Source organism: Bidens hawaiensis, unplaced genomic scaffold, assembly GCF_021521415.1.
Source record: "Bidens hawaiensis isolate Kalapana, Puna unplaced genomic scaffold, B.hawaiensis_p1.1 tig00020944_1, whole genome shotgun sequence".
NCBI lineage: Eukaryota > Viridiplantae > Streptophyta > Magnoliopsida > Asterales > Asteraceae > Bidens > Bidens hawaiensis.
Genome location: NW_027493237.1, coordinates 185,374 through 246,321, shown reverse-complemented (window position 1 = coordinate 246,321; position 60,948 = coordinate 185,374). Strand labels below are relative to the sequence as shown.

The window sequence follows — 60,948 nt, the reverse complement described above, 5'->3', positions numbered from 1 at the left end:
AAAAATATATTTTAAAAATTTAATATATATATTATTATTTTCTTTTATAGTTATTTTTTTTAAAATTTATTTGAAAAATATATTTTTTAATTTTAATATATTTTAAATTAGTATTAAAATTTAAAAATATATTTTTCAAATAAAAAAATTTAAGAAAAAAATACTATAAAAAAAATAATAATATAAAGTATTGTTCACTTCCGCCATTTGAAATGACATATGTGAATAGTGTGGTCAAACGCCTCGTCAGACGCGTGTCAGAATATTACTATTCACTTCCGCCAGTTGAAATGGCGGAAGTGCATAAAGGAGGTAAAAATGGTGTTCCGCCATTTCAAATGGCAGAATACGCAAATGAAGAAACACCTAGAAACACAAAAAAAAATTCTCACTTCTGTGAACCATTTCATTCCGGCCAAAAAGATTCTACGCCAGCTAAATTTACCAAAATACCCCTTTGGCGCTTGAAGTTGACCATAACTGTTCGTTTGTTCACCGTTATTCAATAATAATAATAATATTCATCGCTCTTATGCTTCTCTCTCTCTCTATAATTAATCGGAATCGGAACAAATTTCACCGTCACTCCGACGACCGGTGGCAGTTACAACCAGTATTACAATAACTCGCCAGAACTTAATTACTTGAGAATTTGTAGTTGTATTTCATAGATCTGAATCGGATAAGCAGTGGTTCCGTTGACGATGGACCAGTCGTCGGAAACGGTTATTAAGCAAGATCACGTCAGCTCGAGTACTGCTGACGTGGCGGTTAAGCTCGAGAAGGAAGTTGCTGGCAGCAGCAGTAGTGGAGCTGACGTGGAGGTTAAACGAGATGATGCCGTTTCTAATGGCGGTACCGGTTATACGAGTGAGTTGATTATTATTATTATTATTATTATTTGTTGAATTAATGAGAGTAATGTTTAGTTTAGTATCTAAATGTGAATTAATTGATTGCTTAGGAGTTATGGCATATGCATATGTGTAATTATATGAGTTTGAATAGTTACTGTGAAATAAGGTGCTGTTGTTATGAGATTAATATATTATCATTCATTTGGATTTACAAATTTGTTTAGTGGCTTGTTATTGTTCTGCTGGTGAATGTAGTAATAACAAAACCAGTATTCGATACTAGATGTTAGTTATGAGTTGTTAGAGAATATTATTAGCATAAGTATAATGATATCCAAAACAATTGAAAAATACGGTTCATACCATTAGGAAACCTTCCTAGTTAGATTCTTGTTACACCTTATACAGGCGAGGCCCGACAAATGCGCTTCTAGTTTCTAGGCGAGCGCTTTGGTATTGTCTATTCCAAATTAAGAATTGAGATTGTGTGGAGCCAAGAAGGTGACATGAACATGAGAAGATAGAAGTCGTGCAAAGGAATCACAAGGAATGCGATTGAAACTTAGATGTAGGAGAGGTCAAAGGATTTACACTGAACATTTTGTTATTCAATTTTTGGGATTACATTTGAATCTTGAGTCTTGACTATTTTTAAACTTTTGGTACTAATTAGATTATATTAAATGTTATATAATAGATTTTGCTTCTTTTATTTGAAGAATAGTATTTAATTTTCTTAGACAAAATATAGTTTTATTTGGGCACCCTTTTTTGTCTACGCCCTTGCTTTTTATGTGATCTGCGCCTAGGCCACGGGTGAGGCCTATGCGCCTTGAGTGTGCGCAGTGCATTTAATAACTATGGTTTTAGAGGGCTGTAGTAGATTAATTGAATGGCAGTAGTCCAAGTTTTTGAATTATAATTTTTTAAGCGACACTGAGTCTCGAGGGAACAAAAGATTTTAAAATGGCTCTTCATTTATAATGGTTATCACACTTTATTCAAGTTAATATTTAAATCTGATTGGAAGCGGTTTCCGAGTGATTCCATATCTTTCTAGAAGATAAAGGTGGACTGTGATTAATCATATGTTATAGAAAGAAGCATTGCACTCACACTACATTTGAGACCTAGGATTGGTTTCTTAATTAATCATTAATATTGCACTTTAAAACCTATGTCGATAATGCCTTTAAACCGTTACTTGAAACATAATAATTTCTTGAGTACAGAAATGCACAATTGTGAAAGTAGTTGTCTATGTGGTGCTCTAGCTTTTCTCTTCTTTTTTATTAACACTTAAATGGTCTTGTAATTGAATTGGTGATGGTTTTTGTGGGATGTTTTTTCTTGACCTTAAATTTGGTTATGCTTCTTGAAGCAGGGTCTGATAGCAGGAGTTTGCCTGCATTGCGTAAATTGCAGTCAGAAATCTCAAGTTTTCTATTAGGGAGTGCTGCAAAGACAGAGTCATCTTTCAACCCGTTTAGGCTAGAAAAATCAAAAACTGAGAGGCCCAAACGTAATAATATGCTAGCTGAAGAGACCTCTCAATCATTAAGTGAAAAACTATCAGCAAATGATAAGGTAAACTGTGTTTTCATATAGCAATTGTTTGATATATACACTTCCATTTCTGTGATTCCTGTTTGAACAATTTAAATCTTGCAGCTGCAAATATTGAACAAAATGGCTACAGTAAAAGACGATGGTACGGTAGAATTCGAGATACCTGGAGATGCTGAACTGAATGCTTTAGGGTGTGGATCTAGTGAAGTTTATGGTGCATGTGAACTCCCCTCTGACTTTGGAGAACCTCGGTATTTTAGACCATTACAAATAGTAGTTCTTATCGTCGGAACCCGTGGTGACGTGCAGCCATTTGTTGCAATCGGAAAGCGTTTGCAGGTGGTCTCATAAACTTATTGCTTTTTATCATCTGCTATTATAGGCTATAAGTTATAACAAACACTTAATGTTTTAATTTTTGAAATAAATTCATTAGTCTGTCAGGCACGTAAACCTGAAGTGAACATGAGTTTTTGCGAGTTGTTATGAACACAATCCGTTTAACACGATTTTTAATTTTTTTTTGTGTATTGATACTCTAAAGTAGCAACTTTACAATCGCAAATACAAATGTACATACACCAATTATGTTTAAACCTTACATCTTTATCCTCGTTTGACGTAAAAAGGTATTTTAAGAATCAATTATAAAACTAAACAGGTTAAACGAGTCAATCCGAACATGGCTAGTTTAGCTAAGCATGCTTGCGGTTATTAAACTTCAATAACATTAAAAACATACTTGAATTTCTTTTTTTTTCTCTCATTTTCAATCCTGATTTGATTTTGTTTCAGGAATATGGTCATCGTGTAAGACTAGCGTCTCATTCAAATTACAAGGAATTTGTATTGACTGCAGGATTGGAGTTTTATCCCCTAGGTGGCGACCCAAAAGTTCTTGCTGAATGTATGTTCCCGTTACCTCTCTTTTTGTTAACTTGATGATTTCTACTCTTTTGAATGGCAAAAATCTAAGAGCATTGTTAATACGTGCTATGATTAGATTACTTGTACTATGTTCTACACATATCTCTCTCATGAAGATAAACAAATATGTATGTGATCATATGTATTCATCATGTTTTCAACTTCTGATTAGTTGGTTGCTATTATTATTGATGTTAATATAAGTGAGGTTTTTAGGTAGGAACATGGAGTTACTGAATTTAACTCGGAGTTTTTTGTGTATGTGTGTGTATGTTATGCAGACATGGTTAAGAACAAAGGATTCTTGCCTTCTGGTCCTTCAGAAATTCCTGTTCAGAGGAGTCAGATGAAAGACATTATTTTTTCATTACTTGCAGCCTGCAAAGAACCTGATATGGATACTGGAATCCCGTTTAAAGCTGATGCGATTATAGCCAACCCTCCAGCATATGGTAACTACCTGAGTTTAATATTGGTATACTTATTTGCCTGTGGCATATTTTCCAAGAAGCATCGGTTTTAATTTTTTTACTTGCTGACCTTTATCAATTTCTATGAAGTTTTCTCATGCCTATAACATGGAACCTGCTAGGACTGTGGTGTATTAGTTTCAAGTTGTAGAGTTCTTGTTTATGTATATGCATACAATTAGGTATTAAGGTTCTCTACTATGTGACATGTTGATTATCTTTATCCTTTATTTTCATAATTCAATTAAAGGTCGGTTGCTATGATATTCCTTTGAGATACTGATACGAACCTGGTGATCCTGTTTCCGCCTAAAATCCCCTAGCTAGTTGCAGGAATGAAGTAGTTAAATAGTGGTCAATTTTTTTCAGTTTCTATCTAGTAACTGTAGCATGATCTATCTAAATGTATTTGTTTTTGGCGATCTAGCCTATCTCGAACCAGACCAATTACCTTAGATCCAGTCAATTCGATTTCCATCATCTATCAGATACTTAACAGAACTAACTGATCTTGATCGAGATCTGATATATATCTATGTATGAGAATTAAAATGAAGTGGAAATTACAACTCATTTACTAATAAATTGGATCATTGGGGTTGTGTTTTAATTCAAACAGGTCAAATGATCTTTTTTTTACAGAAAGAGGAACGGTTTCAAACATGTCAAAAGTTGCTTAAAGTCTATTTTTTATAGTATACAAACTCCTGTATCGTTTTATTCAAATATTTAGATTACTATTGCGATGCCATTGTTTCTGTAATCGTAGTTAAGACATACATTATTTACTAAATTTTTAAAAGGGACAAAAGGTGTCATGGGTCTTGCTAGCCTACAGAGAGTTAAGTAGGTTCCTTTATGGTCATTATTAGACTTACTTTCATCAGTGGAGCATGAGATGCTATTTGTGTGGTTTTTTTAAGTAAACATCTCTTTTTCATTTTTAACCATGACATTACATTGCATTAAAAGGTTTCTTAACTACTCATTAATTGGATTTATTATGTTTCAGGACATACACATGTTGCTGAGGCACTGAAAATACCCATTCATATATTTTTCACAATGCCCTGGACGTAAGCTCTTGTCTGACACTTCATCATGCACCTTACTATTTTTTGGAATCTGATTGTTGATTTATAATTGTTCTTTTTTATTTTGTAAACAAAACGAACGATGCATGTTTGTGTTCATTCGTTTAACTTTACCTGAACAAACAGTTAAACACGAACAACTAAACGAACAAGGTTTCTTGTAAGTTTTCGTATGTTAAAAAATGAACATGTTTGTGTTCGTTTATGTTCGTTGACATTGTAAATGAAAGGTTTACGAACATAAACAAATATAATTGAAAATAGATGAATGACACAACAACGAAAGGTTCCCGAACATAAACAAATGTAATTGAACATAGATGAATCAACATAACTACGCTCAAGCTAGTTAATAAAACTAGACTAAGTTGTAATGGGCCAAACAATTTTTAGTTAATATATAAATGAACATAAGCAAATGAACTTAAACAAAAGTAAACTAACAAACATAAACAAATTCAAATGAACGAATGTTCATGAGCACAAATGAACAAACGAGACATGTGTTCCATGTTTGTTCGTTTAACTAGACGAACAAAGTTTTTTTTGTTTATGTTCATTCGTTTATTAAATAAACGAAGATAATTTAGTTTCCCACCAAACAGTTGACGAGACATGTGTTCATTCTTGATCTTGCTTCACTGAACATTCAGTTCGTTTACAGGTCTAGCTTCTAGTGTGTTTTTCTTCTTTTTGTTTTTAGTTTAGTAAGATTTTTTTTAATTATAAGTGACTTTGACTTTTGCATATCAGGCCTACAAGTGAATTTCCTCATCCTCTATCTCGTGTCAAGCAACCAGCTGGATATAGAGTAAGTACATTGGTTGAATTACCACATTAATAATCTATTTTCTGCTAATGTAACTTTTGCACGGTTACACAAAACAGTTTTATGTATATTATATATGTTGTTGCAGCTGTCATATCAAATAGTTGACTCTTTGATTTGGCTTGGAATTCGAGACATGATTAATGATGTTAGAAAGAAAAAGTTAAAGTTACGGCCTGTCACATATTTAAGTGGCTCTCAAGCGTCTGAGGCCAATATTCCATATGGATACATTTGGAGTCCACATCTTGTTCCAAAACCAAAAGGTGATTTTCATACGCTATTTGATACTTGATTATGATATGGCATTAGATTATTAACATACGAGTATTTGTAATTAGCATTGATGCCACATGTATGCACTAACATTAATGAAGCTCTATATGCTTTGTTAAGTATTCAATGCCTCATTTTATGAAGTTAATCTTTAACTATAATGCAGATTGGGGACCTAAGATTGATGTAGTTGGATTTTGCTTTCTTGATCTTGCTTCAAACTACCAGCCTCCCGAAGACCTTGTGAATTGGCTTAAAGCTGGCCCAAAGCCCATCTACATTGGGTTTGGAAGCCTCGTGAGTTTTTCTTATTGATTTATGATACCTATGTCATCATTTTTCATACTATATATAATCTTTATAAAAAAGTACATTAAGGTCACAATAACATGACATAAGTTGTACACGCATTGCAGGGGTATGTATAACTTAACGGCTACAATATATACAACATGCATAAACTGAAAACCGTATAACCAAGATGGGCTTAGCAAATTCTGCTAGCATTTGAACATGTGATTGTATTATGTATAATATCAGAAAATATTTTAATATTTAATTTCTAAATGATAAATTATTATAGTATTTAATTTCTAAATTATCTTTGTTTATCTATATTTTTATGACTACTGTTGTTATTACTATTACTTATTAATTTATTGTAATTATTGGTTTATCCTCTAATGTCTAGAGGTCTGCTGCTGAACTTTGTTTTTCTTTTATATTGCCTCATACGTATGGTCTTTGGAGCTAGGGGTCTTTCTGGAAGCCACCTCTCTATTCTTTGGGATAGAGTTACGGTGTGCTTACATTCCACACTCCCCAGACCCTGCGTATAGCTTTGTATTGGTGGGATTACACTGGGCATGATTGGTTGATTGATCAGAAAATATTTCTTTTGTCACTTGTTAAATAGTACACGCAGAAACAAATCAACCCATTTATAGTTATCAATTATGTATTATGTATTACGGGTCAAATGGGTGAATTAAAAAGATAAGCTAAAAAAGATACAGGTCCAAGGTCCCAACTTGTATTTGTAATGCATAAAACTAAATCATTTACTCAAAAATTTGGATTAGCATCTAAAACAAATATAAAACCACTACTCACAGAAAATATACTTTATTTTATCCAATATTAGTGATTAGTGATTTTAAACAATTTAATTCACTAATTGTCAGCCTGTTCAAGAGCCTGAGAAAATGACACAAACAATTGTAAAAGCTCTAGAAATTACCGGACAACGAGGCATCATTAATAAAGGATGGGGTGGTCTTGGTAACTGTAAGTTCATAATTCTTCTATTTCTTACATGCTGATGTTTAAATATCTACGTTTTACATGTTGTCAAGAACGAAAATAGCTCATTTTGCATTTGCATCTCACAGTGACAGAACCAAAGGATTTTGTATACACATTAGACAATATACCTCATGACTGGCTTTTCTTACAATGTTCAGCTGTGGTGAGTTTTCATAATCAATTTCATTGCTATTTATTATTAACATTTTTCATAATCTACACTTTTATCCGATCTAGTTTTAAAAATTTTCAATTATTGAAGCACTTCTGCTATCGTTGCGGTTTAATTGAGTTACCTGACTGTTTTTATACTTTCAGGTGCACCATGGAGGTGCTGGGACTACAGCTGCTGGTCTTAAAGCTGCGGTAATGTTTTTTAACATGTTTTACTATTGAAAAAAAAGAACATCTGTTGACTTTATCTAAATATCTGTTGACTTTATGATGTACTTCAGTGTCCAACTACAATTGTACCTTTCTTTGGTGACCAACCCTTTTGGGGAGATCGAGTTCACAGCAGAGGCGTGGGCCCCGTTCCAATACCAGTAGATCAGTTTTCACTTAACAAGCTCGTTGATGCAATTAAATTCATGCTAGATCCTAAGGTAACTAATTCCTCATATTATTGTTACATATTGTTACAAACCGCATTCAAGTATAAAGTATGGCTGTGGCATCAACGTGGTGCGGTTAAAACTTTTTTCTTTTCTAACAACTTAAGGACATTCTCGTCTATTTACGATATGTTACAGGTGAAGGAGCGAGCAGTGGAACTTGCAAAGGCAATGGAGAATGAGGATGGGGTAGAAGGTGCTGTTAAAGCCTTTTTAAAACATCTTCCTCAACAAATTCCCGACGCAAAACCGTCTCCAATCAAAACCTCAAAACCGCCCCCAGCCAAACAATCATCATCACGGCCACCCAAACATTCGAATTCATTTTCTATAACCGGTTGTTTCGGTTGTTCCTAAATCCAAAATTCATATTTTTATTGCGTGCCTGCCTACACATGTTTGTTTGTAGGTATGCATGCATGTATAACATTGTATTTCGATGCGTGTGTAATTATGCATGTGTATACGTTGTCACGACATAGGAACGACATTTGTTTTTCGATTTGTGTTAATTTGTTATGTTGTATAGTACATGCGTTTTGTAACTATAACTAGTATTTCTGGTTTATGATTTATACTTTTAAAAGTCAACGTTTATGAGTTTATGTGGTTTTTCAAATATTTTAGGTCAATTCCACTCATTATTCTGGCCATCTTAGAGTGGAGGAAACTTGAAACAACGGTAAGGTTGTTGCGTTGTGACCTGAACAGGGTGGATACCATATCCCTAGGTGAAGAGGTAGGTCCCAGCAGAGCCCAGTTGGACCCGCAAGACTCACCTTGAAGAGGGACGTCTGCGCAGAAACCAACTGGATCCGCAGGACCAACCATGCTCAGAGACGTGACGTCCTTACGCGCAGTACGCAAGCTGTTCCCGCAGGAAATGCCTCCCAATGGTGAAGGACTCCGCCTGTTCCCGCAGCTTCGGATACAAGCCATCAGGGAAGGCCACCCGCGCAGCAAGGCTACACGCACAAGGCACTTAGCTCTCAATCACTCAGTGTCACCTGAGGGAATGAGCAAAGCCGGGGACAATCCTGCACAAAGGCGGGAGGGGGAATACTCCCGCCCATAAGCCAGTCCGTACGATACGGGAAGATCTTCTGTACTGTACTTGACGAGGTATGGGCAAAAGATCTGACTAAAGATACGACAGCTTATTGACAACAGTATGGCGAGCAGCATGCTCCTGTACTGTATGTCACTATTAGCCGCTGCCTACTCACCAACTCCTGTCATACCACGTGCATAGCCGGCAGTTGGTGGAAAATGAATAGTACACAGCAGGCCTGGTCACTATCAGCCGCTGCCTACCCACCAACTACCAGCAGGGCACGTGCGTAGGCCACAGTTGGTAGAACAGGAATACTATTCAGCAGGCCACACCTCCTTGAAAACCTACCTTCGGCTATAAATACCACAAATGGTATGACCATCTCATCTTATCATATCATATCACATTATCATATTATACCTGATATCTGCTCTAGCAATATCTTAATATACATTTATATTTAAAGAGCAATCTAGTCTGATTCTCACGCCGGAGGGTGGTCACAAGGAGGAACCCCCCCTTCTCAGTGACAAGCTCACGGTGTCTGTTTTGCAGGTTATCAGAAGAACCATCTTCTCTGGGTCTAACCCCTCGTGGGAAACACCTATCTAACCCCCAGGTTACCCGTAATCTGCCCGGGGTCCGGTTAGTGTTTCTTCACTAGGGCTATTATAAGGGCATAAACATTTTTACAATAAAATTTATATGTCTTGAAGCGGTAATGATTGAAGGATATTATTCATTACACATGTTTTTGATTAAGAGAGGTGATGGGAAATATCCCTTAAGGCCTTAAGGGGCATCAACCATTACCCATGACCTTAACGCCTTTAATATTTTTATATTAAGTGATTTTGTATTTTGACGGATGGTAATGTAAACTTTGAAGATTTATTTGAATAACATGTTTCAAGTTAATGATTTTTTTACACTTCTTTACTTGAATAATATCGAAATTATATTTGAAACTTAGTTCTTGGGTGTAATTAGTTGCAAAACTTATTTTAGTTCATTTTTAGTGGAATTTTGACGAAAAAAACCCGACCGGGCCTAAAAATTCTGATGTCAAGTTGATAGAACTTTTCACACACACAAAATAGATGAAAAATAAAATAAAATAAAACGAACCCAATTAGCAAAATTTCTAGCTCTGCACTTGATGATTTCACATTCCATACCGGGGGAGGGGGGGGGGGGTACAAATTGAAGAAGTATCATAATAGGTGAAAAAATAAAAGTTTTAACTTTATTTCAACTAGTACAAGTAGTTCAACAAAAGTTTTCAGAATAAGTTGAAAACGCACGCCTCCCATACAAGACAACTTTCGTTTAATATAGTTTTGAGAAGACTGAAAAAGTAAATATTAAACACGTACTATTCAATTGTTGTTTTAAAATTTTCACAATATGCTTTATCATTTTATCATATGTACCATGCTTTTGATTGGTTGTCTTTTTATGCTTATGTGAGTGATACATTATTTTAGTTGCAAAACTTATTTTAGTTCATTTTTAGTGAAATTTTAGCCAAAAAAACCCAACCGGGCCTAAAAATTCTGATGTCAAGTCAATAGAACTTTGAACACACACATACACACAAAATAGATGAAAAATAAAATAAATAAAACAAACCCAATTAACTAAATTTCTAGCTTCGCTAACATTCCATATGGGTGGGTGGGTTTGGGGGAGGGGGGGTTGTATACAAATTGAAGAAGTATCATAACATGTGGAAAAAATAAAAGTTTTAACTTTATTTCAACCAGTACAAATAGTTCAACAAAATTTTTCTGAATAAGTTGAAAATGCATGCCTCCCATACAAGACAACTTTCAATTGATATTGTTTTGAAAAGGCTGAAAAAGTAAAAATCAAACACGTAGAAGTTATAGTTACTATTCAATTGTTGTTTTAAAATTTTCACAATATGCTTTCATTTTATCATTTGTACCATGCTTTTGATTGGTTGTCTTTTTATGCTTATGTGAGTGATACATTATTAATTTAGGGTAAAGTTAAAAAAGGACAACAAAAATGAGAAGGGTGAGAAGAAATTCAGTCCATTAATCTTAGATTTAGATGCATGAGATTAATTTAATAAATAAAAATTGATGAAAAGGGCATTAAGGTAATAACCCACATTTGTTGACTTTCTCTCTTCACATGCAAGGCACATGTCAATTCCCCCATCATTTTAAAATGTCCATAACTTTTTCATACGACATTATTTTTTTTAAAAAAATTCACCATAATAATAAGTGTTTTTTTTATCTTTAATATTAGTATCATATTGTTATATAAAAATAAAAAAATATATTAATGGGTTTTTTAATTGTGTTTTTTTGTTGTTCATTGTGTCATTGTGTAATATGTTGTTTTCATTGTGTTTTACATTTCAAGTCATTGTGTTATATATATTCACCATTGTGTGTTACGTTTTAGGTCATTGTGTTATACGTATTCGCCATTGTGTCTTGCGTTTTAGGTCATTGTTTTATACTTATTCACCATTGTGTTTTACGTTTCAAGTTATTGTGTATCATGTATTAATGGCGAAAAAAGACACAATGGTGTGCGAAAAGACACAATGGCGAAAAAAGACACAATGATGTGCGAAAAGACACAATGAAGAAAAAAGACACAATGACGAAAAAGACACAATGATAAGCGAAAAGATTCAATGGTGTGCAAAAAGACACAATGAAGAAAAAAGACACAATGATAAGCGAAAGACACAATGACGAAAAAAGACACAATGATAAGCAAAAAGACACAATGGTGTGCGAAAAGACACAATGAAGAAAAAAGACACAATGACGAAAAAAGACACAATGATAACCGAAAAGACACAATGGTGTGTGAAAAGACACAATGACGAAAAAAGACACAATTATAAGCGAAAAGACACAATGGTGTGCGAAAAGACACAATGACAAAAAAAGACACAATGATAAGCGAAAAGACACAATGGTATCCGAAATGACACAATGACGAAAAAAGACACAATGATAAGCGGAAAAACACAATGGTGTGCGAAAAGACACAATGATGTGCGAAAAAACACACAATTATAAGCGAAAATACATAATGACGAAAAAAGACACAATGACGAAAAAAGACACAATGTTAAGCGAAAAGACACAATGGTGTGCGAAAAAGACACAATGAAGAAAAAAGACACAATTATAAGCCGAAAGACACAATGGTGTGCGAAAAGACACAATGACGAAAAAAGACACAATGATAAGCGAAAAAGACACAATGGTGTGCGAAAATACACAATGACATGATTTTTGTTTTAAATTTTATATAACAAAAATCATACTCATAATAAAGATAAAAAACGCTTGTTATTATGATGAATTTTTTTATTTAAAAAGATATCATACGAAAAAGTTATAAACGTTCTAAAATGATGGGGGTATTAACATGTGCCTTGCATGTGGAGAGAGAAAATGTGTATAATTACCTTTATACCCTTTTTTTCTTTGGTCCTCACTTGACACATGTCAGTTATTTATGGCTTCTCACACTTCTCATTTTTATCACCCTTTATAGAATAACTTGACCCTGTTAATTTATTATCATACTTCTGTACAACATCATAAAATTTTCCTTTGCTTTCCTATGACATTAGTTAATTTTCATCTTCTCACGTAGAGTATTAATAAATTTTACTTTTCTTCCCTTGTCTTTATAAAAAACAATAACAATATAATTCTTATTGTTTACTTTAAAAAAAAAACCTTACGCTATGGCCAATGATTCATGGCTCAAGTAGTTGAGGTGGGTCATTCAAAGACTTCAATTTAAAAAGAAGGGTGTCTTAGGTTCAAGTATCACCCGTGAGAAAAAATATAGGGGGTTTCGGATTGGACCATGGGGTTTTTTGTACATATGGTAGATTTCCTCCTAAGCAGTATTGTAAAAATCGTTAATCGCTAGTCGAGCGATGGGATAGAGACTAACTATTAGTCGAGATTAATAAGATTGGAATTTTTAAATATTATTTTCAATTTTATATACAAGTGATATACACACTTTTATTTTTAATTTCTAAATCCATACCTATTTTTATATGTATTTTTTGTTACACACATATATATAGCATGTATATATGGAACTGGCGAAAATTGGGCGGAAGCTGTCGTCAGAAATTGGCTAGAAACTATTGGAGTCACTGGAAATTAGCCAGAAACAGCCAAAATTTACCGGAAATTGCCTAGAATTAAAATGGGAGTTGAGGTCCGACTAGCACCGAATGTCGATTTTCTGGGCGATTACCCAAAGATTAATCAGTTACCGGCTGACTATGATTAGTCGTGACTAGCATTTTTACAACACAACTTCTGAGGTTGGTCTTCGCCTCTTCGGTACTCGGTGATTGGAAATGAGATGGTTGGCAAATTAGGCTTTTAAAAAAATAAAAAATAAAGCATACGCTTTATAAGTTTACTAAACTAATGTTTTACGTTTTGGTAAAAGATTTGCGAGTTAACACACCACAACGAGCTTGAATTGATAACATTTCTATGTCTATTTTTTAGACTGTTTAACGGCCCCATAGCAACACGCATCCTTATTCGTTTTATAATTTTCATTGTAAAGCACATGTCGATATCCTTTTATAACATGGATATAGGGGTGTGTATATACTTTATAAGTTTATTTAACCTTTGTTTTACAAGTTAATGCAAATGCACGGTTCAACGTTTTTACTTTTATTTTTTATTCGGTTTAGTTATCCCGTCGCAACATGGTTGTCCAAAAAACTAGTATTTATTTAATAACTTACAAACTACCTCATCTTTTTAATTTTATATATTTGTTATCTTAATATTAGAAAAAGAAGAATGAGAATAAATGGAAGGCAGAAAACAGTTGCATGGGAAGAGGAAATGAAGGGGTGGCAGAACAGAGCAAGCAGCCAATAGAAATTAGTTGCAAGACAATTGCGGTGTGTATTAACATTCAAAAATAATCTATAAAAAAATTAGTCGCAATAAATTAATAGGAGGAAAGCATTAACATTCGAAAAAAAAAAAAAAAAAAAATTGCGGTGTTACTTTTGCAGTATCTTCCAACTCATAATAATAATCTATAAAAACACATACTTTTAAAAAAATCCTCATCCACTTAACAATTTGCATCAGTCCCCACTAGAAAATGATTCGTGACATTAACAGGGTTACTCACAAATCATTTTCTCAGATTGAATTCTTTGATATATAGTTCGATATAAAATATCATTTTATTGTCATAATTCTAAAAGGATAGTTGTTTTAAGAAAATCTGAACGCGTTTAATTTGAACATGAGTCGTATGGTTCGCTTGAAGAACGACTTATGTCCATGGTTGCATTATCAAGTTTCCATAACGAATTCCTTTGAATCATGTATCTGTTCTCAGTTCAGATCTTCTTCAATTTCCGTTAAGGTTTTACCAACATTGATGAATAATCAACTTAAGTTTCGAAGCTCCTTGTTTTCATTTTTATTGGAAAACCCTAAGTTAAATAAATCTAATCCACCTTTACACACACATTTAGTTCCTTATTATACAAGTATGAATACGCACATGAAACTGATTATGAAACTGTTATAATCGATACAAAAAATGTTATTATCTTAGAATTATTAATAGCATCAGCTTTCGCTCACAGACATTGCCATTTTAACTTGTGACAAAAGAGCAAAGTTTTAAAAATTTGTGTTTAAATTTTGTTTTGTTATACTTACAAATGCAAAAGTAATAGTTTGCTCCTAGCAACACCCAAGTCTAGGCGCAACCAAGGCTTTCGAACTCATACCAATCGGTTAGACCACCAATCGAACACCACCCTGGTTCAGTTAGCAAACAATGGGACGTTGTGTAATGGCTTTGGCAAGTTTAAGATTTATAGTTTGGTTTTGACTTTCGACTACATAAGCAACTAAACTTAATCCATTAGCTATATAGTGAAAACTAAATAAAAACCCCAAAATTTGGTTCAATCAGCCAACGTGAAAACTTTAAACCCGTCATGTCTATTACATAGAGGTTCATTGTTCCCGAACCGAGCCGGGCAGTCGACTCAGTCCAGGTTTGAACACCTGGGTAAGAAAGCAACTATACATTATGTAGCTTTATTCATTTTATTTTGACAAACACAAGTTACATACTACTAGCTTGATATTTGCCTGCAAAATAAAGCCAAGTGCCCATGTAACCCCATGAACTGTCAGAAACTTTTAAGTGAATAAAGAACGAAGACGTTAGATTCCACTTCCCAATTCCCATTCTTTAACTTTACCCCCCCCCTCTCTCTCTCTATACATATATACATATACATATATAGAGAGAGAAAGATATCTTTGCAGTAGCATGCAGAGTGGTATCGGTGTACCGTGTACACTTATTCACCTATCCCTCTCTTATCTCTTCTGTTCCCAAGCCCATACATTACACCTCTCTCTCTCTTCTCCATCTCTCACTCTATATATATATATATACATATATATATGTACATATATGTATGAGTATATATATTGACAATTCACCTTCACATTTTCCAATCACAATAACTAGTTTCTAAACTAGTTCATCTTCTTCTACCCATCTTTAACTCTGAAAAAAACTGTTATCTTTAGGATTCATTTTCCCTGCCACCCTTCTGATCACACTTTTCTTTTCTATCTTCAGTCTTCAAGGTCTTAATATTTTTAGTTTTTACTATCTTTGGCATAATATCTTTTATGGGTTTTGCTTAAAATAGTGAATTCTTATTTCTTAATATTAATAACCCATGTTTCAATTTCCTATTTTTTCAGGCTAAAACAAATGGAAGGTGGAAATGTTGTGCATGATGAGCAGAAGACCATGAAGTCTTTCCCATGTCAATTTTGTTCTAGAAAGTTCTACAGCTCTCAAGCTTTAGGAGGCCATCAAAATGCTCACAAGAAAGAAAGAACAGCATCAAGAAAAGCTAAACGCGCAGCAAACATCGTTCGATGCAACAATTTTACTTCTTTGATTCCTCAAACTCCATTGTTGTTTGCTCCAACAAATCCTTATGGGATTCTTAATCCATCATTTTATAACTACTGTCAGTTCCAAGGTCAACAGTTTGGACCTGATACGACTCGGTTTGATAATATTATGTTCTACAGAGATGGTTACATCAATCAGAGTCCTTATGTGATTAAACAAGAAGATATGTGTGTGATGAGTGAGAGTAAAGGTGTAGAGAAAGATACTCAAAAGCTTGATCTTTCACTCCATTTATGATTTGATGGTTGATTCTGTGTAAAAAGCAAAATTGGGTAAAAAGGAGGAGTCTTTTTCTGGATTCTTTGTTTTCCCACTTTTGGTAAGTTTTGGGATTTCAGTTTCTTGAAATATCTGAGATAAGGTGGCTTTTTAAGAGACAATATGTAGTAGTCAGAGATAGTGTATGAAGTCTAAACATGTTTGCATTTTAGAGAATAATTTGATGGTGCAATGTCAATTTATATATTTTAATATGTTTTAATATGTTTAACTTTCATGGTTTTTCCCTACCACTTTGACTTAAAGATGATAGATATATACTTTAATAGTGTCACAAAAGTTCAAACAAAGGCACAGTATACTTATATAATATAATGCATAAAAGTTAAACAAAGGCACTATGTTAACTCTGTGTTCAATCTCTTTGTTGTTTTCATTGATATCATAAAACAAATAAAAAAAGGCTAAACATTTAAACTAACATTATTTTAACACCAAAGCTTATAAAAAGAGAAGACAGTCACTAAACATATTAGAATAGCCAGCCTCAGCATGCTTCATTTTATATGACCATAAAACTAAAGAACTTAAAAAAGCAAGAAAATAAATATATGAACTCTAGAAATCACTCACATATGGCCTGCATATGATCAGAGCTTTACGAATTCCCCATCGATCTGAGCTCCTCCAACGACGACTTTACTTGATCCTGCATCAATTCTAACCTCTTCGAATAAACCTCCAATTCCAATATCTGTTGCTTCCTCCATTTTTCATCGTTCATATCCCCAATCGGAAAATTCATTCCACCTAACCCTAACCCAAATCCCCTCGAGTTCCCAGAAGCCCCGTTTGATGAACTGTTAACCAATTCCTTAAACAACGGCAATAAACAACTCTTCACAGTTTCCTCAACCAAATTCGCAGTCGCAGCATTCACAGCATTCGAATTCAACGCCCCCGCACCCATCCCTGTCCCTGCACCCGCAGCTTGTGCATAATGCTGCGTCTGATTATAATTCTCTTCGATCTTAACCGCGGACGACCGAGCCCGCTTCCGCGGCCTCGGCACTTTCTTCTCCGAGCTATTCGGCTCACCACTTCCAATTCCAATTCCATTTCCATTATTATCATTCAAATTCAAACCTAGGCTAGGGTTTTGCGTCTCCTCATTGTCAATTGCCGCGATTGAGACTGCGGCAGCCGCCGGCTCGTTCCAAATCTTACAGGACAAATCAAACGTAGCCTGATCATGAGGACTTTTAAACACATACTCTTTACCAGCACTAGTCTTAGCTAAAACATTCCGGTACTTCTTTTTCAACCGTCTAAGCTTCTCAACTAACTGATTCTTATTAAACTCTAACTGTAATTTACCTTTAATCTGGTCATAAAACGCCGTCGTATCATGATGATGCGAATTACTCGTTCCACGTTGGCTAGTATAATCCAGAAACCCTTGCAACAGCTCAATTTCATCCTCATCAGTCCATAACCGTTGAAACAACCGCCTCGAATCGTCTAACGGCTTCTTCGGCTCGACCGGTTCAGATCGGACGATTGAACCGGGGGTAGATTGAACCGGAGTGACGGCGATCGGTGTGGATACGTTAGGAACTCCGGCCACGGCGATCGTGACCTCTCCGGCAGCCTCGCCGGAGGCGGATGACGTGGAATCGTCGTCATTGTCGTTGTCATCGTCTTCGTCGATTAAATCGACGTCTTCTTCTTCGTCGTCGTCGATGAAGTCTTCTTCTCCGTAGACGGTGGCGGTGTGATCTTCGTCGTCGGAAGCCATGGTGAGGGTTTGGTTGGTTAGCTAGGGTTCGGTGAGGGTCTGGTGTTGGTGCGGACCGGGCGAGCCTAATTTATGGGCCACGGTGGGAGTTAGTTAATTAGGCCCATGGTTAGTTACGAATAGTCTATGGTTGAATTTTGAAACGTTCAATGGGAAATTGAGATTATTATTATTGTTGTTATTAAATTAAATTAAATATATACAAGAATATATGCTTATTTAGTTATTTTAAACCAACATGCATTAAATTACCATTCATTTATGTTAATAAAAATCAATGTATTTTAAACCAATACGCTATCTTAAAATAGTTTGTAATAGCATTGTTTGTTACTCGTTTGTCTTCTATGTCGATGTAAACATCACTCATTGATGAAAATTAAATCTCAATGTATGCTAAAAATGTATTAATTTTGAAGAAACACTAATTGACCCCAGGCAGATTACGGATAATCTGGGGGTTAAATAGATGTTTCCCACGAGGGGTTAGGTCCGGCAAAGATGGTCTTCTGATGACCTGCAAAACAGACACCGTGAGCTCGTCACTGAGAAGGGGGGGTACCTCCTAGTGACCACCCTCCGGCGTGAGAATCAGACTAGATTGCTCTTGAATATAAGTGTATATTAAGAGATTGCTAGAGAAGATAAGATAATGAGATATCAGATAATGTAATGTGTCCATACCATTCCAAGGTGTTGGAGTATTTATAGCCGAAGGTAGGTTTCCAAGCAGGTACAGCCGGCTGAATAGTATTCCTGTTCTGCCAACTGTGGGCTACGCACGTGCCATGCTGGTGGTTGGTGGGTAGGCAGCGGCTGATAGTGACCAGGCCGGCTGTGTACTATTCCTGTTCCACCAACTGCAGGCTATGCACGTCCTCCGACAGGTTGGTGAGTAGGCAGCGGCTGATAGTGACATACAGTACAAGAGCGTGCTGCTCGTCATACTGTTGTCAATGAGCTGTCGTATCTTTGGTCAGATCTTTTGTCCATACCTCGTCAGGTACAGTACAAAAGATCCTCCAGTATCGTACGGACTGGCTCATTTGTGCGGGAGTGTTCCCGGCTTGCTCACTCCTTCTTCAGGTGACATTACTGAATTATTTAAGAGTTAAGTGCCTTGTGCGTGTAGCCTTGCTGCGCGGGTAGCCTTCTCTGATGGCTAGTATCCGTTGCTGCGGGAACAGGCGGAGTACGTCGACCATTGGGAGGCTTTTCCTGCGGGAACAGCTTGCGTACTGCGCGTAAGGACGTCACGTCTCTGAGCATGGTGGGTCCTGCGGATCCAGTTGGTTTCTGCGCAGACGTCTCTTCAAGGTGAGTCTTGCGAGTTTAGCCTTTGCGCAGACGTCCCTGTTGAAGGTGAGTCTTGCGAGTTCAACTGCGCAGACGTCCCTCTTTGAGGTGAGTCTTGCGGGTCCAACTGGGCTCTGCTGGGACCTACCTCTTCAAGTCCCCCCAGTCCAATGTTCTCATGAATTGTTAATAAGTGAGGTGAACTTTTGGACTTAAGCAAAGGGTTTTGAAAAAGGGTTTAGTTTTAAGGTTTTACATGGGGATTCTTCCCGCGGAAGTCCTAATGTCACGTGCAGAAATTCCCGACTTTTCTGCTTGATCTTTGGGTATGATGCGGGTAGGTCTGTAACCTCCTCGCAAGTCAGGAGCGTTGAGTTCCACTTGTGTAGATTCTCCATGAGGTTTTGGTAGTTTTGAACATAGTGATCAATTATGTTAAAACAACCAATTCCATCTTGGAGCTTCAAACAATCTAGTTCTCGACGTTCCCGCTATGCGGGGATGTTATTCCCGTTTCCGCAAGCATGGCCCAGAAGATCCTTCTTGGTTTCAATTCCCTGCGGAGTGCTAGGTATGTGAAGGGTTTCGCCTTGACACTGTACCCGCACTCGTCTTATAGTTACTTTACTTCCAAGGTATTCCTGGCTTCAATTCCCTGCGGGTGCTAAGTATGTGAAGGACTTTGCCTTGACACTGTACCCGCACCCGTCTTATAGTTACTTGGTTGCCGAGGTATTATTGGCTTCAATTCCCTGCAGGTGCTAAGTTTGTGAAGGGTTTTGCCTTAACATTGTACTCGCACCTGTCTTATAGTTACTTGGTTGCCAAGGTAAGGGGTATAGTCCCGCTTACTTTTGAATCTTTTTGAAATTCGAAGAGTTGGTGAAAGGATAAGAACAGTCCAAACTGTTGAAACGTCGTCCGACGGTTTCTTCTGGCAGTGTCAGGACGTGCAGGAAGTTATGGCGACGTGACAGTATATGGTCATTCCAGACGCTTTTTCAGGCGCGTGGGCGCGAGTTTTCGGGCGCGTGGCCGCGAAGTTTACAGCACGCGTCCTGTCAACAGCTGTTGCCAGCTTGCTTTTTCCACGTGTCATAGTTTCATTGCACCAGTGTTTTCCTCTCTCTTCCGCATTAAATTCATCGCATTCATTGCGATGAGTATATAAAGGGAGGAGAGGTTGCATCTCAACTCACAGTTTCACCTCTCTTCTTCTTCTAAATGATTTCCGGCGAATACTCTAACTTTTCTGTCGAGCATTCTCCTGAAATCGTTCTTCTTTACATCCAAAACATGTCTTCTGTTCATGATCTTGAGGCTACCGCCGAGGAGTCTGACGTGTATGCCGAGAATCCGTCGTCCACGTCGGACAAGGATGACAAGAGTACTGCTGGCGAGTGCCAGTGTGCTCTTCCGGCCGACCTCTATCAGTACGTCGTCAGGAATTTCATGCTCGAGCCTTTCGAGCATGAGTTTCCTGCACCTCATCAGACGGTGTACGATGCCCCCAAGGGCAAGATAGGGGTGTACGCTGCATTCTTCGTCTATGGGAATCTCAGGTTCCCATTGACGAAGTTTGTATACCATGTTCTGGAGAGACACGGTGTGCATCTGACTGAGGTACACCCAATGGCGATCGCCAAGATCCGCCATTTCGAGTGGGTGTTTCATTCTGGGTGTGGAGCCCCATGTTGACCGGCTGATGACCTTCTATTCCTGGAGGTGCATCCAGGGGTGGTATACCTTGGTTAATCGGATCAAGGGTTTGAAGATCTGCGCTACCGAGCGCAGTCTTCGATCTTGGAAGCGGGAGTTCTTCTATATCTCCGCTCGCGTCGTCCCCATAGCGATGACGTTCAAGAATGGGAGAGCTCTCCCGAACCTTCACGCCTCCAACTACCAGGAGGCGGAATGGTTCTCCAAGGTTTCCCGGATCCAGTCTCCGGTTTACCGCTTTGCGGAGTCCGGGATGGTGTTGCTCGGGATGAGCCGGGTGTGGAAGGAGGCGTCACAGATTTCCATCGTCCTCGAATACGGTTTGAACTCTGTCCCTTACGGTATGCTTCATATTATCCGTTAATTTAGGGTTTTTGTTCTAACCGTTTTTTCTTTTTGTTTTCAGAGGGAAACGACTTGCAGTCTCTCCTGTAGCCGCGGGAGAGTGATGGTCCCGCTCGGATGGGTACTCGTGCTCTAGATGAGAACGAGTTGCCCATCCTTGAGCAAACGGCGGATCGGTTCGTGGAGGTCTACCCGCCGGGCCACGAGATCCTGAGCGCCAGGCGGCCAGGTAAAGAACTTTTTGACCCTCGCCCTCTCAATGCTCAAACCTCTGCGGGAATTCCTCTAATTTTGTCATCTTCTGATGAGGAATCCGCAGATGGTCCTTTCTTGGCGAGGAAGAAGAAGGCCGCCGGCGGGAAGGGAAAGGCGAAGGTTGCCTCCACTGCCGATGCGGTGAATCGGTCTGACTCAGAGACCGAAAGCGAGGAGGTGGCGGGGAACCCTGGTGGTGTTGAGATCACTGCTCCGGAGGTTGAGACGGCTGTCACCTCCGGGCAGCCCAGTACAGCGACGGTGACCGGCTTAAAGAGGCCGGTTCCATCGGGTTCGTCCCCGCCTGTTCGTACCTTCAAGCTCAAGAGGACTCGTAAGTACAAACTTCCTTTACTTTTAACTTCATATCTTTCCGCCATTATACTTATATATCGTCTTCGTGTAGGCGTGGATGCTACCGCATTCCAGGGTGGAGCGGGGAGGAGCACCTCCGGACCCATGATGGTAGGTTTGGTCAACCTACCTGAGGCGATGACCCAGGTGGCTGCGCCTGCTTCAGTTGGTTCAGTTGCTCACTCGGTTGAGGCAACTGCTCCAACTGTGACAACGTCTCCGCCGGTTGTCAGTGCCATATTCACTGATTCCTTCACTGAGCCGGCGATGAGTGTTTCTGTGGATTCTTCCACAGCCACGGCCGCGGTTGTGAGTTCACCTCCGGTGAGTTCACCTCCGTTGGTTTCTACCACGGCGGCCTCCGCTATGCCTCCTCCGGCGCCGGCGGCTACGGCCGGTCCTTCAGGTATGTCCGGGGTTGGGCGTATAGCCAATCTCTGCCTCCTTCCCATCTGCCTGACCTCTTGGATGGATATCCGTTAGGTTCGGGTGATGGGTTTGGCGGCTACAGGCCTGTCGTCGACCCTACAGGTGCGTAGGGTTATTTTGGCCTGTTATGTTTTATTTTTTTTTTTTATCATCTTTTCCTTACTGCTTTTTGTTTTTGCAGTGTCGGATTCGAATGAGGTGTTTGTTCCGCGGTGGAACATCCGCCGGGGAACCACCCTTCGGACGGCTGTGGACTGCGTCGAGTGGGCGCGGCACGCCGCCCCCAGTGGTGCACTGGGAGAAGCTATGTCAAGCTACCAGGAGGGTAGGCTGACAAACGAGCTTCGAATTCTCCTTGCCCGGATGCAGCCGCGCGTCGAGCTGCTTTGTCGTGAAAACGACAAGTTAAAAGCAGCTCGTATCCAAGAAGTAGCTCAAGCGCGGGCTGTCCGGGAGGAGAACAGGAGGCTCTCCGCCGTTGCTGCGGAGAAGGAGAAGGCCTTCAAGGCCCTTGAGGTTGAAGTTCAGGCCCGTCTCGAGGCCCGTTCCAAGACTGCCCAAGCTGTTAACGTACAGCTTCGGTTAGCTAAGGAAACCGCTCGGAACGCAACTGAGAGGGCCACCTGGGCTGAAGCTGTTGCTGAGCCTCTACGCACCGAGAATGAGGAGCTCAATGCCAAATTAGAAAGGCTCCAGCAGGCTCATGACGCCTTGGCCATGGAAGACGCCAAGAAGCTTCAAGAAATCTTGGACCAGAGGAGTATGCTTGACCATACTGAGCGTAAGCTAAAGGGCGTTGAAGAGGCTGCTACTAAGGAAGTGTTGCTTGCCAACCTTAACAAAAGTGAAGCCGAACGCGCCCGTAACCAAGCTCAAGCTGCCCTCCAGGAGGCTCTGGTACCAAGGAATGGCTTCTACGAGAAGCGTTGTCGCAGGTAAGCTTAGCTTCATAATGTCTTCACGTTTTTCTTTATACTTAGAAAAGGTTTTGATACTTGTATTTTTGTTTTGTAGGTTGTGCATCGGGTCTTCACGGACACATCATATGACGATGCCATGAGCGCAGCCCTCAACGCTTCTCATGAGGATGGGGAAAATACTGGCTTCCTGCTTGGTCTAGGGTTCGTTGAGAAGGGCATCCCGCCTTCCAACTTCCCTTTATATGATGTGGATACTGAAGCTGCTTATGACCAAGCAGTGAACCAGTATGCTGCCTTCCCGCATTCAGTGGTGGAGAAGGTGAACGAAGTTGCCGCTGCTGATGATGGGTTAACCATTCTCAAGACCTTACTTGAACCGCCACAGCCAACTGATGGTGCGGGTACAAGTGGGTTTGGAGGGAGTTGTAACACCCCGACCAAAGGCGGATTATACATCGGAGCGCCACATATTGCTTCATTACTCGCGACACTATTGGTGTCAATATTTATTTATACACATTTTATCGCGCACGCGCAGCGGGGAAAATAAAGAACATAAATCAAACATAAATCAATATATTATAAATTATAACATTCAAACAACGTTAACTTGTCTTGATACATTTTAATTCTAGGTCCAAAAGTAAAAACGTCCTACGTGTCCACAAGCTCCAAATCAGCTACTGCAAACCTGAACATGTGTTAAAATAAACGTCAAACACTTGCGTGTTGGTGAGAAATCAAGTTTAATACAATACATAGATAATAATAAATCTGCGCGCAACACGTGTATGTCTGATGTTTAACAAGGGTGCTATCAGATTGTGATCAAGCCTAGATAGATCATAGCTCATAGTTCATAGTTCAATCCGTGCTCCCAATTGAGCACAAAAACGAGAAAACATCTGTGCAAGTGTAAACAAAGAAAACCGTAAACGATAGGTCTCCCGTGTTCATCTAATGGATCCATGAAAACTTCGGAATAGGCCGAACAAAGCGGTTAATGATACACACATACAAATAAACAGCCAAGTAAACGTCCTCAACACATGGGATACTGCGCGACTAAAGTTCATAAACAAGTTTAAGACTCTAAGTTTGTATGAACACATGATCATCCCAAAACATTAAAAGCAAAAAGGGATTAGGTACGAGATTACTCACTTGATAAACGATGCGGTGTAAGATAAAGCAAGAACCAACTTTAAACAAGCACAAGTTAACCTATAAATAAGATTATTGTTTTAACGATCGGTTTCAAGTCTTGATTACAAGTTAGCATAATTAATAAGTTATTATATATAATATATTACCGGAAAACAGGGCAGAGGAGAGGAGAAAACGGAGGCAGAGAGGGAGGCGGCAGAGAGAGCAAGGAGGAGGTCAGGAGAGAGTAAGTGTTTTGTGTGTGTAGTGTTAGGAAAAATAATACTATTATTTATAGAGAAACCCTAGGAGACATAAATCCAGAAAAAAAAGGAAAAGATTCCAAGACAAACAGAACAAGACAAAACAAAAGATAACAAAAGATATCAAAAGATATGGCAGCTGCAGGGGGCAAGATAAAGCTGACAGGGAACAGTAAAAAGGCATGGGCGGTTCAGATAAAGGTACTGGTCAAGCATGGCAAAAGCAGATCTCAAAAGATAATGTCAGTCACTTTTTCTACCAACCAATGGGGTTGGTACGCATGCTGCGCCGAAAGTAACTATTCAGACATGAGATAGGTTAGGTCAACAGCTCAGAAGAAAAGACATTTACAAAAGCAAACGGCTAGAATAAACAGAAGATACAAGGGTTAAGCGCGGGAAGGCTGAGTGCGAAAGCGCGAAGGCTGGCACAACAAACCTTAGCGTGCTGCGGGAAGAATCACAAATCCTTAACGCGCTGCGAGAAGAACCTGGAATTCTAAGCGCATCGCGGGAAGAACATCCGTTCTTAGCGCGCTGCGAGAAGAATTTCAATTCTTAACGCGCTGCGAGAAGAGTTCGTCTCGCGTATCGCTGAAACAGGTGGTCTTCACGCAGGATTCCTTGTAAGGGAGTCTGGCGCGTGGAGCTGCGCAGACAACCTTAGGCGGGAAGGAACAAAGGACAAGCAAAGAGTTAGAAGAAAGAGGGAAACAAGGCGTAAGGGCGGGACGGCGACAAGAGGGAAAAGAAGGCGGAAAGAGAGGAGAGGGACGGGACGGCGGAAAGAAAGAGAGAGAAAGAGGCGGGAAGGAAAAAGTATATTATTATTATTAAAAGTAAAATATAAGTATAAATAAATATTAAATCACAAAAGAAAGAGATCGGATAAGGGAAACGGGTACCTGGGTCGGGTCGGATCGGGTCAGATGTCACAGTCTCCCCTACTTTAAGAAATTTCGTCCCGAAATTTATCTCGAAGTAGGTTGCGCAGAGAACAGGTGCGGGTACTTGATCTTCATTTGATCTTCCCTTTCCCATGTAAACTCGGCTCCGCGCTTGGACTCCCAGCGAACTTTAACAATAGGGATACGACTGCGCTTGGTTTGCTTAACCTCGCGATCCATAATCTCAACAGGCTTCTCAACGAAATGCATAGTTTCATCAACTTGAACTTCATCAAGTGGAATGTGAAGGTTCTCGTCAGCTAAACACTTCTTGAGATTGGATACATGGAACGTTGGATGCACATTACTGAGCGCGGGCGGCAGGTCAAGTCTGTAGGCAACTTTTCCCACACGCGCGAGAATCTTGAATGGTCCAACATAACGAGGAGCAAGCTTACCTTTCTTCCCAAAGCGGACAACACCCTTCCAGGGCGACACCTTGAGGAGAACAAGATCACCAACTTGAAATTTGAGAGGCTTTCGCCTACGATCTGCGTAACTCTTCTGTCGGCTTCTGGCAGTCAGCAGATGATCACGGATCTTGGCGATTTTATCGGTTGTCTCTTGAACAAGTTCGGGTCCTGTGATTTGAGCTTCTCCCACTTCGCTCCAACAAATCGGGGAGCGGCACTTACGACCGTAAAGTGCTTCAAATGGGGCCATACCAATACTGGAATGATAGCTGTTATTATAAGAAAACTCAATCAAAGGCAGGTGTGAATCCCAATTACCTCCAAAATCAAGAACACAAGATCGGAGCATATCCTCAAGAGTTTGAATAGTTCGCTCAGACTGACCGTCAGTCTGAGGATGATATGCCGTACTCATGTCCAAGCGAGTTCCTAGCGCAGATTGGAGAGATTTCCAAAAGCGAGATATAAAACGGCCATCGCGATCGGATATGATGCTCAAAGGAGTACCATGGCGGCAGACAATTTCCTTGACATAAAGCTGCGCGAGTTGCTCAACACGGTAGTTTTCACGAATGGGCAGGAAGTGAGCAGACTTAGTCAATCGATCCACTATTACCCAAATGCTATCATGTTTGATTGCTGTCAAAGGTAACTTGGTAATAAAGTCCATCGCTACACATTCCCATTTCCACGTAGGAATTTCTGGTTGTTCGAGCAAACCAGATGGGCGTTGGTGTTCAGCTTTCACTTTAGAACAAGTCAGGCATTTAGCTACGAACACAGCAATATCCTTCTTCATACCGGGCCACCAATAAGTTATGCGCAAATCCTTGTACATCTTATCAGCGCCAGGATGAATAGAATACCGAGATTTGTGCGCTTCACTCAGGATATCAGCGCGAAGATTCCCATCAAAGGGAATCCAGATGCGATTAAGATAACAGAGAATTCCACTCAGATTAGGGACAAAGAGTGCTTCCGCGCCACACGCTAACTCGGCGCGAAGGTTACCATTACTGATGGATGCGCGCTGCGCGTCACGAATACGCGATTCAAGGTTGCTTTGAATCGGCGCAAAGTGAAGCTGGGTGCGCGGCAAGATACAGTTAAGCTGGCAGGGTTTTCGGCTGAGCGCATCGGCTACCACATTAGCCTTACCAGGATGATACCGGATCTCACAATCGTAATCGCTGATGAGTTCGTTCCATCGGCGTTGTCTCATGTTAAGTTCCTTTTGATCAAAGATATGCTGAAGGCTTTTATGGTCAGTGTAAAGGATACACTTAGTACCATAAAGGTAGTGTCTCCAGATCTTCAAGGCAAAAACAACTGCACCAAGCTCGAGGTCGTGAGTTGTATAATTCTTTTCATGAACCTTAAGTTGCCTCGATGCATAAGCGATAACCTTGCCTCGTTGCATAAGAACACAACCGAGACCTTGGTTGGATGCATCGCAATACACGACAAAATCATCATTACCCTCAGGTAGCGCAAGAACAGGAGCTTCACACAACAAACGCTTGAGCGTTAGAAAGGCTTCTTCTTGCTTCGAGCCCCAAATATACGGTTTACCTTTGTGCGTTAGAGCTGTTAAAGGCAAAGCGATCTTCGAGAAGTTCGAAATGAATCGCCGGTAGTAACCAGCTAAGCCCAGAAAGGAACGGATCTCAGAAGGAGAGGATGGCGTAATCCAGTTCTTGATTGCTTCAATCTTGGATGGGTCGACATGAATACCCATCTTGTTAACAACATGACCAAGAAACTGTACTTCATCAGACCAGAATTCACACTTGGAAAGCTTAGCATAGAGCTGCTCGGTTCGGAGCTTTTGCAATACCAATCGGAGATGTTGCTCATGCTCGGCCTTGGTCTTAGAATACACCAGAACATCATCGATAAACACGATCACGAATTTATCCAAGAAAGGCCTACACACCCGATTCATTAGATCCATGAAAACGGCGGGTGCGTTGGTTAGACCGAAGGACATGACCAAGAATTCAAAATGGCCATAACGAGTTCGAAAAGCAGTCTTCGGAACATCTTCATCGCGGATGCGCAACTGGTGATAGCCAGAGCGGAGATCAATCTTCGAGAAACAAGAGGCACCTTGGAGTTGATCAAAGAGGTCGTCAATACGCGGTAAGGGATACCGGTTTTTAATGGTGAGTTTGTTCAACTCGCGGTAATCAATACACATGCGAAATGATCCATCTTTCTTTTTAACGAACAACACCGGAGCACCCCAGGGCGAAGAGCTAGGGCGAATGAATCCTTTAGCAGTCAACTCTTGAAGTTGGCTTGCCAATTCTTGCATCTCAGCGGGTGCAAGACGATAAGGAGATTTAGCTACGGGGGAAGCACCAGGGACAAGATCAATACGGAACTCGACTTCACGAGCGGGAGGGATACCAGGAAGATCATCAGGAAAAACTTCAGGGAAATCACGCACAACAGGGATATCGCGAAGCTTCTTCTCTTCAGCAGGCTTAACCACATGGGCTAGGAATGCAATATACTTCTTCCGCATGAGCCTTCGGGCTTCGGCGCAAGACATAAGTTTAAGACCACTGGAGGGTTTTTCGCCGTAAATATGAAGATCACCATTTTCTCGAGGAATGCGAATCATCTTCTTGGCGCAAATAACTTCGGCGCGATTCTTCGAGAGCCAGTCCATACCAATGATAACATCAAAGCTTCCAAGAGGCATGGGGATGAGGTCAATCAGAAAATCGTTTTCGTTAAGGTTAAGCGTGCAATCTTTAATCACCGAGTTAATTAAAATAATTTCGCCATTAGCCAATTCAACTGAAAAATCTTCTTTTAAATCGTTGCGCGGTCGCGCAAGCTTCTGCTCGAAGGCGCGAGAAATAAAACTTCGATCGGCGCCAGTATCAAAAAGTACAGAAGCATAAAATCCGTTAAGCAAAAATGTACCATTAACTACGTCATTATTCGCTTGCGCTTGGTGCGCGGTTATGTTAAAAGCTCGTCCACGCGTCACTTGGTTTGAAATCTGGTTCACCGGATTCGCCTGTGTGATTTGCACTTGTAGTCTCGGGCACGCGTTCCGGAAATGACGGGGATCACCGCAGTTATAGCACGACCTGGGTCGTGGGTTTTGGTAGATTGATTGTGGGTTCTGCGGGTAGACTGGTGGTGTTGGCGCAATTGGGTTGGCGGGAAGGACTCTACAGTTCTCAGCAGTGTGACCAGTACGGCCACATCGGTTACAAAGTCGACACGGGGTTTGGGTTGGGTGGTGAAATCTACAGGTTGGGCAAAAGGGATGGTTTCCTGTGTAAGGTTTCTTAGTTGGCGGGGCAGGGAGTGCTGGATTGGTTAAGGCATAGTTGTGAACTACAGGGGGAGTTGGGTAGGCTGACAGTGGGTTAGGCGTGTAAACTGGAGGTTGATAAATGGGTTGTTGGGTAATGGGCGGGTTGGTAAGCGCATAGGCTTTGCGCCTGCGCTTGAGGTTGTTACGGTTTGAGGGTTCAGGTTACTGTGACATCTGACCCGATCCGACCCGACCCAGGTACCCGTTTCCCTTATCCGATCTCTTTCTTTTGTGATTTAATATTTATTTATACTTATATTTTACTTTTAATAATAATAATATACTTTTTCCTTCCCGCCTCTTTCTCTCTCTTTCTTTCCGCCGTCCCGTCCCTCTCCTCTCTTTCCGCCTTCTTTTCCCTCTTGTCGCCGTCCCGCCCTTACGCCTTGTTTCCCTCTTTCTTCTAACTCTTTGCTTGTCCTTTGTTCCTTCCCGCCTAAGGTTGTCTGCGCAGCTCCACGCGCCAGACTCCCTTACAAGGAATCCTGCGTGAAGACCACCTGTTTCAGCGATACGCGAGACGAACTCTTCTTGCAGCGCGTTAAGAATTGAAATTCTTCTCGCAGCGCGCTAAGAACGGATGTTCTTCCCGCGATGCGCTTAGAATTCCAGGTTCTTCACGCAGCGCGCTAAGGATTTGTGATTCTTCCCGCAGCACGCTAAGGTTTGTTGTGCCAGCCTTCGCGCTCGCGCACTCAGCCTTCCCGCGCTTAACCCTTGTATCTTCTGTTTATTCTAGCCGTTTGCTTTTGTAAATGTCTTTTCTTCTGAGCTGTTGACCTAACCTATCTCATGTCTGAATAGTTACTTTCGGCGCAGCATGCGTACCAACCCCATTGGTTGGTAGAAAAAGTGACTGACATTATCTTTTGAGATCTGCTTTTGCCATGCTTGACCAGTACCTTTATCTGAACCGCCCATGCCTTTTTACTGTTCCCTGTCAGCTTTATCTTGCCCCCTGCAGCTGCCATATCTTTTGATATCTTTTGTTTTGTCTTGTTCTGTTTGTCTTGGAATCTTTTCCTTTTTTTTCTGGATTTATGTCTCCTAGGGTTTCTCTATAAATAATAGTATTATTTTTCCTAACACTACACACACAAAACACTTACTCTCTCCTGACCTCCTCCTTGCTCTCTCTGCCGCCTCCCTCTCTGCCTCCGTTTTCTCCTCTCCTCTGCCCTGTTTTCCGGTAATATATTATATATAATAACTTATTAATTATGCTAACTTGTAATCAAGACTTGAAACCGATCGTTAAAACAATAATCTTATTTATAGGTTAACTTGTGCTTGTTTAAAGTTGGTTCTTGCTTTATCTTACACCGCATCGTTTATCAAGTGAGTAATCTCGTACCTAATCCCTTTTTGCTTTTAATGTTTTGGGATGATCATGTGTTCATACAAACTTAGAGTCTTAAACTTGTTTATGAACTTTAGTCGCGCAGTATCCCATGTGTTGAGGACGTTTACTTGGCTGTTTATTTGTATGTGTGTATCATTAACCGCTTTGTTCGGCCTATTCCGAAGTTTTCATGGATCCATTAGATGAACACGGGAGACCTATCGTTTACGGTTTTCTTTGTTTACACTTGCACAGATGTTTTCTCGTTTTTGTGCTCAATTGGGAGCACGGATTGAACTATGAACTATGAGCTATGATCTATCTAGGCTTGATCACAATCTGATTGCACCCTTGTTAAACATCAGACATACACGTGTTGCGCGCAGATTTATTATTATCTATGTATTGTATTAAACTTGATTTCTCACCAACACGCAAGTGTTTGACGTTTATTTTAACACATGTTCAGGTTTGGTTTCTGTTGGTTCAGGGGCAGTCTTGGTGAGTTTGGTCTTCTCAGTTCCCCGCAGGAACAGGGTTCCTGCTCTGACATGGTTGTCGCTGAGCACAGCGGCCAACTCAATGGCGTCAGAGAGGGTAACTGGGTTTCTGGCCCATACAGAATCCTGAATTTCCATGGGAAGACCCCCAAGGAATTTCTCTATGGCTCGGCGGGAAGGGGTAACAAGGTGAGGGACAAGCAAACTTAGTTCATGGAAGCGCGTCGCGTACTCGCGCGCTTCACCGCTGTATTGCTTAAGATTCCAAAATTCCTCCTCCAGGCGCTTAACTTCGTTGGGAGGGCAGAATTCTCGCGTAAGAATTTCCTTAAATTCCTCCCAGAGCATGCTGGAAGCAGCTTCTGCGCCACGCGCATGAGCTACTCCATTCCACCACGTAAGCGCTCTGGATTCCAGGACACTGGAAGCATACAGGGTTCGTCTGTCTGAGGGGCATTGGGTATGGAGGAAAGTGTTTTCAATCTTTTCGAGCCATTGGAGCATCACGGTGGCTCCTTCAAGACCTGTGAACTTTGGAGGGTTACCCGCGTTAAAGGACTTAATGTTATAACTCGAGGTATTGTTTTGGCTCAAGGCTTGGGCTATTGCGGCGGCCATTTCCTGGGAACGTTGCTGTCTACGCATGCGCGAGGCTTCTCTTCTCTGAAATCGGCGAGATAGCGGAGGCATTCTATAAAAATTTTAATTTTAGTTAATATCTTGGTTTTAGCGCAAAGTTTTAATCTTATAAAGCTTGGTTTCACGGAGTCAGATACTATCAAAAGTTAAAGTAAAATAAATGACCCTAAATGCAGACTTAATAAAGGTAACAAATTCGAATCAAGAATCGACAATTCATGTATCACCATGACTTTCCGAATTCCCAATTTAAAATATACGAGCAAACGAGTATTGGAGATTGACGATTCATGTATCACCATGACTTTTCAATCCTCAATATAAAATACACAAGAAAATGAGTATTGGAGGTTGACAATTCATGTATCACCATGACTTTTCAAGTCTCCAACCTCAGAACATAATCGTAAATGGAAATTGAAAATCAACTATTCATGTATCACCATGACTTTTCGGATTTTCAAACCCAACAAACGAATATGTAAGAAAAATCAATAAAAATCGAAATTCAACAAAAATCGAAATATCGCGAAATAAAACATAAAATCATATACTGCGCAAGCGCGAGCATATTCATAAATAACGAGTAATTAACAATAAGCGCGCAAACATGAGATTTCTCTCATGCGCGAGAGGGGACTCTTAGGTATTCTAGGCCGTTACGTCTAACCACCTATCCTAAAGTCAACGAGCTCTGATACCAATCTGTAACACCCCGACCAAAGGCGGATTATACATCGGAGCGCCACATATTGCTTCATTACTCGCGACACTATTGGTGTCAATATTTATTTATACACATTTTATCGCGCTACGCGCAGCGGGGAAAATAAAGAACATAAATCAAACATAAATCAATATATTATAAATTATAACATTCAAACAACGTTAACTTGTCTTGATACATTTTAATTCTAGGTCCAAAAGTAAAAACGTCCTACGTGTCCACAAGCTCCAAATCAGCTACTGCAAACCTGAACATGTGTTAAAATAAACGTCAAACACTTGCGTGTTGGTGAGAAATCAAGTTTAATACAATACATAGATAATAATAAATCTGCGCGCAACACGTGTATGTCTGATGTTTAACAAGGGTGCAATCAGATTGTGATCAAGCCTAGATAGATCATAGCTCATAGTTCATAGTTCAATCCGTGCTCCCAATTGAGCACAAAAACGAGAAAACATCTGTGCAAGTGTAAACAAAGAAAACCGTAAACGATAGGTCTCCCGTGTTCATCTAATGGATCCATGAAAACTTCGGAATAGGCCGAACAAAGCGGTTAATGATACACACATACAAATAAACAGCCAAGTTAACGTTGTTTGAATGTTATAATTTATAATATATTGATTTATGTTTGATTTATGTTCTTTATTTTCCCCGCTGCGCGTGCGCGATAAAATGTGTATAAATAAATATTGACACCAATAGTGTCGCGAGTAATGAAGCAATATGTGGCGCTCCGATGTATAATCCGCCTTTGGTCGGGGTGTTTGGAGCTGCGCAGACAACCTTAGGCGGGAAGGAACAAAGGACAAGCAAAGAGTTAGAAGAAAGAGGGAAACAAGGCGTAAGGGCGGGACGGCGACAAGAGGGAAAAGAAGGCGGAAAGAGAGGAGAGGGACGGGACGGCGGAAAGAAAGAGAGAGAAAGAGGCGGGAAGGAAAAAGTATATTATTATTATTAAAAGTAAAATATAAGTATAAATAAATATTAAATCACAAAAGAAAGAGATCGGATAAGGGAAACGGGTACCTGGGTCGGGTCGGATCGGGTCAGATGTCACAGGAGTGGTCCTGAAGCTTGAACCTTTAGATCCCTTCCCACTGTTAGGATAGGTTTATGTTTTTGTATAGATTTACACTCTTGTAGGCGGGTAGATACCCGACAATTCTTGTAATATTTGAATTTTTATGGAATGTAAATCCTTTGTGCGGGTAGGACCGTCACTCTTGCTTTATAAACGTTATACGACTTGCTCATGCATATTATAGTTTAATTTGGCACTTGTTTTGCCGCATAAACAATATATGATTCGCTTGTGCATACTTTAGTTTAACTTAGCAATTTCTCAAGTACTTTGGATAAGTTAACCTTTCAACGTGGCAGATAATAGGCTAAAGTTTTGCTTCCTCTTTCGTGATTGTGCGGGTAAGACCGTCACTTTCACTTAGTAGGATGGCGAAACTTTACCTATATCTGACCTGCGTGGAGGTTTTCCTCATTTTTTCCTTAAGAGATTTTCTAAGTGTTCTGAATAAGTTAACCTTTCGACGCGCGGTTGTCAATAGGTTAATGTTCAGTTTCCTCTATCATGATTGTGCGGGTAAGACCGTCACTTGCATTTAGTAGGATGACCAAACTTTACCTATGACTGACCTGCGTGAAGATTTTCCTCATCTTTTCCTTAGAAACTCTTGTCGTTTTTTGTGTTTATGCGGGTTTTGCTGCTTTCCACACGCAACGACTTCTTTTCACACTTATTTATGCGGTGAATACCGGCATATCAGTGTTTTGGATAAATTAACCGTTCAACGCGCGGTTGTCAATAGGTTAGTTCGGTTTCCTCTATCATGATTTGTGCGGGTAGGACAGGCACTTTCATTTAGTGGGATGTCCCAACTTTACCTATGACTGACCTGCGTAAAGGTTTGCCGTTTTTTGTGTTTATGCGGGTTTTGCCGCCTTCCACACGCAACGACTTACTTCCCTACTTATGTATGCGGTGAAGACCGGCATATCAGTGTGGAAAGTTTATAAGTATAAATGTAAGATCATCAGCGTCAATGTGATAAGAAGAATCATTTCCATTAGAAGTGGCTCTGAGCCTTTTCTTTTACAAGTTTGGAATTGATCTACATGCAGACTGTGTAATTGAGCTCCCTTCCATGTTCTTGGGAGTGTCATCGAGCCTTTCGAGCCGATATGCACTTGGTTCGGAATCTCGTTGTTTACGCAGTATGTAGTCTCCGACATTGAAGCTGCAGTTTTATTCGTGTTTTCCCCAACTGGGGTTCTACACGCATTAGCCTGCTCAGCGTTCATTACGCCACGAGGTGCGTGAGAGTCCCATTTCTGACAAATGTCTCGATGATGTCTTTCAAGTCTATGCATTCGTCGGTGTTGTGGCCTTTTGTCCTGTGGAACTCACAGAATTGGCTCTGATCAGCGTTGTGACGCTCTCGGATTATTGGAGCCTTTGGCCATGGGAGTCTCTCGGTGTCGAATATCTCGGTGACGCTTTTGGTGAGTGGCGTCCATCTGGAGTTCCGGTTTGACGACGGCATGTTATCCTTTCCGCCTAACCGAGGGTGCGAGCCGGATGAGGTGTCAAAGTTTACCCTTGACTGCCAAATGCCTAGCTTCCTCTTTTTGTTTAGTCGGGCGGTAAGGACATTGTTTTCTCTTGTTTTCTGGGTGTAGAGGTTTGTGCTCTGGGGAAGATCTCTACCCAGTTGCTTTTCCGTTTCCGCGAAGCGTTAAGCTGCTGTCATGATGGCATCCCATGTGGATGGCATGCCATCTTTACCCGTTAAGGTGCGGATGAGCTCTAGGTCTTTTGTGCCCTGGATGAAAGCAGCGCGAACAAGATCTTCGCTAATACTACCCAGACTTAGCTTATTTGAGTTGAAGCGAGTGATGAAGTCTAGCAAAGATTCATCTTCCTCTCGAATGCAATTGAGGATTGTCCATTGCTCTTCGGTATACTTTCTTTGTTGGCTGAAGTGTTGGCTAAACTTCTGTTGGAAGTCTGCCCAATCGTAGATGTGGTGGACCGGTAGACGGTCGAACCACGCTCTGGCTGCTCCAACCAGCGTCATCTGGAACATATAACACCACGTGGGTTCCGTCCAGTTGCTGACGGTTGCCCCCGCTATGAATCTATTCAAATGATCATCTGGGTCGGATATACCATCATAAGTGCCGATGTTGGACATCTGTTTGGCACTTCTTGGGGCGATTGCTTCCGCAATGTCCCTTGCAAACTTGGAGGTTCCCGCATTTGCAGCGGTTGGTCTGAAGGTTTTAGAGAAGTCACGTGGGTTTCCACCCGCGTTTTTTGGTTTGAAGGTTTCTCCAAAATTCCTTCTCGGTTGGAAGTCCGTGTCCTTACGCTTCCCTTTCGCCCTATGGCGAGGGTTTACGTCGGTGTCGGATTCCTCTGAATTGTCGTCCAAGTACTCGCACTTATTGCTCATGTTGAGCTGTTGTCGAGTGCTTCCGAATTCGTCAGCCTGTTGGAGTGAACGTAAGCGTTCATCCAACTCAGCTTAGAATTCCCTTTGACGTTTTTCCGCCCACGCTTTAACTTGTTCAAGTGTTTGACGGGGGGGGGGGGGGGGGGGGGGCTCTTCTGTTGTCTTTCCACCTGGGTATCAATGAATCCCAGGGGAGGATTGTTTACTGCACTTGCCCCGGCTTGGGTAACCGGGGTAGTGTTCGTAAAATGTGTGTATTCGCCGGTGTTCCCCCCAGTAGCTGGGGTTGTGGTTACCGGGGTTTCTTGGTTACTCCCTGGCCTGGGGACCGGAGTAACGTTAACCATCTTTTCGGAAGTTTTGAAAAAACTGAGAATTAGTTATAGCTTTTATGCACGGATGGCGCCAATAAAGAAACACTAATTGACCCCAGGCAGATTACGGATAATCTGGAGGTTAAATAGATGTTTCCCACGAGGGGTTAGGTCCGGCAAAGATGGTCTTCTGATGACCTGCAAAACAGACACCGTGAGCTCGTCACTGAGAAGGGGGGGTACCTCCTTGTGACCACCCTCCGGCGTGAGAATCAGACTAGATTGCTCTTGAATATAAGTGTATATTAAGAGATTGCTAGAGAAGATAAGATAATGAGATATCAGATAATGTAATGTGTCCATACCATTCCAAGGTGTTGGAGTATTTATAGCCGAAGGTAGGTTTCCAAGCAGGTACAGCCGGCTGAATAGTATTCCTTGTAACACCCCGACCAAAGGCGGATTATACATCGGGGCGCCACATATTGTTTCATTACTCGTGACACTATTGGGTGTCAATATTTAATAAATACATTCATTCGCGCACGCGCAAAGTAAACATAAGATAACATAAATCATCATAAATCATTATATTATAAGGCAAAATATTCGAACAATCAATAGCTTGTCTTGATACATTTTAATCTAGGTCCAAAATAAAGAAAACTTCCTACGTGTCCACAAGCTCCAAAACAGCTACTGCAAACCTGAACATGTGTTAAAATAAACGTCAAACACTTGCGTGTTGGTGAGAAATCAAGTTTAATATCATACATAGATAACAATAAATCTGCGCGCAACACGTGTATGTCTGGTGTTTAACAAGGGTGCAATCAGATTGTGATCAAGCCTAAATAGATCATAGCTCATAGTTCATAGTTCAATCCGTGCTCCCAATTGAGCACAAAAACGAGAAAAACATTTGTGCAAGTGTAAACAAAGAAAACCGTAAACGATAGGTCTCCCGTGTTCATCTAATGGATCCATGAAAACTTCGGAATAGGCCGAACAAAGCGGTTAATGATACACACATACAAATAAACAGCCAAGTAAACGTCCTCAACACATGGGATACTGCGCGACTAAAGTTCATAAACAAGTTTAAGACTCTGAGTTTGTACGAACACATGAACATCCCAAAACATTAAAAATAAAAAGGGATTAGGTACGAGATTACTCACTTGATAAACGGTGCGGTGTAAGATAAAGCAAGAACCAACTTTAAACAAGCACAAGTTAACCTATAATTAAAGATTATTGTTTTAACGATTGGTTTTAAGTCTTGAATATAAGTTAGCATAATTAATAAGTAAATTATTATATATAATATATATTACCGGAAAAGCAGGGCAGAACAGGGAGGAAGACGGAGGCAGAGAGGGAGGCGGCAGAGAGAGCAAGGAGCAAGAGAGAATAGAAGAAATTAAGTGTTTGTGTGTGATGTGTTAGGAAAAATAATATTATTATTTATAGAGAAACCCTAGGGAACACAATCCTTAGAAAAGGGGAAAAGATCTCCAAAAAGTAAAAGATTCCAAAAGCAAAAGATATCAAAAGATATGGCAGCTGCAGGGGGCAAGATAAAGCTGACAGGGAACAGTAACAGGCATGGGCGGGTCAGATAAAGGTACTGGTCAAGCATGGAAAAAGCAGATCTCCAAAGATAATGTAAGTCACTTTTTCTGCCAACCAATGGGGTTGGTGCGCATGCTGCGCCAAAAGTGGCTTTTCAGACATAAGATAGGTCAGGTCAACAGCACAGAAGATAAGACTTCACAAAAACAAACGGCTAGATTAAACAGAAAAAAAAAAACTCAAGGGTTTAGCGCGAGAAGGCTAAGGCGCGCCGCGGGAAGAATCACATTTCTTAGCGCGCCGCGGGAGGAACTAAAATTCCTAGCGCGCCGCGGGAAGAACTATAATTCTTCGCGCGTCGAGGGATGAACTACGATTCTTAGCGCGCTGCGAGAAGAACTACAAATCCTTAGCGCGTCGCGGGAAGAACTACCGTTCTTCGCGCGCCGCGAGAAGAATTACAATTCTTAGCGCGCTGCGAGAAGAGTTCGTCTCGCGTATCGCTGGAACAGATGGTCTTCACGCAGGCTTCCTTGAAAGGAGTCTGGCGCGTGGAGCTGCGCAGACAACCTTAGGCGGGAAGGAACAAAGGACAAGCAAAGAGTTAGAAGAAAAAAGAGGGAAACAAGGCTTAAGGGCGGGACGGCGACAAGAGGGAAAAGAAGGCGGAAAGAGAGGAGGGAGAGGGACGGGACAGCGGAAAGAAAGAGAGAGAGAGAGAGGCGGGAAGGAAAATATATATTATTATATAAGTATTAAATCACAAAAGAAAGAGATCGGATCAGAGAAACGGGTACCTGGGTCGGGTCGGATCGGGTCAGATGTCACAGTCTTCCCTACTTTAAGAAATTTCGTCCCGAAATTTCTCTCGAAGTAGGTTGCGCAGAGAACAGGTGCGGGTACTTGATCTTCATTTGATCTTCCCTTTCCCATGTAAACTCGGCTCCGCGCTTGGACTCCCAGCGAACTTTCACGATAGGGATGCGACTGCGCTTGGTTTGCTTAACCTCGCGATCCATAATCTCAACAGGCTTCTCAACGAAATGCATAGATTCATCAACTTGAACTTCATCAAGTGGAATGTGAAGGTTCTCGTCAGCTAAACACTTCTTGAGATTGGATACATGGAACGTTGGATGCACATTACTGAGCGCGAGCGGCAGGTCAAGTCTGTAGGCAACTTTCCCTACACGCGCGAGAATCTTAAATGGTCCAACATATCGAGGAGCAAGCTTACCTTTCTTCCCAAAGCGGACAACACCCTTCCAGGGCGACACTTTGAGGAGAACAAGATCACCAACTTGAAATTCGAGAGGCTTTCGCCTGCGATCTGCGTAACTCTTCTGTCGGCTTCTGGCAGTCAGCAGATGATCACGGATCTTGGCGATTTTATCGGTTGTCTCTTGAACAAGTTCGGGTCCTGTGATTTGAGTTTCACCCACTTCGCTCCAACAGATCGGGGAGCGGCACTTACGACCGTAAAGTGCTTCAAATGGGGCCATACCGATACTGGAATGATAGCTGTTATTATAAGAGAACTCAATCAAAGGCAGGTGTGAATCCCAATTACCTCCAAAATCAAGAACACAAGATCGGAGCATATCCTCAAGAGTTTGAATAGTTCGCTCAGACTGACCGTCAGTCTGAGGATGATATGCCGTACTCATGTCCAAGCGAGTTCCTAGCGCAGATTGGAGAGATTTCCAAAAGCGAGATATAAAACGGCCATCGCGATCGGATATGATGCTCAAAGGAGTACCATGGCGGCAGACAATTTCCTTGACATAAAGCTGCGCGAGTTGCTCAACACGGTAGTTTTCAACAATGGGCAGAAAGTGAGCAGACTTAGTCAATCGATCCACTATTACCCAAATGCTATCATGTTTGCTTGCTGTCAAAGGTAACTTGGTAATGAAGTCCATCGCTATACCTTCCCATTTCCACGTAGGAATTTCCGGTTGTTCGAGCAAACCAGATGGGCGTTGGTGTTCAGCTTTTACTTTAGAATAAGTCAGGCATTTAGCTACGAACACAGCAATATCCTTTTTCATACCGGGCCACCAATAAGTAATGCGCAAATCCTTGTACATCTTATCAGCGCCAGGATGAATAGAATACCGAGATTTGTGCGCTTCACTCAGGATATCAGCGCGAAGATTCTCATCAGAGGGAATCCAGATGCGATTAAGATAGCAGAGAATTCCACTCAGATTGGGCACAAAGTGCGCTTCCGCGCCACACGCTAACTCGGCGCGAAGGCTACCATTACTGATGGATGCGCGCTGCGCGTCACGAATGCGCGATTCAAGGTTGTTTTGGATCGGCGCGAAGTGAAGCTGCGTGCGCGGCAAGATACAGTTAAGCTGGCAGGGTTTTCGGCTGAGCGCATCGGCTACCACATTAGCCTTACCAGGATGATACCGGATCTCACAATCGTAATCGCTGATGAGTTCGTTCCATCGGCGTTGCCTCATGTTAAGTTCCTTTTGATCGAAGATATGCTGAAGGCTTTTATGGTCAGTGTAGAGGATACACTTAGTACCATAAAGGTAGTGTCTCCAGATCTTCAAGGCAAATACGACTGCACCAAGTTCGAGATCGTGAGTCGTATAATTCTTTTCATGAACCTTGAGTTGCCTCGATGCGTAAGCGATAACCTTGCCTCGTTGCATAAGAACACAACCGAGACCTTGGTTGGAGGCATCGCAGTACACGACAAAATCATCATTACCCTCAGGTAGCGCAAGGACAGGGGCTTCACACAACAATCGCTTGAGCGTTAGAAAGGCTTCTTCTTGCTTCGAGCCCCAAATATACGGTTTACCTTTGTGCGTTAAAGCTGTTAAAGGCAAAGCGATCTTCGAGAAGTTCGAAATGAAGCGCCGGTAATAACCAGCTAAGCCCAGAAAGGAACGGATCTCAGAAGGAGTAGTCGGCGTAATCCAGTTCTTGATTGCTTCAATTTTGGATGGGTCGACATGAATACCCACCTTGTTTACAACATGACCAAGAAACTGTATTTCATCAGACCAGAATTCACACTTGGAGAGCTTCGCAAAGAGCTGCTCGGCTCTAAGCTTTTGCAACACCAACCGAAGATGTTGCTCATGCTCGGCCTTGGTCTTAGAATAAATCAGAACGTCATCGATAAACACAATCACGAATTTATCCAAGAAAGGCCTACACACCCGATTCATTAGATCCATGAAAACGGCGGGTGCGTTGGTTAAACCGTAGGACATGACCAAGAATTCAAAATGGCCATAACGAGTTCGAAAAGCAGTCTTCGGAACATCTTCATCGCGGATGCGCAACTGGTGATAGCCAGAGCGGAGATCAATCTTAGAAAAACAAGAGGCACCTTGGAGTTGATCGAAGAGGTCGTCAATACGCGGTAAGGGATACCGGTTCTTAATGGTGAGTTTGTTCAACTCGCGGTAATCTATACACATGCGAAACGATCCATCTTTCTTTTTAACGAACAACACCGGAGCACCCCACGGCGAAGAGCTAGGGCGAATGAATCCTTTAGCAGTCAACTCTTGAAGTTGGCTAGCCAATTCTTGCATCTCAGCGGGCGCAAGACGGTAAGGAGATTTAGCTACGGGGGAAGCACCAGGGACAAGATCAATACGGAACTCGACTTCACGAGCGGGAGGGATACCGGGAAGATCATCAGGAAAAACTTCAGGGAAATCACGCACAACAGGGATATCGCGAAGCTTCTTTTCTTCAGCAGGTTTAACCACATGGGCTAAGAATGCAATACACTTCTTCCGCATGAGTCTTTGGGCTTCGGCGCAAGACATAAGTTTAAGACCGCTGGAGGGTTTTTCGCCGTAGATGTGAAGATCACCATTTTCTCGAGGTATGCGAATCATCTTCTTGGCGCAAATAACTTCGGCGCGATTCTTCGAGAGCCAGTCCATACCAATGATAACATCAAAGCTTCCAAGAGGCATGGGGATGAGGTCGATCAGAAAATCGTTTTCGTTAAGGTTAAGCGTGCAATCTTTAATCACTGAGTTAATTAAAACAGTTTCGCCATTAGCCAATTCAACTGAAAAATTTTCTTTTAAGTCGTTGCGCGGTCGCGCAAGCTTCTGCTCAAACGCGCGAGAAATAAAACTTCGATCGGCGCCAGTATCAAAAAGTACAGAAGCATAAAATCCGTTAAGCAAAAATGTACCATTAACTACGTCATTATTCGCTTGCGCTTGGTGCGCGGTTATGTTAAAAGCTCGTCCGCGTGCCACTTGGTTTGAAATCTGGTTCACCGGATTCGCTTGCGTAATCTGAACTTGTAGTCTAGGGCACGCGTTCCGGAAATGACTGGGATCACAGCAGTTGAAGCACGATCTGGGTCGTGGGTTTTGGTAGGTTGGTTGTGGGTTCTGCGGGTAGACTGGTGGTGTTGGTGCGATTGGGTTGGCGGGAGGGACTCTACAGAACTCGGCAGAGTGACCAACGCGGCCACATCGGTTACATTGTCGACACGGGGTTTGGGTTGGGTGATGAAGTCTACAGGTTGGGCAAAAGGGTTGATTTCCTGTATAAGGTTTCTTAGGTGGCGGGGCAGGGAGTGCGGGATTGGTTAAGGCATAGTTATGGACTACAGGTGTTGGGTAGGTTGACAGTGGGTTAGGCGCGTAAACTGGAGGTTGGTAGATGGGTTGCTGGACAATGGGCGGGTTGGTAAGCGCATAGGCTTTGCGCCTGCGCTTGAGGTTGTTACGGTTTGAGGGTTCTGGTTTGGTTTCTGTTGGTTCAGGAACAGTCTTGGTGAGTTTGGTCTTTTCAGATCCCCGCAGGAGCAGGGTTCCTGCTCTGACATGGTTGTCGCTGAGCACAGCGGCCAACTCGATGGCGTCAGAGAGGGTTACTGGGTTTCTGGCCCATACAGAATCTTGAATTTCCATGGGGAGACCCCCAAGGAATTTCTCTATGGCTCGGCGAGAAGGGGTAACAAGGTGAGGGACAAGCAAACTTAGTTCATGGAAACGCGTCGCGTACTCGCGCGCTTCGCCGCTGTATTGCTTAAGATTCCAAAACTCTTCCTCCAGGCGCTTAACTTCGTTGGGAGGGCAGAATTCTCGCGTCAGAATTTCCTTAAATTCCTCCCAGAGCATGCTGGAAGCAGCTTCTGCGCCACGCGCATGAGCTACTCCATTCCACCATGTAAGCGCTCTAGATTCCAGGACACTGGAAGCATATAGGGTTCGTCTGTCAGGAGGGCATTGGGTGTGGAGGAAAGTGTTTTCTATTTTCTCAAGCCACTGGAGCATCACAGTGGCTCCTTCAAGGCCTGTGAACTTTGGAGGGTTACCCGCGTTAAAGGACTTAATGTTGTAACCAGAGGTGTTAGAATTGTTTTGGTTTAAGGCTTGGGCTATTGCGGCGGCCATTTCCTGGGAACGTTGCAGCGAACGTCTGCGCGCGGCTTCTTTCTTCTTGAGATGGCGAGCTGATAGCGGAGGCATTCTATAAAAGTTTTAATTTTAGTTAATATCTTGGTTTTAGCGCAAAGTATGTCATCGTAAAGCTTGTTTCGCGAAGTTAGTTACTGTCAAAAGTTAAAGTAAAATAAATGACCCTAAATGCAGACTTAATAAAGGTAACAAATTCGAATCAAGAATCGACAATTCAAGTATCACCATGACTTTCCGAATTCCCAATTTAAAATATACGAGCAAACGAGTATTGGAGATTGACGATTCATGTATCACCATGACTTTTCAATCTTCAATATAAAATATGCAAGAAAATGAGTATTGGAGGTTGACAATTCATGTATCACCATGACTTTTCAAGTCTCCATCCTCAGAACATAATCGTAAATGGAAATTGAAAATCAACTATTCATGTATCACCATGACTTTTCGGATTTTCAAATCCAACAAACGAATATGTAAATCAATAAAAATCGAAATTCAACAAAAATCGAAATATCGCGAAATAAAACATAAAATCATATACTGCGCAAGCGCGAGCATATTCATAAATAACGAGTAATTAACAATAAGCGCGCAAACATGAGATTTCTCTCATGCGCGAGAAGGGACTCTTAGGTATTCTAGGCCGTTACGTCTAACCACCTATCCTAAAGTCAACGAGCTCTGATACCAATCTGTAACACCCCGACCAAAGGCGGATTATACATTGGGGCGCCACATATTGTTTCATTACTCGTGACACTATTGGGTGTCAATATTTAATAAATACATTCATTCGCGCACGCGCAAAGTAAACATAAGATAACATAAATCATCATAAATCATTATATTATAAGGCAAAATATTCGAACAATCAATAGCTTGTCTTGATACATTTTAATCTAGGTCCAAAATAAAGAAAACTTCCTACGTGTCCACAAGCTCCAAAACAGCTACTGCAAACCTGAACATGTGTTAAAATAAACGTCAAACACTTGCGTGTTGGTGAGAAATCAAGTTTAATATCATACATAGATAACAATAAATCTGCGCGCAACACGTGTATGTCTGGTGTTTAACAAGGGTGCAATCAGATTGTGATCAAGCCTAAATAGATCATAGCTCATAGTTCATAGTTCAATCCGTGCTCCCAATTGAGCACAAAAACGAGAAAAACATCTGTGCAAGTGTAAACAAAGAAAACCGTAAACGATAGGTCTCCCGTGTTCATCTAATGGATCCATGAAAACTTCGGAATAGGCCGAACAAAGCGGTTAATGATACACACATACAAATAAACAGCCAAGTAAACGTCCTCAACACATGGGATACTGCGCGACTAAAGTTCATAAACAAGTTTAAGACTCTGAGTTTGTACGAACACATGAACATCCCAAAACATTAAAAATAAAAAGGGATTAGGTACGAGATTACTCACTTGATAAACGGTGCGGTGTAAGATAAAGCAAGAACCAACTTTAAACAAGCACAAGTTAACCTATAATTAAAGATTATTGTTTTAACGATTGGTTTTAAGTCTTGAATATAAGTTAGCATAATTAATAAGTAAATTATTATATATAATATATATTACCGGAAAAGCAGGGCAGAACAGGGAGGAAGACGGAGGCAGAGAGGGAGGCGGCAGAGAGAGCAAGGAGCAAGAGAGAATAGAAGAAATTAAGTGTTTGTGTGTGATGTGTTAGGAAAAATAATATTATTATTTATAGAGAAACCCTAGGGAACACAATCCCTAGAAAAGGGGAAAAGATCTCCAAAAAGTAAAAGATTCCAAAAGCAAAAGATATCAAAAGATATGGCAGCTGCAGGGGGCAAGATAAAGCTGACAGGGAACAGTAACAGGCATGGGCGGGTCAGATAAAGGTACTGGTCAAGCATGGAAAAAGCAGATCTCCAAAGATAATGTCAGTCACTTTTTCTGCCAACCAATGGGGTTGGTGCGCATGCTGCGCCAAAAGTGGCTTTTCAGACATAAGATAGGTCAGGTCAACAGCACAGAAGATAAGACTTCACAAAAACAAACGGCTAGATTAAACAGAAAAAAAAAACTCAAGGGTTTAGCGCGAGAAGGCTAAGGCGCGCCGCGGGAAGAATCACATTTCTTAGCGCGCCGCGGGAGGAACTAAAATTCCTAGCGCGCCGCGGGAAGAACTATAATTCTTCGCGCGTCGAGGGATGAACTACGATTCTTAGCGCGCTGCGAGAAGAACTACAAATCCTTAGCGCGTCGCGGGAAGAACTACCGTTCTTCGCGCGCCGCGAGAAGAATTACAATTCTTAGCGCGCTGCGAGAAGAGTTCGTCTCGCGTATCGCTGGAACAGATGGTCTTCACGCAGGCTTCCTTGAAAGGAGTCTGGCGCGTGGAGCTGCGCAGACAACCTTAGGCGGGAAGGAACAAAGGACAAGCAAAGAGTTAGAAGAAAAAAGAGAGAAACAAGGCTTAAGGGCGGGACGGCGACAAGAGGGAAAAGAAGGCGGAAAGAGAGGAGGGAGAGGGACGGGACAGCGGAAAGAAAGAGAGAGAGAGAGGCGGGAAGGAAAATATATATTATTATATAAGTATTAAATCACAAAAGAAAGAGATCGGATCAGAGAAACGGGTACCAGGGTCGGGTCGGATCGGGTCAGATGTCACATTCCTGTTCTGCCAACTGTGGGCTACGCACGTGCCATGCTGGTGGTTGGTGGGTAGGCAGCGGCTGATAGTGACCAGGCCGGCTGTGTACTATTCCTGTTCCAGCAACTGCAGGCTATGCACGTCCTCCGACAGGTTGGTGAGTAGGCAGCGGCTGATAGTGACATACAGTACAAGAGCGTGCTGCTCGTCATACTGTTGTCAGTGAGCTGTCGTATCTTTGGTCAGATCTTTTGTCCATACCTAGTCAGGTACAGTACAAAAGATCCTCCAGTATCGTACGGACTGGCTCATTTGTGCGGGAGTGTTCCCGGCTTTGTGCGGGAGTGTTCCCGGCTTGCTCACTCCTTCTTTAGGTGACATTACTGAATTATTTAAGAGTTAAGTGCCTTGTGCGTGTAGCCTTGCTGCGCGGGTAGCCTTCCCTGATGGCTAGTATCCGTTGCTGCGGGAACAGGCGGAGTACGTCGATCATTGGGAGGCTTTTCCTGCGGGAACAGCTTGCGTACTGCGCGTAAGGACGTCACTTCTCTGAGCATGGTGGGTCCTGCGGATCCAGTTGGTTTCTGCGCAGACGTCTCTTCAATGTGAGTCTTGCGAGTTTAGCCTTTGCGCAGACGTCCCTGTTGAAGGTGAGTCTTGCGGGTTCAACTGCGCAGACGTCCCTCTTTGAGGTGAGTCTTGCAGGTCCAACTGGGCTCTGCTGGGACTTACCTCTTCAAATTTATTGTTACATGAATTATAAAAACATGAATTCACACATCTATCTTATATATTTCAAATTGTATTTTACATTATAAAAGAGGAATACCGACTTCTTTTATTTAGACATAGTCACATCCTATATTTATCGATTGGTAAAATGGGTCGGTTATTGCAGCAAGTCTTATTTTTTCTCTCGTCATCGGAAACTCATCAAAGTGTGTGTGTATTAAAACGTAAGAAAATGTAAGATACTTTTATTTTAATTGGATCATTTGAATTTTCACTTGGATACATTTTGATATTATATATGTTAGGGCTATCATTTGTCAATGAGCTAAGTAGAAGATAAACAAGTAAAAGGAGTCAACAAAACTTGGCTTGTATACCTTAACAAGCTAGCTAAAATATTGAGTTTGAATTCGACTCATAAAAATTCAAACTGCCTCGTATTATTTATTTATTTCATAAATATTTGGTATTTTACGCATACTGTTTGTTTATAAAAACAAACATGCATAAGTTATAAACTATAGAATATATAACCCGAGTTCAATAAACTATAGAATATATATAACCCGAGTTCAATGTATAACTAACCAACTAACCAAAGTCTAAAAATTGCTAGTTCACCGTTACGGCTGTTAATTTAAACAAGGCAAATTGGAAGAACTGGCACATCTATTTTATTGTTCACGTGGTTAAACCATTTATAATAATCGGTAAGGAAAGCGGTGGGCAAAAAATTCGGTTCCGGACCTGACTGTACTTGATTCGAAACTGGACCCCATGCCACCTGACGCGCGTGTACAAATAGGTTTCGTTTCCTTAGAAAAATTGTACCCAAAGCCGACCGCTAGAACCAGGTCCACTTTTACCCGGTCAAAACCTGGACCGGACTGGCCAAAATCCCGATAATAAACTAGCAAACTCAGAAATACCCGACCATACCCTGAACTGGTTATTATACGACCGGGTTCTTGATTATTATTTTTTATCATACCTGTAATCGGTTCATACCCGGTTACGGTTTACAAAAACACCCGATTTACCCACCTGTAGGTGAGGCCGGTTAAGACTTAAGACCGAATTCAAATGCTAAATTAGTGGGTAGGTTTTATGAGCCTATAAGTTGGGCTTAACCTTTGACACATAATAATACATTGCCCATTATCCCATTAATCAAAGTATAAGCCCACTACTTAATACACACAATAACCAAACCCGGGTAAAAACCAACGGGTCAAATCACACCCATCAACCAACCCGAAACCCACCTCATATAAACAAACAACACCATTCTTTCTTGAACAGAAAGATAACCAAAATCAACAACAAAAGCTTCAAATTCAAAACAAAACCCCAATTCCATCTTCTCCATCTCCATACACACTCAACCACCATGGGTCAAGGAACACCAGGCGGCCTGAACCGTCAACCCGGCGACCGCAAACCCGGCGACGAAAACAAAAAGGACAAAAAATTCGAACCGGCGGCTCCTCCGGCTCGCGTGGGCCGGAAACAACGGAAGCAAAAAGGACCAGAGACAGCAGCCAGGCTACCAACCGTAACACCGCACTCAAAGTGCAGGCTAAGGTTATTAAAACTTGAACGAATTAAGGATTACTTGTTAATGGAGGAAGAGTTTGTGGCTTATCAGGAGCAATTGAAGCCTCAGGAAGAGAAGACTGAGGAAGACAGGTCGAAGGTGGATGATCTACGTGGGTCGCCGATGAGTGTGGGGAATTTGGAGGAGTTGATTGATGAGAATCATGCGATTGTTTCGTCTTCCGTTGGACCGGAGTATTATGTCGGGATATTGTCGGTTGTCGATAAGGATCAGCTTGAGCCTGGCTGTGCTATTTTGATGCATAATAAGGTATATCGCCGATATCGGGTTTTTATGTCTTAATTGTCTATTGTTTGTGTTTTGTAAGTTGCAAAAAGTTAATTCGTTAATGGTAGGAAAATGTAGTGTTAAGTTATATGTATATATAGATAGATAAAGGATCCAATACAATAATCCCTAATCGTACATTACGTACGCGACTCGCATCCCCGTCGATTTCGAATAACACGCGGTGGCAATATTGTAATTTTCATCAAATCGTTGCTCCCATCGATTTCGTCCACCTTCAACATGACCGTTCAGCAATCCGTCACCATCCAACGATCCTATCCACCGTCCACCATCCAATGATTCCGTCCACCGTACACCATCTTCCTCTGTCACGACCTGTTGATAAAAGTGACCAATTGAAATTGAAATTGTTGAACTAATTGACCAATTAAACTTTGAAATTGGTCCAATTAATCATCAATTTGAAGTTTCAATTGATCAATTTTGAGTTTTGAGTGATGGGTTTTAACTGAACGTTTAAAGTTTTAAGCGCCATTTGCAGAAACCCAGTTGCAGACGTTCATATTTTGTTCATATGATCAAATCGATGATCAAATTGATGGTCAATTGATAATTGTTTGATGATTACGAGATTATATGGAGTGAATTGAGTGTTCAATTTCATGTTACAAGTGTTTAATTTTTTTTGTTAGTTTAGAAGTTCTGATAAAGTTTAGAAGTTATGTTTAGAAGTTCAGAACTTCTAAACTTTTTTGAACACCCAGAACTTCTTAGAACTTCTAAACTTTTTTTAACAACCTGAACTTCTTAGAAAGTATTAGAACGTTTAAAGATGTTCATTGTTTTTTGAACACCCAGAACTTCATTGAACGTATTAGAACGTTTAAAGATGCTCTTTTTTGGTCAGAACGTTTAAAGGTCTTCAGTTTTGTTTCAGAACGTTTAAACATAATATTTTGAACCCTCTTTATCAGAACTTCTAAACTTTTTTTAACAACCTGAACTTCTTAGAAAGTATTAGAACGTTTAAAGATGTTCATTGTTTTTTGAACACCCAGAACTTCATTGAACGTATTAGAACGTTTAAAGATGCTCTTTTTTGGTCAGAACGTTTAAAGGTCTTCAATTTTGTTTCAGAACGTTTAAACATAATATTTTGAACCCTAATCAGAGCTCGATTGAGTGCGTTATTTCTGCAATTTCATAATCGATTGATGATTCTAAAGCCTCTTACACATCAATTCGATTGATTAAATCATCAATTATGGTGTTTATTTTGGTCAGAACGTTTAAACTTTGAGCAGAACGTTTAAACATGAACCCTAATCATAGCTCAATTAAGTGTGTTAATTTGTATTTTCATAATCGATTGATGATTCTAAAGCCACTTACACATCAATTCGATTGTTTAAATCATCAATTTTTGATCAATTTGAAGATTTTTAATGTTCAGGGACTTTCTATTTCAATTTTGGTTTTTGACTTTAGAAATTTCATACTTTAAGCTGTGATTAGAGTTTAGAAATTGGATTAGATTGAGCGACAAGTTCCGAATTTGGATCAGAGTTGATTTGTAATCGGCGAATTTTGATCGCGAACTATTGTTGGGTTATTTACGAAATTGCCACCGCGCGTTTTTTAATCAAACGCTCTGGAATGTCGCGTACCTAATGTATGATAAGCCATTATTGTATGTTAACCCACCCCTATATATATATATATATAAATGTCGGTCGATATCCGATAATTTTTCTGCATTTACTTCATAGCTGAAACTGAACCGAAATTAACTGAAAACTTTGAATTAAGTTAAAATTAGTTATTGGTATTTTTTGGTGCCCTGGGTTAACCGAAATTAAACGAACTTAATCATTCATATTTTCATATAGTTTTAGCTTTTATGCCTCGAATAACATGTATTTCATGCTTTATAAACCTACATTTCATGTAGTTTTTCTTAACAAAAGTTTTAGCCCAAGTTTAATTTTGGTTATCAAGCGAACCGAAAACAGACAAACTAACCGATTGAACCGAATTGATTAACTGAAAACTGATTGGTTAATATACAAGATTGACCAGTGACTTTGATTTCCGTTTCGGTTGCGGCTAATAACCGAACCGAACCATGCACACCCCCATGCCTATGCTTTTTTTGCCTCAGTTTACTGCTTTGCAGCACACAATTCAAGTTTTGTCTTTTATATCCAGCATTCTAATATAGGTGTTTGTTAAAGATAGAATTTATACAGTTGATCGTCCCAGTGAGTAATGATAAAAGATTTGTTAATTTCATTACGATTTCATGTTGTTGGTTTTCAAGTTGCAGTGAGTGTATTATTAGCTTTACAAATGTGTTAATCATGTAAAACCTTTTAAAATGTCAGATTCTTTCTGTTGTTGGGCTTCTTCAAGATGATGTGGACCCCATGGTCTCTGTGATGAAAGTAGAGAAGGCGCCTTTAGAATCTTATGCTGATATTGGTGGGCTAGATGCTCAAATACAGGAAATCAAGGAGGCGGTTGAGCTCCCTCTAACTCACCCTGAGTTATATGAAGACATAGGTATTAAACCTCCGAAGGGTGTTATACTTTATGGTGAACCGGGAACAGGAAAAACACTGCTTGCGAAGGTGTGCATTTTAAACTTCTCTTTATGCAATTTCATGTTAAAAGATGATCAAACATGTAAACTGTATAAGTAACATTAGTTTCTTTTTTTTGTATTTGAACCTTTTGTTTGTTATTCAGGCAGTGGCAAACTCCACATCAGCAACGTTCTTACGTGTTGTTGGAAGTGAGTTGATTCAAAAGTACCTAGGAGATGGTCCTAAGCTGGTGAGAGAACTCTTTAGGGTTGCTGATGACCTGTCACCATCTATTGTTTTCATTGATGAAATTGATGCTGTCGGTACCAAGAGGTATATTTATGGATCCTTTTTTTATTTAAATCTTGGAAGCTATGTTAGAGAATGGGGTTTAACTAGGGTTCTTGGTCAGGTATGATGCCCACTCTGGTGGTGAACGTGAAATTCAAAGGACTATGTTGGAGTTGTTGAATCAGTTGGATGGTTTTGATTCAAGAGGTGATGTTAAAGTGATACTTGCAACTAACAAAATTGAAAGTCTTGATCCAGCTCTGCTTCGACCTGGTCGTATAGATAGGAAGATAGAATTCCCGCTTCCTGACATTAAAACAAGAAGGCGCATATTCCAGGTACAATGTTTTGCCAGCCTTGAAAGACTCGCGTGCGCACACATACACATTTATATATTTAATTATTGTGTGTATATTTGTTATATACTTTTTTAATGAATCTTTGGTTATAGATACACACATCAAGAATGACTTTAGCTGATGATGTCAACTTGGAAGAATTTGTTATGACTAAAGATGAGTTTTCTGGGGCTGATATTAAGGCCATTTGTACCGAGGCTGGATTGCTTGCTTTGAGAGAACGCCGAATGAAGGTTTGAAATTTTGCTGTGTGTTCATTATATTGCAAAAGTTATATTATATCTTTAATAGTCTAATTATCAAACAAAATGATTTTAGGAAGTGTTTTTAACTTTTTATGTACTAGATAACACTTTGGGTGGCTTTCATTCCACTTGTTTTAAAGAAAAAACCACCTTGCCCGTATTTGTTCTTAAAACTTTTACTTAATTTTCAGGTGACACATGCGGATTTCAAGAAAGCAAAAGACAAGGTTATGTTCAAGAAGAAGGAAGGCGTACCGGAAGGGCTCTATATGTAAACACACTTATTTTTCATTCAGTCAGTTAGGACACGTTATTTTGTACGTGTAAGTTTGTTTTATTAATGCCTTGGAAGTATTTTACTATATTATTTTACTGCCTTTCTGGGTAGAAAAATGCATGTTCTCTTTCCTGGACACTATTCAGTTGTTTCAAAGGACACATAGTTTCTTCATTTTAAACACTAGTTGCAAAGAATTGGATTAAAGAAAGAAAGTCATAAAAATAAGAAAAAATAAAGTACACTCAGCTTCATTCCAGACTGTTGTATTGACCCGATGGCGTTAGTGAGACATACATATTGTGTAACTTTAAATAAAACAAGGTACAATAGTTTATTCTAATTACATGCTGCACGTGAAGACAGCCGGTTTTATTATAAGCTGACAAACCTTTAGTTTGGATTCGCAAGTCCCTCTTATTCTACAAAATTGTGTCGGCTAAGAAGCTTGGTGTGCAAGCATCTTCCCGTAATACCTGAAAATGCACGACGATGATCAGGGTTGATAGCATCTTTACTGCTGCTCAGTTTAGTTGCAATTAGAGGCACACCTCCTTGATGCTGCCAAAAACAAACTTGCAAGTTAGGATAGTGGTAATACGTGCGGGTGAGTGGGTGGGTCAGGCAAGACACGTAATGGGTCTTATACCTGTGGAAGTGGTAATCCTGTATGACGGAGAGCTTGGTACTGTTGAAAGGGATCTGCAAAACTAAGTACTTGTGGTTGGTTTTGACTATTTAGAGTCAATGGACTCATTATCGGAGCTGACATATTAGCTGTGGGACATGCCATGTTAAATCCTGGAGCTGGAAACCGTTGGCTGAGATGAGCTGCTGGTGTTGCTGTGGCTGCAGCCGGATTAGGTAGTGATGGGCCTAGAGGAATGGCAGGATATGGAAACATGGGACGGTTCGTTCCCATACCCATAGCCATTGGGGGCATGGGAACCATCATAGGAACCATGTTGCATCCCATGGACATCATCTGCAAAAAGAATGTACCATATTTGATAGCGGGTCAAAACGGATACTACTTCAAACGGGCTAGGCTGGTCTGGTTTGGCCGGGGTGAGAACATGAGATACCTGAACTTGCATTTGAAGCGACTTTAAATACTCCATTGCATCATCCAACATAGAAGCTTTGTCAGACTATAAACCAAAAGACGTTAGTTGAGAAAATGAATATAAAGGAAAAAAATAATGCATTTAGCACCCACCTTATTGCAGCGAGGTATTAGTTCTTGCAAGGTCTTCATTTTTTCATTAATCCTATCTCGGCGTCTCTACACAAGTATTAAAACTTAACATATTTAGTGATCAATTCAGGTGTGTGTGGAAAAACTAAATGATTAAACCAGACCCAAAAGCTGAACCGATAGCCTAATATATTGAGAGGCGGATGGTTCGTTTATGGTTGACTAGTTTTGTGGTTAATTATAGCTACGTATCCAAGTAACCGAAACGTTACATAAACCTTTATCACTCTAACTTTGAGAAGTAAAGTACAAACCCTCTCTGAGAGATTATGAACCTCCGCAGAACGTGACTTTTTTGTAGCCGTTGATCCGCCATGTTGCTTCTTTAAATCAGGACATCCAACCTCTACATCCTTCACATAAAAGACAAACATCATGATTTAGTCGTTAGTGATTCTTATCATATACCAATAAACGTCAATAAGTTCGTTTAGGCTCCACGAGTCTGGTCAAGTTTGGTCCGTGAGTTATATATCAAAATGAGTTCCAATTTAAGTTAGAATCCAAATTCTTAGGAAATTAATTGAGACATGCATAATCCAAATTCTTAGGAAAAATATTTTTTTTCCTGGTTCATCTTCTTCCTCCGTAACCACAAACTCGGAGGAACCACAAACTTATGTGGTTCATCTTTTTCCTGGTTCACGGGTCTTAAAGGAACACTGTCATGGCAGCTTTGAACAACAATTCATGTGATACAGTCAGGCTTTAATAATACATGTGATACGAATCTGAAATAGCTTTAATAATACATGTTTGCTTTTATCATACTTTGACAGCTATCATACGAATATGGCACAGGTGAGCAGCTTTGCATGCAAGCTGCACATTAAATTGGTCAGTTGGGAAGTATTAAGTTGGTAAAAAAAATAACTAGGGTGGGGTTAGTTGGGTTAGTAGTTTCGTTAGTGTGGTTAGTTTTTTCGTTTGTTTGGTTAAGTGGTACATAACAGTACACAACGGGTTAAATCAGTTGTTCTCCTAATCCGCCATTGTCAATAGCGGATTAGGGTTCAATGATTGATCCAACATTACCAATGGCGGATCCATTTTTCTTTCGCTATTACCAAACACGGATTAACTAAAATCCTTTTTTTTTTACTTTCCCATTATCCTTTTTTTTCTATAATATACACCATTTCAAAAAATAAAAATATTCTGCATTTAAATCTGTTCTGACTTGATCAGTGATTCATATATATGTTATCCTGTTTGATACATTCAGACATATCTGCTGATGCAAGTAGTATGCACAGAAACAAGTTTTGTTTTGACGTTGATCATTCAATGTACCCTAAAAGCATGTTCAGTGAACTTGTGTGTCCCGGCATACGCAATACACGTGCCAAACAAGTCGTTATTTTGACTGCCAAAGTGTGACGTGGCCAACCCACAAGATATATATTTGGTCATGCATTGGGATTTTCCTGGATACGTGTACACAACTTGCTTTGCTGCCAAACGACACAGAAGAAGTTACAAAAACCTATAAATGATATTTTGGATTTTATAATAGTTGAGCATTATAACAAAGCTTTTCTTTTTTATATAATATTTTATTTAGTGAACAATATAAAAGTTGACTTTAATGTTGGTTCAATTGATTTGCTATGCAGTTATTTAAATATAAGTGAATGTTTGAACATTTTTAGGAACATCTTTTTGTCACTCCTATGTAACGACCCGCCTAAAGTCTGATCAGGATGGTTCGTTTTTCCAGAAATTTCCAGCAGATTCAAAAGTCCAAGACCTTAGAAAATATCATGGATATTTCCTAAGGAAAACCCTAGAATTCTCCTTGGAAAAATCTGGATATAAGTTACTAGATTAGTCCTTGTACATATCTAGAATGTTCATGTAATATTTTATTAATAGAAGGACCTAGAATGGATGGTCCTAGAAGTAAAGGGAGTAGTATAAATAGATGTAAATCTGGTCATTTGTATCCATCCAGAATTCAAGCAATACAAGTTCACTTTGTAAAAGCTCTCTTGTTATCTAAAGTTCCCTTAAGCATTCTCAAACAATCTTGTGTTCCCTTTCAAGTCTAAGAATCGTTGCTGCGTTTTGGTGATCAAGGCTGAACTTAGAAGGAGTCTAAGTGCCGCACGAGAGTCCAAGGAACAACTCCGTGACCCCTAGCTCTAAAGTCTAAACTAAAGTATAGGTGTAAACAAGCTAACACGAGTCCGGACTCGAGTTTGACTCGTTTAACTAACAAGAGTTCGGCTAGTGAATATAATTTCTTAAACACACTTGTTATTCATTAATCAATTTATATGCACATATAATTCCAACTTTAATATATCATAATAAATACAAGAAGGTTATATTTACATAATAGTTATTTTTACGCGAGTTTATTTAATATGCTATATAAAATTAAATAAATAAAAGACTCATTTAAACTAACTGGTCTATTTAATCTGGACAAGTGAGCTATAGAATCAAGCTCACTTAAACACTTCTTTTGACAAATCAGTTTTAGTAATTTACAACTAGTTTGACTTGATTACACCTTAACATTCTAAAGAGTGTAGAAGTATATAGATGTTGCTTCTAAATTCAATAATGATGTATTATTCAAACACTGATGTATCAATGTATGATAAAATATGTATGATCGAAGCATGTGATAAGTTAAAATTGCCGTATGAGTCTTGTTAACTAAAAATAGGAGCATGAGTGATAGTGTTCAAAATAGTTTGGTAACTTCTTGTCCTCAAATGTGCGTGATACATTGACACGTCATCACCAACTTCATTTTACGTCACATACAAAATAATATTACTATAAAAGTTTATAGTTACGTACCTCATGGAATTCGATGTCGTCGGTGTCTCCACGCTTGCGTTTCCGATCATCAGTACCGGCGCTTGCTCTTGAAACACTCGTAGCAGGTGATGACGTCAGGCTTACGCTCATCTCACATGTCTCTATATCCTTTCCTGCCGATAACATACCACCTCTCGTGCTCTCACCGCCACCGTCATTCGTAACAGAAACAACCGCCGGTTTATCCGACACGCGAGATGCCCGAGTTACTGGCGTTTCTTCTAGCGGAGTCGATGGCGTTATCTTGCTCGAAATAGATTGAACAAGTTCTGGACGAGAAAGATACACCTGTAGAATATTATTTATGTATTATTAATCGACTATATATAAAAGTACAATAGTGCATTAATGAATATAAGTAAACATATTCATTATTCAAATACCATCTCTTAATTATAGCAGTTTATATAAAAAAAGTCGTCGTTCTAAAAGAAATTAAATGCTAAACTATAATAATATATTCTCTTTTTTTTTTGAAATAATAATTAGATTTGCCTTATACAATAAAGTGGCAGGCAAACGGGCAACAAGCTGCGCCGCATATATTCTCTAATAATACCGATGGAGGTGGTAGTGAGGTTGGAGCAACGGCAGCCGGAGCAGAGAAAACCGGCGTATGATAGAGGAAGTCATTACTGTATAAAAAGGTTTCCAACGAGTTGTCGTCGATCGGGTAATGAAGCCAAGACGCCATCTCGTCTTCTCTTATAAACATATGATCACAATGGGAAGGCGCGGTTTCCGGGTTCTTATTTCCGGGGTATCTTTGTTTTTGGCTCTGCATCATCAGTAATTAAATGTTGTTGGCATAGTTTACATTGTTGAATTAACTATATATATAGATTGTGATCATGGTAAGAAATCTCATCAGCTATGGTGAGTGCAGGAAGTTTGAGATAGTTTGTTCATGATGACTCAAGATGAGTCGAGTTCAATGTCTATATGTAGGTCTAGTTGAACCAAGATGATAAGTGATAAGTGTCTTTTGTTTTTCCTTATTTAATAAATAAAGTATTAGATAAAGGAGTACTTTTTTTTCGAGTTTTAAAATTATATATTACAGACGGGTGAATGGTAGATACGAGAAATTCAAAGCATAGATTGAGATCACAAACCATAGAATGTGACACTGATAGTTACTTTTCTTATTAGATATTAATTTGATATGATGGGGCAAATGGTGAAAAAAGAGAGATGTCGCGTAAGTGTTGCACGTGCAAGCCTAATTTCACTTTTCATCATTTATTTGAGAGTATGTTGAGGGAATCTGAATTCTGAAATATAGTAAGATGAGTAATTAATAAAGTTGTGAAAAGTAAATGGTGAGATGAAGCTATAAAATTGTAAGTATATTTAATGGTTACAATTTGCAACTCTACCACCCGGGCAACCAGCGGGGCTTGCCTCAATACCCAGGAACATGATAGATGATTCGGATGTCTTGGGTTCGAATCCTGATTCCGACCGGATTTTACTAGAGCATTAGAACCTGTCGTGCCTTCGGGCGAGGTGAGCTAACTGGGTTTTACCGGGAACGCAAAGCCAAACTCGGATGCCAGCGTGGATCCCGATCATGTCAACATAGTTGGCTTGAGTGCGGTGGTGGGGCGCGACGTGTTCACGCAGTGAGATAACTTAACTGTGAAAGTCACCGTTCGGAAAAAAAAAAAAAAAAAAAAACTCTACCACCCGGGCATCCAATGTTTTAACGAAATCATACAGTGATTGAGGTCCACATTGCAGCCCAACGGGCCAAAATCTGGGCCAAAATCTAAAAGTAAAAATGAAAAAATAAATAAAAATCTAAAAATGGGTGCATTATCAAACAAAATATACACTGCACACTTGGCAAGACTCTAGCGGTCAACTGGTCGGACAATATAAAACACCAAGATGAAGAACATACATATAGTCACTCAACTACCCTCAAAACTCAACTTCTTGTAGCTGTTCGATCTTCGTCTCAACAATTTTCAGAATCTGTCACTTCACAATGGCTTTCTGTAGTATTGCATCCTCTGCTACTGGATTTGTGGTGAAACCGAACATGATTATAACCACCCAAACAAACACACACAAGTCACCTATGGTTATGTTTTCTACCAACAACTCCAGAAGCAGAAATTCACGTTTGGTTGTGAATGCTGCAGAAGAACCGGCTGCCGGTGCTGTATCTGCCGAGGAAGATAAGTCTCGGATTGGACCCAAGAGAGGAACCAAGGTATTCTTTCATTCATGCTAATTAACCAAATTTCTTTGTGTCATAAATTGTAGAAAGTAATTAAGTACTTTTTATTTTTCATAGCATGTTTAGGATTGAATTTGTAAACAACTTTTAGTGATCTAGTGCATTTTTCTAAAAGCCAATTTAAAAAAACAAGGATTTATGGCTTTTAAAAACAACCTTTTAGCTTCATCAAAAAGTTAAAATAAAAAATAACTTTTAACTTACTACCTTTATAAAAAAACCAATAAATCAATAATAAGTTGTTTTTAAACTCAATCCAACTCAATGGCAAACATGCACTTAATGATCAAAGTTAATTAGTTTAGGTTATATTATCAAATTGGTAAAACTAAAAAATCTACTTAAATTTGGGAGAGTTGTGATTATTTATTTATAAGAAACTCATGTATTACACTGGTTGAGTAAATTGTTGTAAACCAGCAGTTTCTAAAAAGATTTGTATGTTGGATGTGATCGGTTATTGGCACAATAGAAAATAATGAAGATTTAAGAATTAAAATATTATATTTTAAGATAAGATATATCTGATATATTCTTTATTTAATAGGAGAGGGAAACGGAAATATAGATTTCACGGGAATTCAACATGTGCAACCTAAGTTAGTTATGTATTATAATAAGTTTGGTTGATACGTGTAACGGTATAAGTGTTTTTTTGCTTATGCGTTACAAGTCAATTTGCAATGGGTCCTTTCAATCATAAAATGTGCCAATTTGATTTTTAATCAAGTTATAATTTAGGCCACTATTTTAGGAACACCTTAACAAATTGATTTTTTAAAGTAATTTGTTTTGACTCGAACTTATTTTCGGACAAATCTTGCCATGCTTAAAAATTTAGAATAAAGGATCTAAGGTTTGAAAGTTTATCCCTTAATCATGAAACTTTGTATATATATATATATATTTTTTTCTATTATTTATGTCAACAAAATTGAGTTGTACACACAAGATTAAAAGCATGGGTCCAACTCCCAAACAGTTTACAAGAGTTGACCTTAGTAATATTAGGGATGAGCATGGGATGGTACCGGTACCGACCGGTACCGATCCCGATTTTCCCGATCCCGAAAATTGGAAATTCTTGGTACCGGTACCGGTATCGAAATATTCGGTTCGGTACCGGTACCGGGATAGTAACGGTACCGAGGGTAAAAAATCGGGAAATACCGGTACCGTACCGTACCAGTACCGGTACCGTACCGATCCCGAAACTTAAAACTTTGGTACCGATTCGGTACCGACGGTACCAAATCGGTACCGATTTCGGTATCGGTACCGGTATCGATTTTGCTTATCCCTACTTAGTATCCCGTATGGATTATGGAATACTAATATAAAAACATATTAAGTGGGTTGGGTTCGAGTCCACAGGATGAAAACTGACCTTATAACCCATTTGACCCAATACCATTTAATCATCCTGAATATTTGCATGTATAGTATTTTGGGCCGTGTCCGGTTGATGGGTATTTCTATAGGTTTGGGTCAACCCATACCCGCCAATCCAAATACCAAAACAGAATCAAATTGGCAGCTAAAAGACCTAAGTTATTCTTTATCTACATTTTTCATAATATGCTATGTTTATGTATCTCATGGATAACATGGTACTAATGTGATATTTAAGCACAGGTTATAATTCTTAGGAAGGAGTCATATTGGTGTAACAGTGTTGGATCGGTTGTGACCGTTGATCAGGTAAAATCAAAACCTCTCATGCCTTCTTAGTCAATTTTAGCTCAACCCGTTAATTTTCTACCCTATCGTGTAACATGCAGGACCCAAACGCTCGCTATCCAGTTGTTGTGCGGTTTAACAAACTCAATTATGCAAATGTTTCAACAAACAACTACGCGTTGGATGAGATCGAAGAAGTTTAAAATTTTAATTTTGTAATCATATACCATGTCAAGCAAGTGTAAAATGGATGCTCTTTTGTTCTATACCCTATTTTTAACCCGATAGACCTTAACAAAGAGTGAACCATTGTGTTATGTGTGTTGGTTAAAATATAATAAAGAGTGAACCAAACGGGTGAAGCGTTGGTTGTCAGTTGTCGAGGCCAAGCATTGGGGCCATTCAAACCGTGTCTAACAATTCCAGGATTTTGCCTAAAACTGTAACGTAAATGAAACATGTTAGAAGAGGTCTTAG

At 40.2% G+C, this 60,948-nt stretch overlaps 6 protein-coding genes across 6 annotated transcripts in view; 4 read left to right on the top strand and 2 right to left on the bottom strand.

The window, feature by feature from the left end:
- Nucleotides 1–553: 553 nt before the first annotated feature.
- Nucleotides 554–8,516, top strand: LOC143562365 (sterol 3-beta-glucosyltransferase UGT80A2-like). Its single transcript, XM_077050183.1, has 14 exons — nucleotides 554–870; nucleotides 2,242–2,444; nucleotides 2,529–2,765; nucleotides 3,222–3,333; nucleotides 3,635–3,805; nucleotides 4,836–4,899; nucleotides 5,671–5,728; nucleotides 5,835–6,012; nucleotides 6,189–6,319; nucleotides 7,207–7,309; nucleotides 7,414–7,490; nucleotides 7,646–7,693; nucleotides 7,783–7,932; nucleotides 8,080–8,516. The coding sequence occupies exons 1-14, from the start codon at nucleotides 705–707 to the stop codon at nucleotides 8,296–8,298; spliced, it is 1,917 nt and encodes a 638-aa protein (XP_076906298.1). The 5' UTR covers nucleotides 554–704; the 3' UTR covers nucleotides 8,299–8,516.
- Nucleotides 8,517–15,814: 7,298 nt separating this feature from the next.
- Nucleotides 15,815–16,261, top strand: LOC143562372 (zinc finger protein KNUCKLES-like). Its single transcript, XM_077050194.1, has one exon. It carries the CDS (start codon nucleotides 15,815–15,817, stop codon nucleotides 16,259–16,261), a length of 447 nt encoding a protein of 148 aa, XP_076906309.1.
- Nucleotides 16,262–16,655: 394 nt separating this feature from the next.
- Nucleotides 16,656–18,230, bottom strand: LOC143562364 (putative transcription factor At5g28040). The gene has a single exon (XM_077050182.1). It carries the CDS (start codon nucleotides 18,039–18,041, stop codon nucleotides 16,902–16,904), a length of 1,140 nt encoding a protein of 379 aa, XP_076906297.1. The 5' UTR covers nucleotides 18,042–18,230; the 3' UTR covers nucleotides 16,656–16,901.
- A 29,919-nt stretch (nucleotides 18,231–48,149) lies between these two features.
- LOC143562361 (26S proteasome regulatory subunit 4 homolog B-like) lies at nucleotides 48,150–52,589 on the top strand. Its single transcript, XM_077050179.1, has 6 exons — nucleotides 48,150–48,711; nucleotides 51,078–51,323; nucleotides 51,442–51,611; nucleotides 51,691–51,907; nucleotides 52,021–52,161; nucleotides 52,365–52,589. Exons 1-6 carry the CDS (start codon nucleotides 48,235–48,237, stop codon nucleotides 52,446–52,448), a joined length of 1,335 nt encoding a protein of 444 aa, XP_076906294.1. The 5' UTR covers nucleotides 48,150–48,234; the 3' UTR covers nucleotides 52,449–52,589.
- A 148-nt stretch (nucleotides 52,590–52,737) lies between these two features.
- Nucleotides 52,738–57,446, bottom strand: LOC143562363 (transcription factor PIF1-like). The gene is made up of 7 exons (XM_077050181.1): nucleotides 57,103–57,446; nucleotides 56,523–56,831; nucleotides 53,963–54,061; nucleotides 53,670–53,735; nucleotides 53,536–53,601; nucleotides 53,100–53,435; nucleotides 52,738–53,011 (listed from the first exon to the last, which is right to left on the bottom strand). Exons 1-7 carry the CDS (start codon nucleotides 57,325–57,327, stop codon nucleotides 52,868–52,870), a joined length of 1,245 nt encoding a protein of 414 aa, XP_076906296.1. The 5' UTR covers nucleotides 57,328–57,446; the 3' UTR covers nucleotides 52,738–52,867.
- A 1,090-nt stretch (nucleotides 57,447–58,536) lies between these two features.
- Nucleotides 58,537–60,948, top strand: part of LOC143562354 (photosystem I reaction center subunit IV A, chloroplastic-like) — a 2,572-nt gene continuing 160 nt past the window's right edge. The window contains exons 1-3 of the mRNA XM_077050174.1: nucleotides 58,537–58,764; nucleotides 60,427–60,492; nucleotides 60,573–60,948. The exon at nucleotides 60,573–60,948 is cut by the window's right edge and continues 160 nt beyond it. Coding sequence (XP_076906289.1) covers nucleotides 58,537–58,764; nucleotides 60,427–60,492; nucleotides 60,573–60,674 — 396 coding nt within the window. The 3' untranslated portion in view covers nucleotides 60,675–60,948. The remainder of the gene's footprint in view (nucleotides 58,765–60,426; nucleotides 60,493–60,572) is intronic.

What these genes read in the sequence shown, in the direction of transcription:
- LOC143562363 (XM_077050181.1), bottom strand. Translation starts at nt 57,327, where the DNA reads ATGCAGAGCCAAAAACAAAGATACCCCGGAAATAAGAACCCGGAAACC. An exon ending in ACGACATCGAATTCCATGAG is followed by an intron (nt 54,062 to 56,522) that starts GTACGTAACTAT and finishes TTTTATGTGAAG; the next exon opens with GATGTAGAGGTTGGATGTCC. An exon ending in TAATACCTCGCTGCAATAAG is followed by an intron (nt 53,602 to 53,669) that starts GTGGGTGCTAAA and finishes TTTGGTTTATAG; the next exon opens with TCTGACAAAGCTTCTATGTT.
- LOC143562372 (XM_077050194.1), top strand. Translation starts at nt 15,815, where the DNA reads ATGGAAGGTGGAAATGTTGTGCATGATGAGCAGAAGACCATGAAGTCT.
- LOC143562364 (XM_077050182.1), bottom strand. Translation starts at nt 18,041, where the DNA reads ATGGCTTCCGACGACGAAGATCACACCGCCACCGTCTACGGAGAAGAA.
- LOC143562361 (XM_077050179.1), top strand. Translation starts at nt 48,235, where the DNA reads ATGGGTCAAGGAACACCAGGCGGCCTGAACCGTCAACCCGGCGACCGC. An exon ending in CTATTTTGATGCATAATAAG is followed by an intron (nt 48,712 to 51,077) that starts GTATATCGCCGA and finishes TTAAAATGTCAG; the next exon opens with ATTCTTTCTGTTGTTGGGCT. An exon ending in GAAAAACACTGCTTGCGAAG is followed by an intron (nt 51,324 to 51,441) that starts GTGTGCATTTTA and finishes TTTGTTATTCAG; the next exon opens with GCAGTGGCAAACTCCACATC.
- LOC143562365 (XM_077050183.1), top strand. Translation starts at nt 705, where the DNA reads ATGGACCAGTCGTCGGAAACGGTTATTAAGCAAGATCACGTCAGCTCG. An exon ending in CCCAAAAGTTCTTGCTGAAT is followed by an intron (nt 3,334 to 3,634) that starts GTATGTTCCCGT and finishes TATGTTATGCAG; the next exon opens with ACATGGTTAAGAACAAAGGA. An exon ending in AGCAACCAGCTGGATATAGA is followed by an intron (nt 5,729 to 5,834) that starts GTAAGTACATTG and finishes ATGTTGTTGCAG; the next exon opens with CTGTCATATCAAATAGTTGA.